Here is a 60,948-nt window from a genome sequence, read left to right on the forward strand (position 1 = left end):
CAGCTCCAGGGCAGAGGGGAGGGTTTGTGCTCATCCACAGATCAGAGCACAGTCCAGGAGAGCAATAATAGCCCCCATAAAACATTAAAGGAACTGAATCCTTACAGGGATGTCCCAATAACACGCAAAAACTTAAGAAGCACCTCAAAACCAGGGCACAGGCTGGGGAAATGAGTAAACAGAAAAAAAAAGAATCTGACCATAGATAATTACTTTGATCCTATGGAGGATCAAAACACACACTAAGAAGATGACAAAGACCAAGTTTCTGTATCCAAAGTCTCCAAGAAAAATAGGAGTTGGGCTCAGACAATGGAAAAGCTCAAAAAAAGATTTTGAAAATCAAGTAAGAGAGGTAGAGGAAAAATTAGGAAGAGAAATGAGAGTGATGCAGGAAAAACATGAAAACCAAGTCAGCAGTTTCATCAAGGAGATACAAAAAGATGCTGAAAAAATTAATATGTTAAAAACCAGTTTAGGTCAAATGGAAAAAGCAGTCCAAAACTTAATGAGAAGAATATCTTAAAAAGTAGAATTGGTCAAGTGGAAAAGGAGATATGAAAGCTCTCTGAAGAAAATAGGTCTTTCAATTGTTTAATGAAGCTAAAGGAAGCTGATGACTTGAAAGAAATGAAGAAACAATAAAACAATACTAAAAGAATGAAAAACTAGAAGAAAACATGAAATATCTCATTGGAAAAACAACTGACCTGGAAAAACAGATCCAGAAGAGACAATTTAAAAATAATTGGGTTACCTGAATGTCATGATCAGGAAAAGAACTTTGACAACATTTTAAAAGAATTTCTACAGGAAAATTGCCCTGATATCCTAGAAGCAGACGGCAAAATAGGAATTGAGGGAATCCACTGATCTCTTCCTAAAAGAGATCCCAAAACAATAACTCCCCCAAATATTTTAGCCAAATTCCAGAACTCCCAAGTCAAAGAGAAAATGTTACAAGCAGTCAGAAAAAAAAAACAATTTAAATATCATGGTGCTACAGTCAGGATTACACAGGACTTAGCATCATCTACTTTGAAGGCTAGTACATCTTGGAATATGATACTTTGGAAGGCAAAAGAGCTTGGATTACAACTGAGAATCAACTACCCAGAAAAACTGAACATTCTCTTCCAGGGGAAAAGAGACACATTCAATTAAATAAGGGAATTTCAAACTTTCCTGTTGAAATGACTAGAGCTGAATAGAAAGTCTGATCTCCAAGTACAGGACTCAGGTAAAGCATAAAGAGGCTGGTCAAGAAGGACAAATTATGAGGGATTTAATGATGTTGAACTGTTTGTATTCCTGCATGGAAAGATGATATTGATAATTCATATGAATCATCTCAATTAATAGAGCAGTTAGAAGGAGTATATTCAGACAAGGCACAGGAGAGACCTAAATATGAAGGCATAATATATTATAAAGATGGAGTCAATGGGTGAAAATGGAATGTACTGGGAAAAAGGGAGAGGAGAAGTAGAATGGGCTAAGATATTTTACCTAAAAGAGTGAAAATCTTTTACAATGGAGTGGAAGAGGGGAAGGTAAGGGGGAATGAGTAAGCCTTCATTCTCATCAGAAATGACTCAGAGAGGAAAAGATATACACACTTAATAGAGTATAGAAATCTATCTCACCCTAGAAGAAAAAGGAGAGGAAGGGGATGGGAGAAAAGGGGCAGGGAGAGAGAAGGGAGGGTAGTCAGATGCAACACACTTTTTTTGGGGGGGGGGTTACAAGATGATGGAGTTTCATGGCCTACCTGGGACCATGGGTGGGATTGGGTAGCCTACAAGAGACCACATGGCTGGGTGGTTGTTGGGTGTCTGGGGAAAGATTTGGGTTCAGGTCCACCTGGTTTCAGAGCCAGTGCTCTGTCTCTATACCTCTCAGTTGCCCCAAACATACTTTTGAGGAGGGAAAAAGTGAAAGGAGAAAGAATGAAATAAATGGGAGTGGGGAGGAATGGATGGAGGGAAATACAATTAGTAATAGCAACTGTGGGAAAAAAATATGGAAGCAACTTCTCTGATGGACTTATAAAGAATGTGATCCATCCAGAGACAAAGCTGATGGTATCTGAACACAGACTGAAATACAGTATTTTTCTTTTTCTCTCACTTTATTTTTTGTGAAATTTTTCTATTTTTGTGAGGGGAGGGGGAATAATGTTTACTCTTACAACAAGACTATTGTAGTAATATGTAAATAAATAAAAAAATAAAAGTTAAAAACAAACACTGCCAGTTTGTGCTTCATATTTAGGGAAGGTAAGTAGTAGCAAACCTTTAGAATTTGTTTGCATTGACTTTTTTTATTTTTACTTTTTTTAAGTAGAAAGAAAGAGAACAAATATTTAACATAGCTCCTACTATATGTCAGTGTTAAGTACTTCACAAAAGTTATCTAATTTTAGCATAGATCAGCATCTCACACCCTTTATCAATATAAGGTCAAAATGGTTACAGGATTTAGACATAAAGGTGATAATATAGGCCAATTAGAAGAACAGCAATACCTTATTTGTCTGCCAGATCTATATATAGAGAGGAAGCATTTATGACCAAAGAAGAGATAGAGAACATAATGAAATACAAAATGGATCATTTTGATTACATTAAATTAAAAAGATTTGCGCAAACAAAACCAATGCAACCAAGATTAGAACAAATGAAGACATCTGGAAAACAATTTTTACAGCTAATGCTTCTGATAAAGGACTCACTTCTAAAATATATAAAGAACTTAGTCAAATTTATAAGAATACAAGTAATTCCTCAAATAATAAATGGTCAAAGAATATGAACAAGAAGTTTTCAGATGAAGAAATTAAAACTATCTTTAATCATATGGAAAAATGTTCTAAATCATTATTAATTAGAGAAATGAAAATTAGGACAACTGTGATCTAATATCTCACATCTATCATATTGGTTAATATGACAAAAAAAGAAAAATGATAAATGCTGGAGGGGCTGAGAAAACTGGGACACTAATGCATTGTTGGTGGAGTTAAAAACTGATTAAACTATTCTGGAGAACAATTTGAAACCATGTCCAAAGGGCCATAAAACTATGCATACCCTTTAATCCAGCAATACCACTACTAGGTCTATATCCCAAAAAGACATACATATTACAAAAATATTTACAGCAAATTTTTTTTGTGGTGGCAATGAATTGGAAACTGAGGGGATTCCCATCAATTAGGGAATATACCACAGAATGTGGCATATGAATATGATGAAGAACTATTGTTCTCTAAGAAATCATGAGTGGATGAACTTTAGAAAAACCTAGGAAGACTTGCATGGCCTGATACTGAGTGAAGTGAGCAGAAAGAACCAAGAGAACAATATATACTTTAATGGCAACATTGTAAGATGATCAGCTATGAAGGACTTAGCTGCTGTCATCAGTTCAATGATCAAGGACAATTCTAAAAGACTTGTGATGAGAAAAGCCATCCATTTCCAGAGAAAAAACTAAGGAGTCTGAATGAGGATCAAAGCTTACTATGCTCACTTTTTTAAAGTTTCTTTATGTTGCTTCTTTCTTTCTCAGGGTTCTCCCCTCCCACTTAGCTCTAGTTCTTCTTTCAAGACATGATTAATATGGAAATATGTTAAACACCATTGTACATATGCAACCTATGTCAAATTGTTTGCTGCCATGGGGAAGAGGGAGGGGAAGAGGGAGGGGAAGGGAGGATGGTAGAAAAATGGAGAACTCGAATCATAAAATAAACAAGAAAGAAGTTAAGGAGGTAAATAGATTGTTAGAAAAATTAGATATGGTAGACTTATGGAGGAAACTGAATGGGGATAGAAAGGAATATACCTTTTTCTCTGCAGTACATAGAACTAATACAAAAATTGACCATGTTCTAGGTCATAAAAACCTAATGATCAAATGGAGAAAGGCAGAAATAGTGAATACATCTTTCTCAGATCACAATGCAATAAAAGTCATATGCAATACTGGGCCAAGGAGATATAGACCCAGAACAAATTGGAAACTGAATAACCTCATTTTAAAAAAATGAGTGCACCAAAAAACAAATTATAGAAAGAATTAACCATTTTATCCTAGATAATGATAATAATGAAACAACATAACAAAACCTATGGGATTCATTCAAAGCAACTCTCAGGGGATATATTATAGTTTTAAATGCTTACATAAATAAATTGGAGAAAGAGGAAATCAATGAACTAAACATGCAACTAAAAAAATTAGAGAAAGAACAAATGAAAAATCCCCAATTAAATAACAAATTAGAAATTCTAAAAATTAAAGGAGAAATTAATAAAATCAAAAGCAAAAAACTATTGAATTAATAAATAAAACCCAAAGTTAGTATTATGAAAAAACCAATAAAATTGACAAACCTCTGGTCAATTTGATTAAAAACAAGAAAGAAGAAAACCAAATTGCTAGTATCATAAATGAAAAAGGTGAACTCACCACCAATGAGGAGGAAATTAAAGTAATAATTCAAAGTTACTTTGCCCAACTCTATGCCAATAAATTTAATAATCTAAGTGAAATGGATATTTACAAAAATATAAGTTGCCCAGGTTAAATGAATAAGAGATTAAATACCTAAACAGCCCTATCTCAGAAAAAGAAATTCAACAAGCAGTCATTGAACTCCCTAAAAAAAATCTCCAGGGCCTGATGGATTCACAAGTGAATTCTACCAAACATTTAAGGAACAATTGGTTCCAATTTGATATAAACTCTTTGGAAAAATAGGGAAAGATGGAACTCTGCCTAACTCTTTCTATGAAACCAATATGGTGCTGTTACCTAAACCAGAGCTAAAACAGAGAAAGAAAATTATAGACCTATTTCCCTGATGAATATAGATACAAAAATCTTCAATAAAATCTTAGCAAAATGATTACAACAAGTCATCACTATGATAATACATTATGATCAAGTAGGATTTATTCCAGGAATGCAGGGTTGGTTCAATATTAGGAAAATTGTCAATTATATCAACAACAAACCTATCAGAAATCATATGATCATATCAATAGATGCTGAAAGGCTTTTGACAAAATACAGCATCCATTCCTATTAAAAAACACTACAGAGTGTAGGAATAAATGGACTGTTCCTTAAAATAATTAGCAGTATCTATCTGAAACCATTGACAAGCATTATATTCAATGGGGAGAGGCTAGAGGCATTCCCAATAAGATCAGGGGTGAAACAAGGGTGCCCATTATCACCACTACTATTCAATATTGTATTAGAAATGTTAGCATCAGCAATTAGAGAAGAAAAAGAAATTGAAGGAATTGGAATTGGGAAGCAAGAGGAAAAAACTCTCACTCTTTGCAGATGGCATGATGGTCTACCTAGAGAATCCCAAGAAATCATCCAAAAAACTACTGGAAACAATTAGTAATTTTAGCAAAGTTGCAGGTTATAAAATAAACCCTCATAAATTCTCAACTTTTCTATATATATCTAGCAAGATACAGCAGGAAGAGCTAGAAAGAGAAATCCCATTCAAAGTAACCTCAGACAATATAAAATACTTGGGAGTCTATTTGCCAAGACAGACTCAGAATCGTTTTGAAAACAATTATAAAACACTTCTCACACAAATTAAATCAGATTTAAATAACTGGGAAAACATCAACTGCTCATGGATAGGTAGAGCTAATATAATAAAAATGACAATTCTACCAAAACTAAACTATTTGTTTAGTGCCCTACCAATCAAAGTTCCAAAAAATTACTTTAATGAGTTAGGAAAAATTGTAAGTAAATTCATATGGAGAAATAAAAAGTCAAAAAGTGCCAGGAGCTTAATGAAAAAAGTGCAAAAGAAGGTGGCTTAGCCCTACCTGATCTAAAATTATATTATAAAGCGTCAGTCATTAAAACTGTTTGGTACTGGCTAAGAAATAGAGTGGTGGACCAGTGGAATAGACTAGGTGTAAAAGCAGGAGATGATTATAGTAATATGCTGTTTGATAAACCCAAAGAGTCCAGCCATTGGTATAAAAACGCCCTCTGTGATAAAAAAAAAAACTTCTGGGATAATTGGAAGTTAGTATGGAATAAACTTAGATTAGACCAACACCTAACACCCTTTACCAAGATAAGATCCAAATGGTTACAGGACTTAGACATAAAAAACAATACTATAAGCAAATTAGAAGATCAAGGACTGGTTTACCTTTCAGATCTATGGAAAGGGGAGCAGTTTATGACTAAGGAAGAGTTGGAGAACACCACCAAAAACCAATTAGATGATTTTGATTACATTAAATTAAAAAGCTTTTGCACAGATAAAACCAATGTAACCAAGATCAAAAGAAATGTAGTAAATTGGGAAACAATCTTTGCAACTAATGGTTATGACAAAGGACTCATTTCTAAAATATACAGAGAACTGAGTCATATTTTTTTTTAGGTTTTTGCAAGGCAAATGGGGTTAAGTGGCTTGCCCAAGGCCACACAGCTAGGTAATTATTAAGTGTCTGAGACCAGATTTGAACCCAGGTACTCCTGACTCCAAGGCCAGTGCTTTATCCACTACGCCACCTAGCCTCCCTGAGTCATATTTTTAAAACAAAAAGCCATTCCCCAATTGACAAATGCTCAAAGGATATGCAAAGGCAATTTACAGATGAGGAGATCAAAGCAATCCATAGCCATATGAAAAAATGCTCTAAATCATTAATTATTAGAGAAAGGCAAATTAAAGCTTCTCTGAGGTACCACCTTACACCTCTCAGATTGGCCAATATGACCAGAAAGGATAATGATCATTGTTGGAAGGGTTGTGGGAAATCTGGGACACTATTACACTGTTGGTGGAGCTGTGAATTCATCCAACCCTTCTGGAGAGCTATTTGGAACTACGCCCAAAGGGCAACAAATATGTGCACACCCTTTGACCCAGCAATACCACTACTGGGTCTATATCCTGAAGAGATGCTGAAAAAGGGTGAAAACATCATTTGTACAAAAATATTTATAGAAGTCCTGTTTGTGGTGGCAAAGAATTGGAAATCAAGTAAATGTCCTTCAATTAGGGAATGGCTTAGCAAACTGTGGTATATGTATGTCATGGAACACTATTGTTCTATTAGAAAGCAGGAGGGATGGGATTTCAGGGAAGCCTGGAGGGATTTGCATGAACTGATGCTGAGTGAGATGAGCAGAACCAGAAAAACACTGTACACACTAATAGCAACATCGGGGTGATGATCAACCTTCATGGCCTTGCTCATTCCATGAGTGCAACAATCAGGAGCAATTTTGGGCTGTCTGCAAAGAAGAGTGCCATCTGTATCCAGATATAGAGCCATGGAGTTTGAACAAAGTTCAAGGACTATTCCCTTTAATTTAGGGGGAAAAAATATATCTTATTGCTGGATCTTGTTATTTCTTAGACTTTTTGTCTCTTCCTTAAGGATATGATTTCTCTCTCATCACACTCAGTTTGGATCAAGGTACAACATGGAAACAAAATAAAGACTGACAGATGGCTTTCAGTGGGGGGGTGGGGGGGAGGGAAGTAAGATTGGGGGAAATTGTAAAACTCAAATAATATCTTTAATAAAAATAAATTTAAAAAATATATAGCCAGAATAAATATACAAACATTTTTTTTTCTTACACCTCCAGGGCATCAAGTATACTCACCTTAGCTTAATTTTTCATAGCATTGATTCCACCTAATTCACATCCAAAGACAGTACTCCTACTATATAAGTCCTCTTCTCAGCTTCTGCTGGATTGGAAACCAAAGGTTCTTCTAAAGATTATTTCTACCTTCTCTGAACCTCTGCATTGGACTAGGCCTGGGCTCCAATTTCTGGAACTCTATGGCTTGCTGACCTTTGGTGAAGGGAGTGAAGTGTTCCCAAGGTTGGAGACTTCATTCCCTCCACCAAAGAAGTCCCCATGATCCCACAGAAGGGGATAAGGCAGATCATAAAATGAAGCCAAAAGACCTATTTGAATTCCTCTGTGGTCAATTAATGAGACTCTTCTTCAAAACATGATTAGCAGACCAGAAGTAGTTGCAGAATGTCTACGTATGCTCCACAGTATGTTTCTCTCCAAATCACTTCCCTTACATGTCATCACCATTTCCTCAGAAACAGGCTTTTCCACATGGAGAGAGTTTGTCCTAGCTTTCTGTTCATGTGCCAGACCCTGTTACAGACAGAAAATTGAAGATGCTGCCTATGCCAAAGGACTTGTGTGAATTTTTAATAAATATGTTCTTCTGGTGGCTGAATAGTTTAAAATACTATTTTTAACAAGTTTTTTAAAAACACAGAATTTAATTTTTTTTAAAAAACTAAGTTGTTAGCCCACAAAAAGCTTTGTTGTTTTGGTGGAAGGGCAACCATCACCAACAGGAATTCTCAAAAGATGAATTGAAATGGAAGAGGATTTCTTTTCCTTGTAGTCTTTTTTTTCACAAAAAGATGACTTTGTTTTTTAATTAAAGGCAATAGTCAGAGCATGGTGGCTGTGGTGGCTGGTGGGGAGATGTATCTGGCAGCTAGAGCGGCAGTTGCCCCCAGGGGGGAAGCCACAACTCCATTAGCATTCCTACCCAACGGGTCTTGTGGTGGAGGCATCAAACTCATGGCTTATCACTTGGGTACAGGGCCCAAGGGCCCAAGAACTGGATCAGGGCCCCCCCGATCCATCTCCACTCTTTGGTGACAGAAGTAGTGGGTACCCCATCCAACCTGGTCCCTGTCCGCCACAGGGCTCAGATGTGGCCTGCAATGTCAGCAATTTTCTGGGGAATCCCATAGCCAATGTGGCCATGGCCTACAGCAGCTCCATTGTCTCCCAGGGCAAGGACATGGTGCACAATGAGCTTCACAGGTTTGTGTCCATGAACAAGCTCAAACACTTCCCAGGAAGCTGGGCCTGCTCATCTTCCCCCACACACATCAGAACTGAGAGGTTCAGTACAGCTGGGACATACACCTTTCCCCTCAGGAGGACCTCAATGCTCCCAACCTCTACATCCCCATGATGGCATTTATCACATACATCCTCCTGGCTGGGATGGTGCTGGGGATTCAGAAAAGGTTCTCCCCCGAGGTCCTCAGCCTGTGTGCCAGCACTGCCTTGGTGTGGGTCATCATCAAGGTGCAGGCCTTCCTCCTTGGTCTTTACCTGGCCGCTGTCCACAGTGACCTGAGCACTTTCCATCTGCTTGCTTACAGTGGCTATAAATACATGGGCATGATCCTGAGTGTGCTCACTGGGCTGCATTTTGGAAGTGATGGCTACTACATGGCACTGGCCTGGATCTCTGTGGCCCTCATGTATTTCATTGTATGCTTCCTGCAGATGGCTTCCACAAGTCCCGAAGAGATGAAGGGCCCTGCCCCACCCCCACAGCACCCCCAGCTCTATCGGACCCTGGCTGCGGGGGGCTTTCCAGTCAATGATTATCTACTGGCTGACCTTTCACCTGGTCTGGTGACCCAGATGGGCTTTCCCCTCCTCCCCAAGGAAGACTAGGATAATGATAGCAATGATAGGTTTTCTTTCTCTTGTACATTGAAGATTTTAATTGCTTCAGACAAAAAAAAAACTAGTCTTTGATCTTTGTTCAAATTCCATAATTCTTTCTCTGGATACAGATGATATTCTCCATCACAGACACCCCAAAATTATCCCTGATTGTTGCATTTATGAAATGAGCAAGTCCATTAAGGTTAATCATCAATCCCATGTTGCTGTTAGGGTGTACAATGTACTTCTGGTTCTCCTCATCTCACTCAGCATCAGTTCATGCAAATCCTTCCAGGCTTTTCTGAATTCCTATCCCTCCTGGTTTCTAATAGAACAATAGTGTTCCATAACATACATATGCCACAATTTGTTCAGCCATTCCCCAACTGATGGACATTCACTCAATTTCCAATTCTTTGACACAACAGACAGAGCTTCTATGAATATTTTTGTACAAGTGATTTTACCCTTTTTCAGGATCTCTTCAGTGTATAGACCTAGTAAGTGGTATTGCTGGATCAAAGGGTATGCATATTTTATTGCCTTTTGGGTGTAATTCCAAATTGCTCTCCAGAAAGGCTGGATGAATTCACAGCTCCATCAACAATGTATTAGTGTCCCAGATTTCCCACATCCCTTCCAACATTGATCATTGTCCTTTCTGGTCACATTGGCCAGGTGGTACCTTAGAGATGCTTTAATTTGCATTTCTCTAATCAGTAAAGATTTAGAGCAATATTTCATATGACTGGATCACTTTGATTTCCTCATCTGTAAATTGCCTCTGCATGTCTTTTGACCATTTGCCAATTGTTCCCTGTAGTTTTTGTGAGTGCCTCTCTTGAATTGCAAGTGGAAGCTCCCTGATATTGTCATATAAACATCAGATGCACTGGTATAAACACTAATGTTTCCAGTCTTTTTGGTTGGGGGTAGTAGAAGGAAACTTTACTTCTCCTTCCCTATCTACCATAAGCACCATCTTTAGTCCTTCTTACATGGGGTCTGTTAGGGCTTGCCTCCATCCCTCTTTCTCTTCTCATCTCCTAAATCAAATAGTTTGGATATCAACCTTTTAAATAAGAATATTTCGGGGCGGTCAGGTGGTATAGTGGATAGAGCACCCGCCCTGGAGTCAGGAGTACCTGAGTTCAAATCCGGCCTCAGACACTTTCTAATTACCTAGCTGTGTGGCTTTGGGTAAGCCACTTAACCCCATTGCCTTGCAAAAACCTAAAAAAAAGAATATTTCAAATGAGATATTTGTAGTACAATGGCTGGCATATGGTAGATTCTACATAGATGCTTATTCCTTTGCCTTTCCTGGTAATCTAGATTTCAACAGTGGTCCTGATATGGCCACCCCAAGAGACATAATTCACTTTCTGGTGATCTTTTTTTTTTTTTTAGGTTTTTTTGGTAAGGGTTAAGTGGCTTACCCAAGGCCACACAGCTAGGTAATTATTAAGTGTCTGAGGCCGGATTTGAACTCAGGTACTCCTGACTCCAGGGTTGGTGCTCTATCCACTTAGCCACCTGGCCGCCCCTGATCTTTTTTTTCCTATAAAGACTTCTCTACTCTATTCTATTTCTATACACAACCTACCCCACCCCCACTCTCGCCAAAGTCAAGGGTGACAAGTCTTGTGAAAACTTTAAAAAGTTACCCTGTGAAAAGCATCCACCTTCACTCTTAACTTTTTCCATTTAAAGTATAAAAATACTCTTCATTAAATTTTATCATAGTTTTTTGTTTTGAGTACACTGTGGAGGAGAGTTGAAAGTTATTGTAACTGTTGCCAATTGTAACCTAGGTCCTACTTGAAATAACTATGTTTAGAAAAAGTATCTTTGATAAAGGAGGATACAGTCTAACTTAAGGAATAGAAAGACATTGTTTCCCTTTACCCTACCTCAAAGCAAGTGCAGCTGCCAGTCTGATGGAGAGGAGGGAACTTTGTGAACTTACTTCTAATCAGTATTCACTCATCCATTGAGTCCCTTAACTGGTTGCTGAACTGGAAGAACTGATGACAGGTTGCTGCACTGATGGAAGAAGAGAGAGCTTCTGATCAACAGCCCTCTTGGATGTAGCTCTCCACCTGACATTTCCTAGAGAGGCAATTTTAGTACAACATAGTAACAGCAAGTACCATATTCACTAGATGGAATGTAGACATCATCATCATCATCATCATCATCATCATCATCATAGCCAACATTTCTATGGTGTTCCTTAAAGCATACACTTTAGTTTACCAAGTGTTTTATATATTAATTCATTTTATCTTTACAACAATCTTGTAAGTGATGGCTATATTATTCCCATTTTATAGATGAGGAAAATTCGGCACAGAAAATGTAAAATGATTTGCTTAGGGTCATACAGCTAATAATTGTCTGAGATAGGATTTGAATTCAGATTTTTCCAACCCTGAAACCTGATTCATTCCACTACATGTCCACAAGTAGCTATGTTTACATAAGGGTCTTTGGCTGCCTTTGCCTTGCTAGCATATTTCTTTTCTGTAACATCTACAGACCCCAGGCAAGTCAAATTAGTTAATATATAAATCAGGAGACTTGCAAAAAACTGATGTCACAACAAAGCTTGCTGTATTAGTAGAAATAGATTAAGACATTAAATCCTGTTTAAATTGTCCCATTATTTATTTATTATTTATTAAATTGTCTCTTATTCTTACCATTGCTTTCTGTGTGGGAATAAATGACTTGGTTTCTGCCTAATTCATATTATATATTAGGTATTTCTTTTATTTACACTCTTTTGGGGGGAAACACTAGAATAGAGACAAAATTAGTAACTTTTTTCAGACACAAAACTGGGGTGGGAGAGATGAGCCAATAAATGTGAAAATGGAAAGCCTCCTTTATCTGCTGAAAAGTCAGTGTCCCACAACAATGAACCCAAGCATTCCTTTCTCTAAGAGGATCATGACATCAGAAAGGTGATGCCATGACAAGCACATGAATTGAGATTTGAGTGAGGGAGTGCTGGGCTAAGTTACAAGCCTCACTTTCTTCTCCAGAGTCCCCTGAGTTCACTGACTAGATATGAATCAGGATGGCTGAAGATGGCCCTGGATGCAAGGCAATCAGGGTTAAGTAACTTACTCACCCTCACACAGCTAGTGAGTGGCAAATGTCTGAGGCTGGATTTGAACTTCCATTCTCCTGACTCTAAGAGCAATGTTCTATCCACTGGGTCAATCAGCTGTAGGAACTGGTACAGATCACTAGCCCTGGAACCTAAGGTGAGTGGTGTTTCTAGTTTCTATATATGGAATGTATAGAAGATGGAAAAGTCATTGGTAACAGTATGAATTCAAAAGACAATGCAGAAGTGACCCATTATGGGTTGTTTTGGGAGTGCAATCTTGACTCCATTAGGCTGATTATAATATATAATATAATCCCTCCTCTCAACAGAGGTAGCTAGGTGACACAATGGATATAGTGCTGGATCTGGCGCTAGGAAGACATTAGTTTGAATCCAGTCTCAGCACTTACTAGCTATGATTCTGGGCAAGTTACTTAACCTCTGGTTATCTCAGGTTCTTCATTTGTAAAATGGGAAGAGTAATAATGGCAGTGATATCAATTTCTCAGGGTTATTATGAAGATCAAATGGATTTTATATATTTATAGAAAATGTGTTGCAGACCTTAGGGCCCCACTAGCTATTATCAATGGAGAGTTGTTGTATTACCAGTGCCCAATGCTGCATGTGTTCATGTAATTGGAAAAAATAACATAAAATGCTGTATGTACTATAGAAATGGTTCCTAAGTTGATTTATTTTGTTTAACAGTTTTTGTTATTACTATTGTTGTTGTTGTTAAAGGAATAGTTCTATAGGGGAAGGTGTTATTGAGAAATAACAATGGGACTTCAGAGATTCTTAAAGATATCACTAACACTGTTTAAAAGGGGAAAAACAGGTCATACCAGAATCATATCAGTTCGTTGTCATATCTATATATCCACATATATATGATATACACAAAATATAGCTAGATTTTTTTATCCTGAATTTAGCCATCATAAGCATTTCCATATGCATGTAACAGGTGAGAGGATTTTTTTATTTTTATTTTTTTAGGTTTTTGCAAGGCAATAGGGTTAAGTGGCTTGCCCAAGGTCACACAGCTAGGTCATTATTAAGTGTCTGAGATCAGATTTGAACTCAGGTACTCCTGACTGCAGGGCTGGTGCTTTATCCACTGTGCCACCTAGTCGCCCCCATGAGAGGATTTTGAAAAATATATTCTTATTAAAGTATTTTGTTTTCATATTACCTAAATTTCTCTCCCTTTCCATCCTAGGAAGCTATTTCATATAGCAAAGAACATTTTTTAAAAGGAAAAAAGAAGAAAAAATCAACAGAGCTACTCAGTTCATTGGGAAAAGTCTTAAACTATTTGTAATGTTTCACTCCCAAGGACCTCTCATCTTTGCAAAGGAGAGGAGGGAATGAAAGAAGTCTTTTCCCATCTTTGGAGTCAGGCTTGTTTTTGTTATTTTGCAGCATTTACCTTTGGTTGATTTGTGACTGTTGTACATTGTAGTCCTTGTACATATTGCTTATTTTTATCTGCTTCCTTCACTCCATATCTATTCTTTTAAGACCTTTTTTTCTGTATTGATCATATTCTTAGGCATCTAAGTGCAGCAGAGGATAGAGGAATGGAGTTGGAGTTTAGGAAGACTTAAGTACAAATCCACCTCAGACACTTATTAGCTGTGGGATTGTTGTTCTGTCATTATCAGTCATGTCTGACTTGTTGAGTCCCATTTGGGTTTTTCTTGGCAAAGATATTAGGGTGGTTTATTATTTCCTTCTCCAGCTCATTTTACAAATGAGGAAACTGAGGCAAAACAGTTAAGTGGCTTGCTCAGGATCACACAGCTAATAAGTATATGAGGTCAAATTTGAACTCAAGTCTTTCTGACTCCAGACTCAGAAACTCCCTGTGCAAGTCTTTAACCTATGTCTTTGTTTTCTTATCTGTTAAATGAGGATAAAAATAATACTTCCTAGGGCTGTTATGAGGATTAAGTGAGTTAACTTAAGAAAAGTGATTTGTAAACCTTAGAGTATGACATAAATGCTAGCTATTTTTATAATCATAGTTTTTATAGAGAACTAGAAAAAAGCAAAGATTATATAAGAAACCATGAGCTTTTTTAGAGAAAGTATAGATATGTTAAATTAAATCAGGAGCAATAAAATTGTACCATTTTCACTCTTCTGTATTTCTTTTTATTTTTTAATTTTTATTTTTAATTCCAAATTTTCTCCCTTCTTCCTCTCTCTCTCCCGTTCATTGAGAAGTCATCCATATTTCTTTTAAAATAACACCATTTCATGGGGGAGTGCTGTCCAGTCAGGACCTCGTCTGCAGCCCCCGTGGGAGCCCAGGGCTGGGCCTCGGAACTGCTGGGCCTGGGAGCTGCTGGGCCGCACTCATAGCTCTGCAGAATGATTTTCATAAGGTTGCTGAAGATGTAAGAAAACTGAAAACAAGGCCAAATGATGAAGAACTCAAAGAACTCTACAGACTCTACAAACAATCAGTCATTGGAGATATTGACCTTGAATGTCCAGTGATGCTAGATTTAAAGGGCAAAGCCAAATGGGAAGCATGGAACCTCCAAAAAGGTCTGTGAAAGGAAGATGCCATGACTGTCTATATTTCTAAAGCAAAAGAACTGATAGAAAAATATGGGATCTGGAAAAATACTTGCTGGAATTCTTTTTCATTATGAAATTTTCTTATGACATAAAATAAGCTAACATTTAAGAGAAAAGGCAGTATTAACTCTTCATGTTTCACCTTACTTCTTATTATGAGCTGAAATATTGAACTAGAGTGTGCAGAAGAAACTTAAATAAATTTTTATTTTCTTTAACTATAAAAAATAAAATAAAATAACGCCATTTCCTTTTTAAAAATTTTACATTGATATATTTTGATACAGTACATTCTTAAAACTATTTTCCTTTTTGATAAGACAACTAAACTAGTGGGTCAGGGGAATAATACAGATGAAGTTAGAAGCAGATTTCATCACTATGGGAGTTGGAGATATACTGAAAATTTTCCTTGGGGAAGTAAAGTCAGAAAGACAATGGTAGTGGTACTGCTCAAGTGAATGCTTGGGGCTAAGGATGAAGTCATGGTCAGGAAGACAGGGTGAGATTTTGCATGCATGCTTATCAGATTTGCATACTAGTGGGTAAGTTGAACCTTTCCTTTTGCCTTTTCTTTCATTAGCCTTTAAGAAGGGTTCTGAACTGCTATTTAATGCTGTTGTAAGGAAAAGAGGAGAGATAGACAGCTTGTACGGCTTAGGTAGCTGCTAGCAGACTGCTGTTTGCTATTGTTGCTGTGTAACTGATTGCCACTGCAGCCTGAACTGAGAGAGTGGTGGGAGAGCTGGGACTGTTCTTGGAGAGCAGCGCTGTAAGGGTTCCTGGGATAGAGATGAGAAGACATCTTGGAAGTAAGATAGATCGACCAGCTGGCAGAGGTGAGCACATAGGAGAAATGGCCTGGGATCTACTTTGAAACCTTATTGGCTGGTGGGAAGGCCAGGAGACCAATCCTAATCCAAGCCTTCTCACCCCCATCTGCTTCCCTGCAGTTCCAGTTTAGAATCTAGAGCCAGGGCTAGACAACAGCATCACACTGTAGCCTCATTCCTTTTCCACAACCTGTGGCTGAGGGATGAAGGATCAGGAGCCAAATGAGCCAAATGTTACAATATAGGCAATTTAATGGTTTCCTTTGAAATTTTATAAATATCTACTATGTCATATGGCATGTAAAACTGTTTTCTTGTGTAATATAAATACAAAGGTTAGAAATTGAACTATGAAATTTCCCAGGTGTAATTTGTAACTGTGTTTCAGCAATCCCTGGTTTAGATTCAGAACCCAGTCAGTCAATGACGGTTTCCTTCTCGTTCAGCCTCATGAAACACATGCTTTGTTTGGCAGGGTGTGAGGTGGGTATATACTAAAAGAGTTATTTTATGTATTTATATCTATATCTATCCCTTTCCCTATCCCTATCCCTATCCCTATCCCTATCCCATCTATATCTATATCTATATCTATATCTATATCTATATCTATATCTATATCTATATCTATATCTATATCTATATCTATATCTATATCTATCTATAGCTTTATTCTTAAGGGCATGGATTAGCAATCCCTTGAAAGGATCACTGGGTTGTACTCTGGTACAGCACCAAGTTGTGGGGAAATTATGAACTCCACTTCTGTATTTTATCACTAATAGAAAACTGGCACTTTTTTCTTCCTGAGGGCTCAAGGAAGGAAGGCCACAGCTAATGTGGGCTGCTATGGCAACAGTAGCATCTCAAGCGTCATCTGGAATACCCATCAAAGCACACAAAGCCCACACCACTGTTTGTTATGAAAACATTTGACAAAATCTCCCATTCTTCCCTTACAGATAAAATGGAGATATTTGAGTTGAATGGCATTATGGTTGGGAGCATTTAAAACTGACCAAATGATTGAACCCAAATAACCAATCAATGCCTTGACATCAGCTTGGAGGAAGATCTCTAATAGAATGCTTTAGGCATCTGTCCACAGTCCCATATTGCTCAACATTTTTATCAGTGCCTTAGAAAAAAGCCTAGCTGATCAAACTTGCAGACAATAGGAAACCTTGTCAGTCAGTCAGCATAGTTGGTGGCAGAGTACTAATTCCCAATCTCTGGACAGGGTAGACCAAGGATCTATAGCAAAAAAAGGTAAAACTCTATTAAGAAAATATAAAGTTCTATAGTTGAGTTAAAAAAAACAGCTTCACAAATATAAGGAGGGAGAGGTATGGCTAGATAATAATTTCTATGAAAAACCTCTGGAAGTTTTCATTTAGATTTCAATATGAGTCAAAATAGTTAATGTTATTTTAGGTTGCTTTGTGAGAAGCATAGTGTCCAGGATAAAGAAAGGAATAGTTCTCCTATATGCTAGTAATGGTACACTTGGCATAACTTTGTTCATTTCAAGGTACCAGATTTTAGAAAGGCCATACAGGTAGAAGTATGAACAAAAGGTGGTGGCAGGATAATGAGAATTTTGGGGAACATATCATATAATGATGAAGAACTGAAAGCCTATTACCTGGAATTTAATCTTAATGTAGGAAGAAGCTTCTAAATAGTTAAGAATAGCTTCCTTGGGAAGTATAGGATTTTATCTCTCTTCAAGAGAAGTCTAGCTGGCCATTTGTTGGCCACGTTACAAGTGATTCTTATTCAGATATCTGTTGGACTAGATATCTGACGTCTTTTACAAGACTAGAATTTTAATCATTCAGACTTAAAAAGAATAAGTCACTTGCTCACCATGGAAATAATTATACCAATTAGAATCTTGTAGAATCTTGACCCAGGCCTTTTGACTTCCAGGGACCAAACAAACATGATGATTTGATTGTTTCCATGTGATGTTTAAAAAAAAGATTATGCCAAATAAAAAGCAATGTGTTTGAAAAACTTAGAAAAGTATGAGAAGACATATGAATAGATGCCAAGTGAAGTAAAGCAAAATGTATGATGATTGAAACACTTATGGGAAGAAAAGCAAAAATGAAATGGAAATGTGATTGTACTTTCCCTTTTTATGGATATGCAGGATTCACTAAAGAAATTTGCATTTGCTCTCAGACTTGGTGAATATATTGGTTAGTTTTTCTGAACTGCCTTTTTTCTCTGACTCCCTCATTTATTAATTTATTAAACAAGGGATAATTTTCTGGGGAGTCAAAAGGAGAGGGAGAGAATATATTGGGAGGCAGTGGTGATGTAAAAAAGATAGTAAAAAAAATTCAAGATTCTGCTAAAGTTTGAGATATGTTCAGACAATAACCCAGGATAGTTCCAGCTTCCCTTTCTTAGATTCCAACTATTGGTACGAATATCTATATTGCTTCTGGCAGTTCAGTATTAGCATCTTTTCAACTATAATATCTTATTCATTCTCTTAGTTTATCTTTTGTTTGCCCAGTTCTTTGATTTTACATTTTCTGAAATTTTACATTTTCTACTTTTTGAGTAGAGTCATGCATGAGTTAGCCATATACTAACTTTTTTTTTAGATTTTTGCAAGGCAATGGGGTTAAGTGGCTTGCCCAAGGCCACAACAGCTAGGTAATCATTAAGTGTCTGAGACTGCATTTGAACTCAGGTACTCCTGACTTCAGGGCCGGTGCTCTATCCACTGTGTCACTTAACCGCCCCTCATATACTAACTTTTGTTTCATTTTTTATGCTGAGACAAACATCACAAAACATGCTCTGACATCAGCCTGTCGGACATATGTAAGGAGAGGCTGGGTATCAAAAACCCTAGGACAAAATCCTAGAATATGGCAAGGAAGCTGTACCACAGGTTGAGCTTGTCATCTGGTAAGTTTACATTTGAATTAATTCTTGTTTACTAGGTACTAAACTAAGTATTTTCTAGCTGCTAAAGTAAAGTAAGTACTATTAGCAATTCGGATTATGTCCCAACCATCCTTTTGGGTTAGAGCACAACAAAATTCTGTTTCTTTTTATTATTGCTGCTTCTATTTATTTATTTAAGAAGAGGAGGGCTCTCTTGTATCACCAATCACTTTGCCATGGCCAGTGAAGGCCAAATTGCCTTTCTCATTTTGCTTCTGGGGGCCTGTGGAAGTCCGGTTCTGCAGAGAACCTCAGTATCTGATCTCATCCTCTTGACTTTTACAGATAGGGATAAGTCCGGAGAGAGGTAATTTGTCTAAAGCACAGCTAGTTAGTAGCCGTTCTGACCATTATACTCCTCAGCTTAAGAAATTTCCATTGCTCATTATTGAAGTATAAAATAAAAGAGATGCACCTATTTGATACTTGAAACCATCTGGCTAACAGCCTTCCTTTCTAGACTGCCTTCATATGATTCCGCAGGCGTTCTCCAGTCCGGCCAGAGTGACCCGCTGGATGTTCCTGAGACAGGCCATTCGATTTCCCAGTGCCCCATGCCTGGAATGTTCTCCTGGAATCCCTAGCTCCCTCCAAAGCTCTACTCAAGCACCACCTGTTACAAAAGATCTGGTCTAATTCCCGCAGGTGTTAGTTTCCTCTTCTAAATCATTTTGTATTCATTTTTATAATTTTGTATTCACTCACGAGTGTACCTGTTTCACACCCAATAAGGTAGTCTGGAGAGCAGGAACTATCTCTTTGTGTCTTTGTATCCCTAGACCTAGGAATAGAGTAGGTGCTCAAGAAAGACATTGGATTAAACTGATTTAATAGGACTCAGTTCTCCTTCCTCCCCAGTTCCGAGTTCATTTCATTTCGATATTTTAAGAATGATAATTTGTCATCCTCATCCTCATCCTCATATACATTTCTCCGGTGCCTTAAGGGTGAAAAGTGCTTTTGTTTTTCCACAACGAAACTGAGTAGCGTCAATATTATCTCCATTCTGCAGATGAAGGAACTGAGGCTCAGAGACTACGTGATTTGCCTAATGGCCCAGAGGGAGCAAGTAGCCGAGCTGGGACCCATTTAATAAAGTTCCCCTTAGGATCGGGGCCGGTGCAACCACGTAGGTCTCGGGTATCTCTCGGGCGGGCGGCAGTGCTGGAGGGTACAGTTGCCCCAGGCTGCCTCCGTCAGACAAAAGATTCCGGGCTCCCGAGCCGGGGAGAATCCTGGCTCCGGGCCAGAGTTGCGCTCTGGGCTTCCAGACTCCCCTCCCCCACGCTGGTCTAGCAGGGCCCCTCCCTCGGTGGAAGAGCCCCGGGGTGTGAGGCGATCCCACCTGCTCGGCGGCGGGGCCCGGAGCCGGGAGCCCCGAGCCGGCCGTGGGCTCGGCGTGCTACGCCTCCGACTGGGCGGCAGGGGGCGCGGCCACTCGGAGCGCCGCCGCTTCCTTCCCTCTCCGCTGGCCTTTGTTGCTGTAGCAGAGACTGGGTTGACTTGTTCCCGTCCACCCTCTCGGCCCCGGGGAGGGCGCGCCTGCGCACTAAGGGCTGGCCGGCTGCTTGCAGCGAGAGCTTGCAGCAGCGGCGGCGGGCGGCGGGCGGGAGCAGCCGGGGTGGGGGGGGGGAGCGGAGCCCGGCCCGGGAGCGGGAACCGCGGGAGCGACGGGGGCCCGGGCCCCCCCACGCCGTGCACCGGAGTCTCTCCCAGCCGCCTGACCTACGCACGGGTATATGGGATGGAAGCGGGACCCTCGGGAGCAGGTAATGGCCTGTTTGGGGGAGGCCTGGCTGCTGGGGGGGGGGCTGTATGTATGTGGGTGGGGGGTGTGTGTCACTAGCGAAGGGGAGGGGACTTCGGGGCATGGATGTGTGCATGGCGGGAGGGGGACAAGGGAGAAAGGCCTGTGCACCTGCGTGGGGGGCTGTGTGCATGGGGGGGCGGTACGTGTGCAATCTGAGGAAGGGGTCCAGTGTACCGGGAGGTGGCGGGGGAGCCTTCCGTGCACCTGCGGGGAAGCGGAGAGGCTCGGGCATTTGGAGAAAGGGCATTTTGAGATTCCGAGACTTGCGTCCGGGGCGAGGGGAGGACCGAGGCCCGGGGTTCCGGAGAGCAGGGTATCTCCCGCTTGCAGGGGAAATCGAATCTGCACAGCATGGGGAGGGCTACGAGTAGGGGTTTCGGTTCTACCTTAAGGTTGTTGGGGTACCCAGGCCCCTAGAAATGGGGGGACACCAAGTTGAGATGGAGAAACATCACTCGTGCTCAGGAGAATGCGTTCGTAGTGTTGGGGCGGGGAATCGAGAACTGGGGGCCCAGTCTGGGCAGAAGGATGAGCCTTCGGGGAGGGGGATGCTCCTGGTGTTTGGACTGCGGTGGGGGAGGGGAAGGGAGGCCGCAATTGAAGCCGGGGCTGGGATGGAGAGCAGTCTAGGGGATCAGTCTCTGGATCCCGAGAGAGAAGGCGGCTCTTGTGTTCCACTGTTGAAAAAAGTAGAATTGGGGGAAGGGACCTGAGGTCTGGGGGCGATGGGGAAAAGTGGTGAGGGGTGAGGAGGGGGGGCAGGCCCTGAGCATGCGCAGAGTTCGGCTGCGTTGAGTCGGTTTGGGGTCCGGGTGGGGTGGGGGCGGGGGCGGCAGGGGGAGGAGACCCTCTCTCTGAGACTCCATAGGCTGTGGGATTTGGGGGAGTTTCCCCCCTTCCCGGATCCTGGGGACGCCTCCTGTTTGGGGTGGCCAGCATAGCTTCTTTCTCTTCTGCATAGGAGGGATTGAAGGGGTAGAAATGTGGGTTTCAAGGCCTAGAAGCTGATGTTGATTCCAGTTTCGTGGAGACAGATGTGAGGGTTCAGCGGCCTGGGAACTGACACTGATCGGGTGGGGGCGAGCCCTAAGAGACGCTGACACTGGTTTGGGGAGGGGGCCCCTGAGAGACTGGAACACTGATGGGGAGGCAGAGTGCCGGGCTGGGACCCGAAGAGAGCCCCTCTGGCCCCGGTCTGCCCAAACATCAGGACTGATTTTCCCTGCTGGATTTGGTTTGTTGGAACGTTCTCCCCCCCTCTCTCTGAGGAGGTGTGTGAGGTTTTGGGTTCTCCCCCTTTCGGCATGTGGGGGAGAATCAGGAATTTAAATCCATGCACAAAGGCTGGTTCCTTTGGAACGTCTTTGAGCGTCAAGATTTCAGAACATTTAAAAAAAATCCTTTTCTCAGCCTTGCTTTCACTAAGGGTCTGTGGAGTGAGCCAGCCGGTGTTCTCCCCTCCCCCACCCAGAGCAGCTGTCAGGGGCCTGGACACAAAACAATCCAGGCCCCTGCTGCCTCCCACTATACACACTTGGGGGGGACTGGGGGAGGATGGGGCTTTGGGCCAGAGATGGGGAGTGTCCCTTCTAAGTTAACCCCATTGTGGGTCAGTTTTTGTTGTGGTGGTGGAAATCAGCCTCATGGACCCATTTTTCATGATTAAGAAGAAATGGAGGAGACAGTAGAGGGAAACCAAGACAAGTCAATCCAGAAGTTGAAAATGCTGGGGTTTAGCCACTCGGTGAGGTTTGGAGACTCTCCTGTTTCATTTCCCAATCTAGGTGGCCATCAGAGTATTGATGGGACAGGTCCTCTCCCACCCAGCCATAGGGCAGGAGAGGCATTAAAGACTGATATTTCTTCTTCAGATGAAGGAGCATGAATTGGTGGGCCAGGTCCAGACAGGACTAGAATTAAGAGAGTGTCAGTGATAGTTAATGGTCATAGTAATGGTTCACATCTTTGTAAGGTTTTGAAAATCAAAGGCTGGAGAGATGACACAATTTGCAAGTGCTGGAGGTTGGATTTGAGGCCCAGTTCTTTCCTAACTCCAAAGCTCTTTCCAATACAGTATGGTGCCTTTACAGAGAACGTTTACGTAGTGCTTCAAAAAGCACCTAGAATATTTCATTTAGTCCTCACAACTACCCAACTTGTTGAGGTAGGTGTTGCTATTCTCATTTTAAAGATGAGAGAGATTGAGTGACCTCTCCAGGACTAATACTTTCCCAACAGCAGCCTTGTGAATCACAAATCATTTCTTACCACAACCCCCTTATAGTTTTTCTAGCAGCTACCATGTAAGGAGGCTAAAAATTAGGACTTCTGCCAACCTGGTTCCATGGATGTCTCTTTGCAAAGTAGCTTTAAGGAGATACCTGGTAGGCTAGGCTGCAGACTGTTACTGGAAAATTGATAGGGATTTTTCCCCTTCCACCCTTGTTTTTTCTATATAATAACAAGTGATATCAATGTAGACTTTTTAGACCTGTCTTAATAATAATAATAATAATAATAATAATTGACATTTATGTTGGTCTTTAAAGCACACTACAAAAATGACCTCATCTGAGACTCTAGATAACCTGTAAGCTCCACATTGAAGTATTATTTCCCTCTTTTACAGATGAGGAAACTGAGGCTTATAGAGGTTGAAAGGACTTGCCTATGATCACAGGACTATTAAGTATTTAAGTCAGAATTTGAACATAGTTTTCTCCTAATTCCAGCATCACTATATTGTTACCAGTATTATTGAGTTTAAGCAGTTTTAATTTTTGTAACATTAAAAGTTTCCATATAAGTAGTCATTTGTGGCAATATAATTATTGTATGCATTTTCCAGATGAAGTTGAGGCTGAAAGAAATTAAATGACTTGCTCAGGGTCACATAACTAGAACTATTAGTGACAAAGACTAATATTTACCTTAGGTCTTTTTTTTTCAAATCCTGGGACCCTGTTTATTGTGCTACTTTTATCACAGTGAATATGGCTCTTAGATGGCACTGGTGGCCAACTACTTTGAAGTATTCTAAATGATGTATACAGTAGATGTTTAATGTTTGTCTTACGGAATTGAAGAGAGGGAACTGGAACAAAGAATCAGTGACCCAGACCTTTTTTTTTCTCTTGGCATAAGGAATATGTTTTCTCACTTGGCTGGCAAAGGAGGATAGGATGCCCTTTGGAGGTAGCTGGACCTATGAATGGGTGTCTCAGATTCTCATCCTTTAGAGTAGTACTGAAATCAATTGATATCCAAACTTGGGTAGGGCCTCTGACTTTTTTTTTCCGGTTGTTACTTGGAAAAGCATTCCAAATAAATTGTCAGATAGCTTTTGTTTGAAGAACCCCAACCTCTGAGGGAACCACTTAATCTAGACACCCTAGATTGGGGAGAGCAAGAGCTGTTTTCCTTGATCCTCACCCATGAAAGCCCTTGAGGACTTTCCTTTCCTGTTGGGGGGGGAAGGGTGGTCTCTTGGGGCACAAATTTGCTTGGTTTCCTTTCTGAGAAGATTGATACTTTCAGGTTCTTGGGCTTCTGCAGAACTGTTTTTCTCTCTAGACCTATCGGTGCCCAGGCATGATTGTGTGTATGCCCTTATACATGGACCTTTGTACATGTTCTTTTATATGGGGAGGTGTCTCATAGTAGGTATTTGATTTAAATTGTTGATTGATAGATCAATTTGTGCAAGGTGATGATTTTTGTTCGGACTTCAGTATGATCTTATTCAAAAGAAACCTGCATCTAACACATGGCTCTATTGTATATAACTAACCTTTGATTTTCTTCCTTCTCAAAATCTCTAAGCACTAGTTCCAGGTCTCTATCTCCACTCAGAAATATTGCTGAAATCAGGTAGTAGGATTAGGGGTGGGAGAATGAAATACTGAGTCTTTCAGAGATCTGGGAAGTGACCCCAGAGCCCTTGAGCTAGGCTTCTGCCCACCCAGGAGCATGTGGGCATGAGGAGCCCCACAAAAGAGTGGAAACCAGGTATTGGAGGGTTATTATCTCCCCGATCCTGTCTACTGCACCACCACCCCCTTTGTGTGACTGGCCATCCCTCTTCCCCCAGCTCTGAGACCCAGGGTTCCAGTCCCTCATCTGCATCACAAAGTCCCGTCTGTCAGCCCCTGGGAGAGAGGAGAAGGTGGGGGTGGAGGGCACCCCTTGGAGTCAGCCTGCTTGCCCCTCCTCTGTCTCCCAGGCTGCTGTGACTCTCCTCCTCCCAGATACTCAGGAGCTTGAACTGCATTTTTTTGGTTTTGTTTTGTTTGGGGTGGGGGGGATAGGGGGACTGAGGGGGATGCTTATGGTTGTCTTGCCCTAGACTAAGACTGAACCAGGATGGCTGAAACTCCTCAATCTGGACAGCTCCTCCCTAAACCTGAGATCAACCTGCAGGGAGAAAAATCTTTGTACCTGTATTCTGAGGCCCTCCAGCCATAGTCTTTAACAGTTGCAGGTTCTAGTGCTGGGATTTTTCATCTTTAGGAGATCCATGGACCCCTTGAGCAGTCACTTAAAACCTATGGATCCTTTCTCAGAAAAAAAATTAATGTAGAAATTAAAAATGTATCATAATAAGTGACTAATTTTGTTAAAATGCAATTATTAAAATATTAGACTACAAATTCAAGGGGCCAGATGATGAACTTCTATTCCAGATCCTGCTGTGAATGGTAGGAAGAAGGTCCCCCTCATGGAAGAGGGCTTGGCAAGCAGGTGTGATCTGCACCCTGGATCCTGGAAGAGAAAAGAAGGGAGCTGTCTTTTGGTCTTTGAGACAAGGAAGGGACAGTGAGGATGCCCCCATTATCCCTGCTTTACTCTGAACTCTCTCTGACCTCCCTCTGGCCCCCTAGAAGTGATAGACCAGGAGTCTCTGGTGTCAGGACCCTACTCCCTAGCTGGTAGATTAGAATAGGGCAGGGAGGCAGTCTCCCACTTAGGCTACTGGAGAAACCTGTAGGTGGCTAGAGAAGGACCTTGACTCTGTGTCTGTGCATCTGTGCGACTGTGCGTGTGTGTGTCTGTGTGTGCTTTACATTTGCATCTGTCTAGCCTGGTATAGTGGAAAGAGCGGGTCAGAAGAACAGGGCCTGAGCTTTGTGGTTGTGTAACCTTGGGTTCTTCTTTCTGAGGCAGGGTTTCTTCATCCATCAAACGAAAGGGGCCCCTTCGAGCTCCAGCAGTTTGTGATTCTAGGTCTGAATCTATAGAGTTCTATGTGGACCTGGGTTTATATGACTCTTTGTTATTGTTCATTCATATAGTCAACAACCATTTATTGATTGTCTCCTGTGTGTCAGGCACCATGTCAGCTTCTGCAGCTGGGTCTCTAGCATTTGCTCTCCCCTACACGTCTGCATGTGTGTCTGGCTTGGCCTTTGCTTGTTGCAGGGGTGACAAGGCAGGAGGGAGAGGGAGCTAACTTCTCCCTAGGCTGGGCAGGTAGGGAGGTGGCACTTTAGTCCCCTGGAAGTTGGCCTAGAATCTGGGCTCGGACAGCCCTCTGGGAGCCTTAGGGATTAAGGGGATTGGGGAAAGTAGGGGCCTAGCACTGGGGGCCTTCCCAGTTTCCAGAACAGTATTGAGTTGAGGAACTGATGGAGAGGGCTTTGTATGCAGGTGGATGTTGGAGGAGGAAAGAGGGAATCTCCTTTGGACTCTGAGACTAGGAGGGGACAGTAGGAATGTGGGAGCTGTAGTGCCCCCATTATCCCTCCTTTACTCTGAACTCTCCTTGACCTATCCCCCCACCCCCCCACAAGGGATAGGACAGTAGTTTTTGGTGTTGGCTGGGGGGAGGGGCCCTGGTGTCCAGACAGTGAAAGCTGAGCCTGGGGGGAGGTGTCTTGTCTGTCTCCCTGTGTCTGATCTGGGCTGGTTTTATTACCCCACCCTCCCCCAGGCCCTGGGACCCCAGTGAGATTAAACAATAACAGAAGGAAGACAAAGCAGGCTCAGAGTCTGACAGTGACCCCCTTCCCCCAGCTGGAGAATGGGATTGGGGGGGGGGGTGTTCAGTGGAAGGGAGAAAGAAAGGCAGACCAAACCGGCAGCCTTGGAAACCCAGGGGGATCGGAGAGGCCAAAGCTGGCCCCGCCCCTAGGGCCCCTTCTGTCTGTCTGCAGGAATCGATTCTGGAGGGAGGGAGAGGAAGGGAAGGAAAGAGGAGAAGACTTGGAGCTTTTGCTATGGAGAGCTAGGGGGAGGAGGGAAGCAGAAGGCAGACTTTAGGCCCTGATTGAAGTAGGGAAAATTAGACATCTAACTGGGGGGGGGGGTGGATGAGGGGGATGTGGGTTAAAAGCATCTTACAAAGAATATCTTTCCCCTCCTACCTCCCAGACTTCCCTAGGCTTTCTTCCTTTGAAAGACCCAGAAACTCTGTGTCCCAGGGGCTCCCTCTGGCCAGCTTTCCTAGGTGACACTAGGTACAGAATGCTAGTCCCTTGAAGCCCCAAGGTCAGGTTAAAGGGTAAGCTGAATCTTTAGATATAGTAGATAGTGTTTGAATTTGCACTAAGATGTTAGATAGTAGTAAGAGCTTTCCCCAATAGTCAGATGTGTAAAACCCTTCAAACAAGCACCTGCTCTATCCGGGCCTCATGCACCTGGTGGAGGCTTCATTAGAAGAGACCAGACCATAATAACTAGTCACCTCCCCTGGGCAAACTGGACCCTGTTTACCCCAGGATACGTGGTTGTTTCTTCAAAGCCCATTTTGAATCTAAATTTTTGTGAAATCTTCCCTAACAAACCCTGCTCCCCCAAGTTAAAAGGGATTTCTCCTTGATTTGACTCTTACTGGTTGATGAATTGAAATGAAATGAGTTGACAAGACAATGGTGGCTTCTCTGTCTGAGCTCTTTTGCACTGTTTCCCTATAGCTGCAGGCACCTACCTGCCTCCCCTGCAGCAGGTGTTCCAGGCCCCCAGACGGCCTGGGATAGGCACCGTAGGCAAGCCCATCAAGCTCTTGGCCAACTATTTCGAGGTAGACATTCCCAAAATCGACGTCTACCACTATGAGGTGGACATCAAACCGGACAAGTGTCCCCGCAGAGTCAACAGGTAAGGCAAGTATTTCAGTCCCTTCAAATCTCAACCCTTAGTTTACAAGTTCTCTTTTTTCCTTTCTGGAACCTCCCCTTTCCCATCCTACCCCCACACATTCTCTCCTCCCTTCTCCAACTCAGAACTCAGTCCTCTTCCCTCCCTGATTTAGACCCCTTGTCTCTTTCCTGTCCGACTTGGAAGTCTTTATCTCTCTTCATCTCTTTTTCTTCTCTTTATCTCTTATTCCTTTTATCCCTCTTTTTCGAGAACCCCTATCATTTCCTTCCCTAACTTGGGACCCCCTTGTTCTTCTATTTCACTTGGAATCCTTCTGCCTTGACTTGTGACTCCCTGTCTGTCCCTCCTCTTGACTAAGGCAAGACCTTGAGTCCATATTCCTTCCTTCTTTTCCTTCTCCCTTCTGCCCCACACTGTGGGCAGACTGTGTATTTTGTCCCTGCCTCCTCCCTTACCCCTGACCAAATCTAAGGAATGAGATGAGAAGGCATAGGCCCTAAGGAACAGTTCCCAGGATGGAGGGTTGGGTGTTGTCTTACGCTTCTCTATTTTATCATGACCCTCTTGGGAATACAAAGAGTGTTCCTTCTTCTAGCTAAACCAAATTCTGAGCTCCAGAAAGAGTTGTAGGGTGGAACTCCCAAACCCTGGCCTATAATACTAACGGGTATATTCATAACTCACATACTAGAATTGAGGGTGAGAGAAAATGTTGGAGTGGCTACATCCACAGTTGTTGGAAGGGGAAGGCCTGAATCCAGCTCTGATACTGTTTAACTGAGTGATCCTGAGAAAGTCACTTGACCCACTGAACCTTAGTTTCTTCATCTATAAAATGGGGATAATCATTCCTGGATAGTAATTATTTCTCACAGGGTTGTTATGGGCAGGGGTGGAGGTGGGGGTGGTAGTGGTAAATGCTTCATAAATTGTGAAGCATTCTATCTCATGAAACATTATTGTTAAGTGCATTTGTGGCCCTGGGTTGCATTTTCCCCTTGACTACTGAAGATTGAGGGACAGTGATAGGTGATTTCTTAAGACCTTCTGAAACTAAGGACTCTATGAGTTTCTCTCTTCTTCTCCCCTATAGAGAGGTGGTGGAGTATATGGTTCAGCACTTCAAGCCACAGATTTTTGGTGACCGGAAACCTGTCTATGATGGGAAGAAGAACATCTATACAGTTACTGCCTTGCCCATTGGCAATGAGAGAGTAAGGGACCAGAAATTGTATGGGATTAATGTGTTTCCAGAACACAATGGTGGGGAGGGGAGATCTATAACCCACAGCATGGCCTTGGGAGGTCTAAGCTCAAAACCTTCTTACTTGACTCAACCTAAAGTACTTTACCTGAAACAGGGGCCTCTTGGATCTCACTGGATGGGATGAAGATTTGATCTAAAGAACTTCCTTCAGGAGAGCATTTGTCAACTTCCTGTCCCTCCCTCAGGTCCCAAAGATTGGCTGAGCTAGGACTAAAGGCAGGCTTGTAATAGGATGGCCTGTTTATAAAGACACTGGTTAGCTGAAGAAGTTGTTTTCCGGGTGAATTGAGGATCTAAGAGTAGGAGGACTTTGATTCTTTAAGTAGTTGTCATGTTTCTATTATGTGTATAATCCTTTGTTGGGATCTGGGGAGACAGAAAGTTTAGGTAAAATGTGATTCCTGACCTCATGGACTTTGCAGGCTAGTAGGGGTAAGTAGGGACAAGGATATAAATATTAGCTAACTCTGTTCCCTTCCTTTACTGGATTTCCTCCCAAAGGTGGACTTTGAGGTGACAATCCCTGGAGAAGGGAAGGATCGAATCTTCAAGGTTTCCATTAAATGGATGGCCATTGTCAGCTGGCGTATGCTCCATGAGGCCCTGGTCAGTGGCCAGATCCCTGTCCCCCTGGAGTCTGTGCAGGCCCTGGATGTAGCCATGAGGCACCTGGCATCTATGAGGTACTTGGATGAGGGGACTCCCTGGCACTCTGAGCAGATGACCATTGCTCAGTTTGTGGAGAAGGTCATGCTGGGATAGGGAAAGAAGTTATTCAGGTTGAATGGGAAGGGTATTTTGGATGTTGTGGTAACAAGTAAAGGCCTTGAATAAGAATTATTAGCCCCCTACCCAACTCCCAGGACTTTATTCTTATTTCCCAGACATAGGAAAGTGAGTGTAAAAGAAACATCTCCCATCATCTCTCCTTTCCAAAGGGTTCTAAATCCTTCCCATGTTTTTTCTCCTTGGTACTTTCTGAATCCATCCCTCTTGGAAAGGAAAGGGGAGCCTGGAACCTAGCAAGGGACAGGTATTCTTTCCCCTGGATACAAACCGGGGAGGAGGAAGAATTTGAATTAGAACCTGGGTGTCCAATCTCTTGGCCCAGTGTTTTTCCTTACTGGGTGGGGAGGGGATTGATTGAGGTATGTTGGAGGGACCAGGTCTCTACCCATCCCTCCTAGGTACACCCCTGTTGGCCGTTCCTTCTTCTCACCCCCTGAGGGATACTACCACCCTCTGGGGGGAGGGCGTGAAGTCTGGTTCGGCTTTCACCAGTCTGTTCGGCCAGCCATGTGGAAAATGATGTTGAATATTGATGGTGAGTGACAGAGGTGGGGGTGGGGGGGCATCTTCCTAGCTCTATCTGTCAGTGTCAGTGCTTCTCCACCCTCCCCCTCTTGTCCTATACTTTGCTCTAGAGGAGCCAGAAATCCCTCTATCTAAACCCATAGTTTCAAACCTTTTTAATTATGGGGAAGCCCTTTTTAACTTCAGCACAGACCTTCATCCCCATTATAATTATTGTATACTTTGAGGAAGGAAATACCATGTGATAAGCTACCTTTGCTTCTGTAATACTTTCAATGAGTTTGTATTTCATCATAACAGCATCAACATGTTTAAAAAGTAATAGTACATAGAGGTGCAAGATATATTTATTTAATCCACAGAGGGCATGTTTGTCTATTTATTATACTAAGTTACGATGTGTATTTTGTTGGAGCTAAATAAAGATCAAAGTGATAATAGTCAGTGCTGTGGTATATGGCTTCTCAGTCCCCTTGAAATAACTCTCCATTCCAGTATGAGAAGCAGTGGACATAAGGAATCTTGAATTTGAGCTTTAAATCCTGGGAGTCTATGACATACGAACCTTTCCCCCTTTGAAGGGTCATGTCCCCCTAGTCAGACCTTCAGTTTTTCTCTGATTGTTCTCTCCCTTATCCTTGCAGTTTCGGCCACAGCTTTCTACAAAGCACAGCCAGTAATTGAGTTCATGTGTGAGGTGCTTGACATAAGGAACATTGATGAGCAGCCCAAGCCACTCACTGACTCCCAGAGAGTTAGATTCACCAAGGAGATCAAAGGTTAGTATTACTGATGATGAGGTTGGAGACAGAGTGGGCATTCCACCAGAGGGAGAACAGTGTGTTGAGGTATAAAAATTGCCAATTGTGATATTGGGTAGATTAAGGAGAGAGTGGTACTGAGCCTGTTCATGGTGGGACTCCTCCCTTAAAATTTCTCCAATTTCTCTATCTTCCTCCTCCCTCTCCACCCAGGCCTGAAGGTAGAGGTGACCCATTGTGGGCAGATGAAGAGGAAATACCGAGTATGTAACGTCACCCGCCGGCCTGCCAGCCACCAGACGTAAGTGGGCAGGGTTGTTGGCATACATCCAGGAGCGGATGCCGAGTGATTACCCAGCTGCTAGGATGGGGGCACGAGGGAAGTGGTAGAGGACCCAGAAACCTGATAGCCCTTCTTCTAGATATGAGCCCTGGGATTTGGCCCATCTGTCTGTCCCGGGGTGGTTGTGTGCTTTTGTTATCCCATGGCCTTCCCACCTGCCATACACATACACATACACACACACACACACACACAGAGGCAGAAACAACCTCCTGTCTCATCACAGATCTTTCTACTTTCTAGCTTCAGACCTTTCAGAAACTGCTGGGATTTTCCCTGAAATTGGGGCAAAAGACCGAAACTTTCCTGGTCACCTTTGGCTAGAAGGGGAGTAGGAGTGAGGAATTAGAATAAAAGGGGCAAGGCATTTGGCCCTCATTAGCCTATCTCTTTGGGGGGAACTTAGATATGTGAAATTCCTGCCCTATGTCTTTGGAGCTCAGTACTGTATCTGGCTTGTATGTTTTCTCATAAGGCTCAAAGTCTGCCTGACTCTTACTCTCCTCCATTTCTACTCTTAGCCCTACCTACTTTAGTTCTTCCCTTTACATTTGGGAATGTAGCAATGGTCAGAGAAAGTAGGAAGAGCCTCATATTTCTAGAAGTGGGGGGGGGGGAGTAGGGATGTTGTTGGGGGTGGGGAAGATAATTTGCTGACATGCTTCCTTCCCCCTTAGGTTTCCCTTACAGTTGGAGAGTGGACAGACAGTAGAATGTACTGTGGCCCAGTATTTCAAGCAGAAGTACAACCTACAACTTAAATACCCCCACCTGCCATGCCTGCAGGTGGGCCAGGAACAAAAACATACCTACCTGCCTTTGGAGGTGAGGCTCCTCCTTCTTTCCTTTCTTCCTTTCTTCCTTTCTTCCTTTCTTCCTTTCTTCCTTTCTTCCTTCCTTCCTTCCTTCCTTCCTTCCTTCCTTCCTTCCTTCCTTCCTTCCTTCCTTCCTTTCTTTCTTTCTTTCTTTCTTTCTTTCTTTCTTTCTTTCTTTTTTTCAAGGCAATGGGGTTAAGCGGCTTGCCCAAGGCCACACAGCCAGGTAATTAATAAGTGTCTGAGGCTGGATTTGAACTCAAGAACCGACTCCAGGGTCGGTGCTCTATCCACTGTTCCACCTAGCCACCCTGAGGTTCCTCCTTTCCATTGAATCCCTCTCCCATACCTTTCCAGCCTTCTCCAATGCCTTTCCACCCTCTTGCCTTCTTTTCCTCATGCCTTCCCCTTTTGGAGACTCGGAAACTGAAGGGTCTGAGTGACTTCTCTAGAGACATTAGGTGGATTAGGGTAAATAGAACCTAGTACTTCTGTAATCTCTACCTGTCCCTAGATCACAAAGCTGCCATGTTTTTCATACCCACTCCAAATCAGTGGCACAGGCTATTTAATTTAGTGATTAATAGAGGATTTTTTGAACAATTTCTTCAGAATTGAGGTGTCAAGAGACCTAGACCCCTCCTTCTTACACTTTTATTCTTCCCCACTTTCTGTTGCTGGAGTCCCACAGGACCTAAAACCTTTTGATCATGCAGGTGGGCCTTACTCTGTAAAAGAGATGTGCTTCCAAAATGTTAACCTATAAACTGAATTCTATTTTCCCAATTACTCTTTTTTTTTTTTTAGGATTTTTGTTTTTACAAAGCAATGGGGAGTTAAGTGGCTTGCCCAAGGCCATATAGCTAGGTAATTATTGTCTGAGGTCGGATTTGAACTCAGGTACTCCTGACTCCAAGGCCGGTGCTACCTAGCTGCCCCCCAATTACTCTTACTGAAAGATGTATTCCTTTTGAAAAATGTTTAGGTCACAAGCTATAACATCTTGCTTTAAAATATTAAACATAAGTGGGCAGGGTTGTTGGCAAATACGGAAACCAGTTACAAAAGATAAAGAGTTGTTCTTTAATAGGCAATACTTAAACATTATTGTATAAGTTAAAAAATATCCCCAGAAGCAAATAAAGAGAAGATGAGCTATTTTTGCCTCAGTGCATCTCTCCCTTCTGCTTTAATGGGTCTACAAAGAGAAATGTCAGTGGCCATGTCCTTGTTTTCACCCCCTGATTCAAAAGGTCTCATGTGTTTTTCTTTACTGGATCTTCCAGCAAGAGTCCAGACCAGCTCCCTTGGTATCTGAAGCTTTTTTTCTTGCCACTTTGAGGGGAGCTATGAAATCTGTAAGAGAGCAAAGCTGCCAAAGGGAGGGAGTGAAAATGGGCTCTGTGGTTACTTCCAAGGTAAAAATCTAGTTATCTTTTAAGACCCAAAACCCCCCAAAAAACACATCATAGAAGGGAGTGAGATTCTAGAGAGAACAGGAAAGGAATTAAGAAGGGGAGTAGAAATAAAGTGCTTAGTTTTTGAAAACTCAGTGAAATTGAGATTGAAATAATTGGAGAGTAATAATTGGGTGCCAAGAAATTCTGCAAATCCAAGTTTTAGGGAATACAGAGAGTTAATATCAGTTCTAGGGAATAAAGATTAACTAGTTAATTCTGTTTCTGTTTAAATTTTTATTCCCAAAGAATATCATTTGAAATTCCTGCCTTCTTTTTGATGTTTGTAGCCTACTGTTTGTAGTTTTTGAATTTCCACATCACAAGCTAAATATAACCAACATCTCCAGACCAGTATTGTATTATAGAAACCTGGATACCAAAGGTCTAGATTTAAGTCTCAGTACTAGGGTGTTCTTGGGCAAATAAATCTCTAAGCCTCTTTCCCTCACCTGTAAAATGAGGGTAACAATACTTGAATTATAATTTCAAAAGGCTTGTTTTGAGGACAACTTTTTGTGGGTCTTTTGAGTTATGGTGTTGGGTTTTTTTTGTTCTCTTCCTTATGGGGTGGACATAAGAATCAAATGACATCATAGAAATGAAAGTACTTTGTCATAAAAGCTATAAAGCTTTGCTTTCCTTAGAAATTTAACCAGAACCGTAAGAGTGCAAACAGAAGTATAATTTATTATAATTTTCTTTCAATCCTTCCCACTTGAGCCTGTAGTCTGATTGGTTGTTGTCCTTCATACTTGAAGAAGATCAAAATGGCATCATTAAGTGAAGTCAAGGTACAGTGTGTCCATTCTGGCTGATCAGACTAATCCAAGCTTGGAAGGCTCTACCATAGGTCAGGCACAAATAGTCCATTTGAACATTTGAAGTGAAGATATTGAAACTTGACATTTCACTTTTCTTTTGACCTACAGCAATTCTGCTTTGCTCATAGAGCACAGCACCTTCTTTGATGAGGGTATGCCTTGCTGGGCAGTTTTGTGCCAGTGTCTCCCATGTCTCAAAATCGATTCCAAAGTTCTTTAGAGAGACCTTGAGAGTGTCCTTGTATGGCTTCCTCTGACCTCCATGTGAGTGCTTGCCTTGTGTGAGTTCTCTGTAAAATAGTTTCTTAGGCAAGTGAATGTTTGGCATTCCAACAACATGGCCAGACCATTGGAGTTGTGCTCTCTGCAGTAGAGTTCAGTTGCTTGGCAGTTCTAGAATTTACCTATGTCAGGGCTGCTGTCTAAGTGGATAGCCTCAAATATTCTCTGTCTTCCTAATTAGCTAGCAAAGTGTGGATTTTTTTAACAGCAAATGATTGATCTCTGGTTGATGAGTCTTCATCTCTCCTCTTCTTAGCAAGGTTTATTAGCAAGCCATGTTATAGCTCACTCCCCCCTATTAAAGTCTAGGGAATATTGTTAGCCACCTGAGTCAATGTGGTAGGGAAGGGGAGGAGTAGAAGGTTGGGGGGAGGGGAAGGAAGTGACAACTTCAGAAAGCTTTGCTCAACTCAACAAGTGTTCATTGCATGCCTACTGATTAGAGGACCCTATACTTAGATTCAAGAGTGAGACTCATGGAGCTCACTAGGTAGCAATGCTCTAGTAACTAATGAGCCTGAATATATTTAAGAAAGGGATGACTCACATCCCATTGGGTCATCCTCTTTCCAGAAAGGGTAACAGTCCCAATCCTGGTCCTCAGGGAACTGACAGGCAGCTAGAATTCCTAATACTTACAGAACTTACATAGATTGTCTCTGATAAATGTAGAAGCTTTGTAGGGCAGACAGTTGTAGCATTCCCATTCAATGATAAGGTAACTGAGTCTGAGAAGAGACTTAACTAAAATCATATAGTCAGGACAGGGACTTGGTCAGTTTGAGGATTATGCTTATCCATCCCATTTCATTAATATGAAGAAAGAAATGTTGACTAAATGTAATTCCACCCCAAAGCTGAGTATAAATCCAATTTCTATAATGTGCTAAGGGAGCTGAATATTTAGAAGAACTCTTTTGTAAAGAATTCTTTTGTAATACAAGTATCATCACTTAATCTATTTCATAAGTTTTGATTTTCATACCTTTAGAATTTTCTTAAAGTGGGGCAAACCTGCATAACAAAGTACAGTACACTGCTCATACATAAAGTTGACCTTCTGTCTCTTCTTGGATCTGATTAGGGGGTTGAAATAAGGTCTGAAGTCTGGGTTCTTATCCTACAAAAGGATGAGATGTGGGCACAAGAGTGGGAAAGGTTCCATAAACTGTGTGTGTGTGTGTGTGTGTGTGTGTGTGTGTGTGTGTACATGCCTGTGTTCTCCAGGTCTGTAACATTGTGGCTGGACAGCGCTGTATCAAGAAGCTGACAGACAATCAGACTTCAACCATGATCAAAGCTACTGCAAGGTCAGCCCCGGACAGGCAGGAGGAGATCAGCCGCCTGGTAAGAGGGCTCTTTAGAGAGGACACCTAGATTCTTCTGCTCCTGAAGAAAATTTGGGGGGGGGGGGGCTAGTAAAGATGGAATTAGGTCCTAGGATCCTTGCTGCAGGCCTTAGAATTTGCCTTTGAAGGAACCCATATAAGCTTGACAAAATAGAGTATGAGAAACTTTCATTCCTATTTGCCTTAATTCTTCAGACTGAGCTCTTCTTGTCTTCTCCCCTGTGCTGTTCTCCTATCCTGTTCCTTCCCACAGCAAACCCCACTCTAATCCCCTAGCCCCATGTTTAGACACCTTCCACAATACCTTAGTTCAAAGGCAGGAGAGAGCAGAATCTTCAATTTCATTGATGCTCTGCTGCCTGGTTTTAATTAGACTTCTTCCCTAATTTCCTTCACACACATCCCGCACCACTATGTGATCCCCAACCTTCACTTTCCTTGATCTTGGTTTCCAAACAGATGAAGAATGCCAGCTACAATCTAGACCCATACATACAGGAGTTTGGGATCAAAGTGAGAGATGATATGACTGAAGTGACTGGTCGAGTACTCCCAGCTCCAATCCTGCAGTATGGTGGACGGGTGAGTTCGTACAGGAATCAATGAACCAAGCAGGGTGCATCTGACTCCTGTTTAATAACAGAGAATACCTGGGGACAGGGAGTAGAAGATTATGTTGGGGGGGGGGGGGCAGGGGTTGGGAAGCATGGACTTGTCTAGTAGCCATCTGACTTAACAGGGTGGGGAGAAAGGAGGAACAGTGTCCTGGGGTTTGCTTAGGATAACTCAAGTTGTTAGTAACCTATGGGTTATCTTTTATCCATGCTCTCAGAACCGAGCCATCGCCACACCCAACCAAGGTGTATGGGACATGAGAGGAAAGCAGTTCTACAATGGAATTGAGATCAAAGTCTGGGCCATTGCCTGCTTTGCACCCCAGAAGCAGTGTCGGGAAGAGGTGCTGAAGTAAGGAACTCAGGGTGGGCTAGGATACCCCACTAAGCTCTCCAAGACCAATTTTCATAACATTCTGCCTTTTCCCTCTTACTGGGTTGGGTCTTGTTAAGATATTTCCCAGAGCTACTGTAGGAAAGACATAGTCTACAAGGTTGGGGTGGGGAGGGAAAGGATCTTTATTTAATGTCCCTATCTCATCCCAAATACATCCCTGAGGGCAGCTTCTCTCAGACCCCACCCAACATACACATGCATACATTCACCCACCTCCCTGGGAATTCCCTGATTTTATAACCTGACCTTGCAGGAAGAGATTCTGAAGAAGATTAGTTCTGTCCCAGGTAGGCCAGGAGATTGTCTACAAGGCTCATTTAGAGACAAGAAAAGGGGATAAAACTTTGTATATACAAGCAACTGATAAACTGAGAGGATTGTTCTGCCTCTTGGAACCCTCTATACTCCAGTCTGGTTTGGACTTGGGCCTCTGCTGCTTGGAGGCCCCGCCTCAATCCCTTGGGGCCTTTGTTATGAAAAAAGTTCTTCCTTAGATTGAGCCAAAGTCAGCTTCCCTGTAACTCTTCCCTCCTTCTCCTCCCCCTCCCCATTGCTCCTAGTTCTGCCCTCTAGGGCTCAGAAGAATAACTCCAATATCTTTTTGCATTAGAGCTGTCACAGATATTTGACAACAGCTATTGTATCTTCCAGTGGTCTTCTCTTCTGTAGCCTCAACATCCTTTATTCTTTCAAGCTATTTCCTCATATGACATGATTTCTGGCATCCTCTGTCCTCCTTGCCTTCATGGACACACTCATCCTTAAAGTGTTTCCAAAATACAACACATTTGAGGGCTGCCCAAGAAAGGCAACCTAATTTATTTTGAAGCCTCAATTAGATATCTGTTAAAGCAGTCCAAACTCCATTTAGATTTTTTTAGTGGCCATATTATATTCTTGCCTCATATTGAGCCTACACTAGTTCAAACTCCTACTGAAAACATGTGTCCAGTGAACTGCTTTTCAAATGACTATGTATGTTGTCCATTCTCCATCACCTCCACCCCCACACCAAGCCTGAGGATAGGGCTTCATGTTTATCACTATTTGGTTCCATCTTTTTGACTTTGGTTCATTCACCCTTTCCACACTTTCAGGTCCCAATTCTGTCATCTGGGCTAATAGCCATCTTAGTGTGATCCTTAGCTGTCTGAATCCTCACAGAGGTGTTTGAATTTGTAAAGTAATCACAGGATTTGAATCATGAATTTAGAGAGAACTGAAAGGGGTCTTAGAAAATAATCTATTCCATTTCCCTCCTTTTACAATAGGAAGAGGCCCAAAGACATAAAGAAATGGCCAAGGTCCCAAATTAGAGCAAGGGGCAGAACCAGAGTCTGAATAGCAATCTTCCTCTTCCAAATTCAGGGCTCTTTCCACTATGTTACGCTGCTTCTTGAAGCCTTACACCAAATGAATTAAGTTGTGGTTAGGGAGTTTGAGGGGGGAGATGAATCTTTGAAATATCAGCCCAATGGCCACCTCCTAAAGGAAAGCCAGGGCTCACCCTCCCCCAGATGAGAGGAGCTCTGAGCCCTGAGGATGTATTCAGCAGTTCTCCTAGGCTGGCAGGCTCTTAGTGCTTCCCTCCCACTCCCCCCTCCCTCTTTCCAATGCCCTGCAGGAACTTCACAGACCAGCTTCGTAAGATTTCCAAGGATGCAGGGATGCCCATCCAGGGCCAGCCTTGTTTCTGCAAATACGCGCAGGGTGCAGACAGCGTGGAGCCCATGTTCCGGCATCTCAAGAACACCTACTCGGGACTACAGCTCATCATTGTTATCCTGCCCGGGAAGACGCCTGTGTATGGTGCGGCTCCTCCAGGAAATGGAGATAGGGGTTTTGAGTTTGAGAGACCAGCCCCATTGGCTGGGAGATGTGAGAGCAGAATCTAGGTCTGAAGAGGGCTCCCACCCAGAGAGGCTGAGGAGAGTCAGGGCCTGGGGAATACTTGATTTTATGCTTTGGCAAACTTGAGAGTGGGGAGGGAGCCAGGACACATGTGGAGCTTCAGGGCTGGTAGATGAGCTTCCTGGATCTGCTCCCTTGGGTTAGTTCTTAACTTGGGGCTACAGGCAATAGCCTGTCCAAATTCCTCATGAAGAGTATCCTTGGCCTGACCTTTCATTTACTTGGGAAAGGATACCATGAGTCAAGGCAAAGGAGTGTAAAAAGTTGGTAATGTTGCTGTCAACAAATAGTCTGCTTAATATTCCGTTCTTTTCCTTCCTCTTTACCTGACAATTGTTATCATTTTCCCAAACTTTCCTCCACTGGGGCTCTTGAGTTTCCCTCTTCTCCAGGTCCTGATTCCATCAAACATTAATTGTCTATTCTCCCTGAGACCCTGAGCTCATCTATGAATATACAAAGATGGGTTAGAACCCACAGTTCCTGTTTTCCAGGGACTCAAAGTCTAATAATGTGGGAAATGATTTGTATTACAAATAGCTTTGTTATTAACCACAGTGTGGCAAATTAAAAAATGAGGTGCTGTTGGAAATTTGAAAAAAGAAGAGATCATTTCTCACCTCTCTTCAGGTCCCTTCCTAATGCCTATGACCAGGTCTCCCCAATCCTAAGGGGGAAAAAAGCCTGAAAGAATAACCCTTCTTTCAATCCTACTATCCTTGACTGACCATTCTAGCTTTTTCCTCCCTTTTCTTAGAAAACCTATCCTAAGAGTTATCTATGCTCAACCCTCTGCTTGAAGCCCTTGCTTTACTACCCACCTACTCCTGAACTTTCACTCTGAAGTCTGCCTTCTCTTCTCATAACTGCTAAAAAAAAAGCCTCTTGCTGATGGCCTCCTCTCTTTGCAAGGATACCAATGAATTTCTTTCTCACCAAATACCATCTTTTCAAGCCTCATCCTCATTAACATCTACTTCTGATGTTCACCATTCTCTCTTGGCTTCTCTTTTGACATTGTGCTCTTGTTTTTCTTATCTCTCTGACCATTCCTCCTTTGACTCCTTCAGTCCCTAAATACGGGCATTTCCCAGTGTTTTGTCATCTCACTCTCCTTTCCTATACCCTCTTGATATTCTTATTCATTGCCATAGTATTAATCACCACTTCTATTCAAATTTTGATATCCATCCATCCATCCGTGTGTGTGTATATAATTTCCATTTTAACTTTTTTCCTCTACCCCTCATTTCTCCCTTCTTCTCCTCTCTTCCCTATCCTTCTCCTTCCCTCCTTTCTCCTTTTCCCTTCCCTCTCCTCTCATTCTATCTCCTCTCCTCCCTTCCACTCCCTTCTGCTCCTTTCTCTCCTCCCCTCCTATCCCTTTTCTTTCCATTTTTGTCCTCTCCTTTCCTTTCCCCTTTCCTCCTTTCTGCTTCTATCTACCTGCTTCTCCACAAATTCAAGGTTTAAAACATCTCATTCTTCCTACCACCACTCCTGACTTTTGCTGTTCATTTCTGTCCCACTGTCTTGAAACCTCAGTCATCTTTTACTGTTCTCTTCCTCATCATATATGCTATCTCATTTACCAAATCCTATTGGTTTTTTCCATCTCAGTACTGTCCTTCTATTCCTCCTTTTCCTTTTCTATCCCCTCTGTCCCAATTCTAAACCAGACCCTTAATACTATATATACCCTTTGATTACTAAGTTTTCTGATCAGTTTCCCATCTCCCAAGTTTTCTGCCCTTCCCTCCTTCCCCAAGACTGATCTCCCTAAACCATTGTGTCACTCCTTTGCTTAAAAACTTTCATTCTCTCTTCAGTCCCTCAAAAGTAAAGACTTAGGATGTCAATCTAGGTCATTCATACTCTGTCCACAGGAAATATATCCAGGCTTGTTCTATCTGAAACAGTGAGAGAGTATTCCCTCTTCAGATATAGTCCCACCCCTAGTTTCTGTCTATTGAAATCTTAATTATGTTTTTTTTATTATATAGTTATATGATTATAGTTCTGTTTGTACAGACCCTTAAGGCTGATAGAATGTATCCTTAGCCATTTGAGATTGGAATACAAATATCCTATTTTATAGAAAGGTAGTTGACTTTAACTGGATAATGTGAGAGATGGAGAAGTCTACCAAGATGATCTAGATATATTTGACTTTTAAATAATGAAATAGCCAATAAATATATCACTTTGTTACAGGGACAAGTTGAACCCAGGATTTGTAGAGACCTTGTACTCAAGACATTTCCATCCCCTGCTCTCAGGAAGGTTGACCCTTATCCTTCATTAATAACCCCTGGTTAGAATTTGGCTCACCTTCTACACCTTTCTTTATTTTCATTTCTTTACCCAAACTATGGGAGAGATCCTTTCTGAGCAGACACTCCTTAGGGGGCATTCAGAAAATAGACTAACGGATATGTAAGGAAAGAACTCAGGAAGAGCTTGAATTTGTGAGATGAAGTCTTTAGTACTGGCCACCTAGTCTAATTCTGTCATCTAGTAGGGAAACAAGTCAAAGAGTGGGATGTAGTTGTCTTAAGGCCATTTGCCTAAGTAGAAGATGCTCTGTACTTGGAAATTGTCTTCTAAGGAACTAAATACTTATTCCTTTGTTGACTGTTTATGTTACTGTAGGGAAACTGAAATTCTTTGCAGAGAGGAGCAATTCTTTCCAAGTGGTCTTACCTTCACACACAGCCTCATAAAAGGATCATGCCAGCAACTGGAATTTTAACATCTTCCTTCCTGGGGGGGGGGACTAGAAGTCATAACATCTTTTTTCCCCTCCCTTGTGTCTCTTTCTCTCCTTGGTCCTCAGCGGAGGTAAAGCGCGTAGGGGACACGTTGCTGGGCATGGCCACTCAGTGTGTGCAAGTGAAGAACGTGGTGAAGACGTCTCCCCAGACTCTGTCCAATCTCTGTCTCAAAATCAACGTCAAGCTTGGGGGAATTAACAACATCTTAGTCCCTCATCAGCGGTATGAGCAGGGGGGCATGGCACAGAGGGGATCAACTTGGAATGTAGACAGGTTGGGAAATGGCAATGAAAGAGCTATACTCTTGACTACTATGTTTTCCTCCTTAGCTCAGCTGTCTTTCAGCAGCCTGTCATATTCCTGGGAGCAGATGTCACACATCCTCCAGCTGGGGATGGGAAAAAGCCCTCTATCACAGCTGTAAGTGACTGCTCCTTATCCTGTGCAATCTAGCGCATACATACAATACACCCTAGCAACTTCCCTGCCCCAACATCTCTGAGATGTCCTCCTATCCCTCTTAACTTCTTTGATCCCCCTCCTCACACTTGCCAATTGTTAACCATCTTATACCTATTATTGGTGTGAAGGGGACAGTAATCCCTTCACACATACAAACTCCTCCAGTTTTGCTCTCTGATACATGGTGCACTCTTCCCCATACCCCTGGGAAAAGGAACCAAGTAAGGTATAGAGTCTGTTAGGAATTATAGAGAATAAATTATCCCTGCTTTGGAAGCTGCCAGCAGGTGGTGTATTTGTTTCAAGAATTGACCTGACTTGCCCTCAGCAAAGTGAAGGATGAGAAAGTCATTCCTGGCAGAGGTGGGTGTCTCAGTCAGTCTTCCTCTCTGGGTTACTTACCTCCTTCCTACCTAGAAAATTATTGGATTAGGGTAGTGATGCTCCTCTATAAACCTTTTCTTCCCCCTATTCCCTGACTCAGGACTAAGTTTTTGAAAAATCAGAGAGACTCTCAGTTCCCTGCTTGAGACCATAGAGTATTTTGATCTATTTTCAACATTAAGCCCTACATTTCCCCCACAATATGTTGCCTTAATAGGGGTAAGAAAATTTTTAGAATCCCTCCAAGCTGATGTTCTCTTTCTCTGATCATGGTATTTCCTATACAAGGAGGGAAGGAGCAAGGCTTCGCTTCCAACTTTTCCCAGCTTTCTCCAGTACTTTCCTACTGCCCACCATGGTAGTGCCTTTAGTAGGAGCCTTTTTCTGTATCCTTACATGTTGCATCCTTCCTTTAATTTCTTTAGAACAGTGCTTTTCACATAGAACACTCTCCCTGCCCCATCCTACTTGCTCCCTTTTGTCATATTAGTCTTCTACTCAGCAAGGTAATTAGATGAATCAACATCTTTTTTTTTTGATGCTCATGGAAAGCCCAGACCATATTCAGAAGCCAAATTAGAAACAGTCAGAGAAATGGTCCAGTTGAGAAGAGGCCAGTCTATAAACTGTACTTTGAGAACATGTTCCCAAGAGCCCATTAAGTCTTGATACAGGGTTGTACAGAATGGGGCTAAGCTGAGCTCTTTCCTTTCCCTGGTCATGCTCTCAGGTGGTTGGCAGTATGGATGCTCACCCAAGTCGTTACTGTGCAACAGTTCGAGTCCAACGACCCAGACAGGAAATCATTGAGGATTTGTCTTATATGGTGCGGGAGCTGCTCATACAGTTCTACAAATCCACCCGATTTAAACCTACCCGCATTATCTTCTACCGAGATGGTGTTCCTGAGGGCCAACTCCCACAGGTGAGGGGTCTCTGGGATGGGACAGATACTTTAAGGGTATAACATCCAGCTCAGGGAAGACCTCAGAGGAAATAAAGCACAAAGGAAGAACTGGCTTAAAGGAAAGTTTTAAAAGAACTTTTCTACCCTTACCCCTACAATCTCCACCCTATAGATAAGAGGCATAGGTTAAGAATGATGAGAACAAATCTAACTTCTGACAATGGGGAGAGAAAATCTAGGGGTTTAAATTCTCCCATCCCAACTTTTAGGAATGGTTGGTAGGAACTGCCTAGTTAAGTGGTAGAGCTTATACTGAGGATCACTTTAAGAAGGGGTGAAGTAATATTGTTTCATAAAAGGTTATGTCCAGCTTAATGACTTTTAGTGTGCCATTCCAAATTGGGAAGGGATGCTTATATATTTGTTGACTAGTAGATTTTTCCTTTAAAATGTCTCCCATCTGTGCCCTCTAATTTCCCTGGGCCATCTCAGAGACTCAGCCAGATTTTTATTCTTATACACAATGTTAATCTCATCAATTCCTTGTTTCAAAGGCCTTCAGGAGTTCTCCATTGCCCATGAATAAAGTCAAATAGCTTCATAGTTGGAAAATCTCAGCAGAGACTGTCTAGTCTACACCCATTATGAAGAGGTTCTTTGGTTCTTTATTAAGTGTCAGACAATTTGCTAAGCATTGGATTAAAAAAGTTATTATAAAATAAAATTCAGCCATCCCAAACAAGAGATCAACTGAATTTCAGTGTGAAGACCTTTTGATAGGCCATCAAAGATGGCCCATTACATGTTTCTGTAGTCCTAACTGTTGATTATTACTCTTTTAAAGTCATGATTAGCTAGCAAGTCTCTCAAGTCTTCTAGGTCCTTTTTCTTTTACAGCAAAATTTCCTTCTCTGAACCCTAATTACTCTGAGTCCCTTTGCCATTGATCTATTTTCTTGTGCTCTTCCCTCTCCCTCTTCTTTTCTTCATTCCCTGTCTCTGCATTTTTTTGGTACAAATACATTTTCTAGGATTTTTTCAAAGGGGAAATTAAAATATACAAAGAGATAATACCAGAGAATAAGATTACTTGTTTGAACTTGTATTTTCAAGAATTGTATTAGCACATAAATCTGTAAATCCTTCTATGGGGCTAAACTTTACAATTTTTCCTTTACTAAATTTTAACAATCCCCCTACCCCCCCCCCCAATATTGACCTCATCTATTCTTCCAATTCTAGGCTCCTTCTTAGTCTATCCAATAGCATAGTAATAATAGTAAACTTATGAAAATTACAAAATCAAGCTAATTTTGCTCTATGAAAATCTCAGCTGAACTCTCACAGCTATTCAAGAATGTTTCTTATTACCTTCATATGTCATAGCCTTCTTCAAAAATGAAGGAAAAAGGGGGCGGCTAGGTGGCGTAATAGATAAAGCATCGGCCTTGGAGTCAGGAGTACCTGGGTTCAAATCGGTCTCAGACACTTAATAATTACCTAGCTGTGTGGCCTTGGGAAAACTACTTAACCCCATTTGCCTTGCAAAAACCTAAAAAAAAAAAAAAAAAAAAAAAAAGAAGAATGAAGGACAAAAATATCATCATCATATCTTATCTTATTCCCTGCTTTGCCCATTACAAACTTATTCTTCACCCTTGACTCCCTTGAATTCCACCCATCACATTTACAAGTTGATGACCTAGTGTCTTCATAATTGAGAAGATTTAGAATGAATTCTCCCAGTTTTCTTCCCACCCCCACTCCAACTTAGCATCACCCTCTCACTTTCCTTCTTTTTCCCCTTAGGAAAAATATATTTAATTTTTACCAGTTACATGTAAAAACAATTTTTAACTTTCATTTCTTATCATTTTGAGTTCCAAATTCTTTCCTTCCCATTTTTCCCTCCCCCAGCTGCACTGAGAAGACAAGCATTTTTGATGAAGGTTAGACTTGCACATTTATGCAAAACATATTTCTATATTAGCTTTGTTGTGAAAGAAAACAGACCAAAAAACCCCAAGAAAAATAAAGTTAAAAAAGAAAACAAACATAATATGTTTCTTTTTTTTTTGTTAGGTTTTTTTTTGGCAAGGCAAATGGGGTTAAGTGGCTTGCCCAAGGCCACACAGCTAGGTAATTATTAAGTGTCTGAGACCGGATTTGAACCCAGGTCCTTCTGACTCCAAGGCCGGTGCTTTATCCACTACGCTACCTAGCCACCCCAACAATATGTTTCAATCTTCAATCTACATTCAGACTTTATCAATTCTTTTTCTGGGGATGAAGAGCATGCAGAATTGTTCTGGATTTTTGTATTGCTGAGAAGATATGCTAAGTCACTGACAGTTAATTATTGTATAATATTGTTATTAATATGAATAATATTCTCCTGTCTTTGTTCTCTTCACCTTGCATCAGCTCATGTAAGTCTTTATAGGCTTTTCTGAGAGCATACTATTCTTTATTTCTTATAGCACAACAGTATTCCATCACAACCATATACCAGAACTTGTTCAGCCATTTCCCAATTATTGGGCATCCCCTCAATTAACAATTCTTTGCCACCACAAAAAGAGATGATATAAATATTTTCATACATCTAGAACTTTTTCTTTCTTTAAAAAAAATCTCTTTGGAAGACAGACCTAGGAGCAGTATTGTTAGGTCAGAGGATGTGCACAGTTTTATACTCTTTAGACAAAGTTCCAAATTGTTCTCCAGAATGGTTGGATCACCCTCTCTATTTTGTGGTTAGAGAAGTAGAGAGACCCCTGCTCCTTGCTCATGCTATTCCATTTACTGGCATCTGTTATCTGATTTCTTCCAGCAATTTGCAATGGCAGTCATCTCCTCTCTCTCTTCAGTTTCTCCTCTTACTCTGAATCTTTCTTTGCCATATCCCCAAAAATATAAGCATGTCTTCTCAGCCCTTAAAAAGGCTTCCCTTGACTTCTGTACCATATCTTCGTGCTTTTCTACACCTCTATTCTCTTTCAGCACTGATCTTATTGAAAAAGTTGTACCAATCATTCACTATCCCCTCCTCTGCTCCTCATTAATTGGCTTCTATTTCTTTCCCTCATTCAATAGAATCTGCTTTCACAAGTCGCCAAACTCCTAATTATCAAAACCTAATGCCTTTTCTCAGTCTTCATTTGCTTTGACCTCTTTTTGGCTTTTAACATTATTTACCACTATCTCTCCCTGTATGCTTTCTTTTCCCATGGTTTCTGAAATACCATACACACTCTACCTGGTTTCTTCTTCCTTTAACTTCTCCCTTTTCATTTTCCTTTGTTGACTTCCCATCCTCTTCCTGATCCCTTAATATGAATATTTCTAAAGGTGTGTCCTGGCCCTTTTTTTCCTCTCTCCCTTGGGATTTCATTCATTTACATAGCTTCAATTACCACCACTGTTAAGACTATTTTAAAATCTCTGTCTCTTAAGTCATACCTTCCTGTCCTCCAAACCCACGTCTTCAACTCCCTACAAAGGCATTTTTGCTTATATCTTTGGCACCTCAAACTGAACATATCCAAAATAAAGCTGATTATTGTCCCTCCCAAATCTCTTGTCCTTTTTGACCTCACCCTTTTTGTCTATTATAGCCCTTTATTTGATGTTCCAAGTTTGTAACCTTTGTATTTACTTTGACTCTTTCCTCTCTCTAGTCTTATATCTTATCACTTACTAAGTCTGTTGGTTCCAGCATCCCTGACATCCATTTCATCTTCTCTGTAGACAGTGCCACAACTCTAGATGATCATCTAGTGGGAAAATCACCAAATAGGTGCTTATCACCTATTTATATTACTGTCACCTTCTACCATTTTTCTGCATCTCATTTCTCCCCTCTAACCCATCTTTAGCTTTACTGCTGGAATAATCTTTTATACATAGATGTGGTCATGTCTTTGCTTAAGCATGAACTGCTAGCACCTTCTCAGCTTTTGAATCAGGTTTAACTTTGCTTGACATTCAAGGACTTCTACAACTTGAAGCCAACTCTCCCTCTCCAGGATTATCAAATAAATATCCCTAAGCTGCAGCCAAGTTGGTCCCTTTCCTGCCTCCCAAAATTCTCCTGCACTTTTTTTCTGTGTCTTTGCTAATAGTATTCATGTGTCTCCTCTCTCCAATGCCACCCATTTCATTCATCAGAAGCCTCTAGAAAGCCTTCCCTGATTCTCTGGTCTGTAAAACTTCCTTCCTCTTGAACTTCACAGAACAATTTGTTGAGCAAATAACATTCTCTCATAAGAAGAAGGATGGTGGCTTAGTCAACCACTGGAATTGTATTTTCCTTTCATCTAGCTTAGGACCCTTGAGTGGAGATGATGCTTATTTTTTTTAAGTTTTATTTGTTTTGTTTTATAATTTTTCCCCTAATCTTACTTCCCTTTCCCCCACCCCCCACAGAGGGCAGTTTGCCAGTCTTTACATTGTTTTCATGGTATACAGTGATCCAAATTGAATGTGATGAGGTGATGCTTATTGAATGTTAAATATCAATGCTCTGATTATCAACTCATATGTTACAAATATAACTAATAAAAAAAACTAGCATTTTTCCAATTCTCCAACATTTGTGAAGTACTGTGCAAAGAGAATTTTTTTTTGATCCTCATAGATGCCCTGGGAGGGAGATGCCATTATTAATTTCATTTTACAGATGATAAAACTGAATAGAAAGGTTAACTAACATGCCATGTGTGTTAACTAAATTAAGACAGCAAGAATCAAAGAGCAGTCAAGACATTCTTTAATTCTGCTGCTCTAGATCCTCCATTATGAGCTGCTGGCCATCCGAGATGCCTGCATCAAGCTGGAGAAGGACTATCAACCAGGGATCACTTATATTGTGGTCCAGAAGCGCCATCACACTCGCCTTTTCTGTGCCGACAAGAATGAAAGAGTAAGAAGCACTTAGCCTCTGGTCCAGTTTTCTCTTCTTCCTCTATAGGACACAAAATTGTTTGCCTGCCTGCTTGATGAAAAGTTTGCTTTCTGTCATGTAGAGAGGTGTTTGAGAACATAAAGGAGAATCTCTTCTGGGAATAGTGTGGGACTGAAATCCTGTGATAATTCAGCCTTAGGGATAATTCTTAGTCCTCTTCCTCCTTAGTGTCTAGCTTTTGCCTTTCAAGGTTCTTTGTATTAGCTTTCCAGTCTTGGTCCTAGGTTACAAGGGACCAGAAGTCTCATCAGGACACCCTTGGCCTGCTTCAGAATCATGTAAGATTTGACTGAGACAGATTTGGGAAAAGGCTTGATTTCCAAGATCTCATTTGTGTTTTTCCTCTGTGCAGATTGGGAAGAGTGGAAATATCCCAGCAGGTACCACCGTGGACACCAACATCACTCATCCATTTGAATTTGACTTCTACCTGTGTAGCCATGCAGGCATCCAGGTAGTTAGGCTGAGACTTTGGACTCTTGGTAGTGGTAGTGGTGGTGGTGGTGGGGCAGGATGATGATGATGATGATAAAGAGGAGGAGGGGATGTGCTAAGAGTGAATTAAAACCCTATGAAGTTCATTGATTAGCTTTCATTTGTGTGACTATCCTATTTTAGATTTGTGGACAATTCTGTTTTAATCCTATGTTATTCATTCCATTACAAATTTAATATGAAATTTGAATACATGGATTTACATGTGATAGTTTCTTGGAGGTGGTGGATTTTAATCCCTGGGCAGGCTTATTTATAACTGAAGGTATCTGCCAGCTCTGAGATAGGGAGATGTGTTGTATGTTACTTCTTAGAAACGTTTCTTGATTGCCCTTCTCAAATTCCCTGGATCCCTTCTAGGGGCCACATGATACTCAGACCTCCTTACTCACTTCCACAGGGCACAAGCCGACCATCCCATTACTATGTGCTCTGGGACGATAACCGCTTCACAGCAGATGAGCTGCAGATCCTGACCTACCAGCTCTGTCACACTTACGTGCGCTGTACACGCTCCGTCTCCATCCCAGCACCTGCCTACTATGCTCGCCTCGTGGCTTTCCGGGCTCGCTATCACCTGGTGGACAAAGAACATGACAGGTGGAGTCTATAGTTAAAGAGGAGGGCTGGCTCTGTGATGGAGGGAGGGGAAGTATTGGGAACTTGGAGAATCCTCTTTGAATGGTGGTGGCAGGATGGTTGAGAAGAGTCTCAGCAAAGGGAGAGACTTTGGCTTCTTAAGAGTGGCTTCTTAAGTTTGCACACTAGCAGAACTAGATTAACCCTTAACTCTTCTGATTTGCCTAAAGTCATATGGGAAGTAACACTGAGCCCACAACCCAAGGTTCTCTGTTGTCCCAGGCTAACAGGGTTTATTCATATTGTGAGATTTCCTCCTATTTAGGCCCCATGTAGGCCCTTAATCCCCATTCCTGGGTAGAGGCCTGGGTGGGGAGGGCAAGAGAAATAGGGAAAGTAACTCTTCCATTTCATAATCCTGCATAATAGTGCCCATTCCTTTTCTACCTGGCCTGTAGCCTTAGAAACAAGGAAGGAATGCAAGGGACACAGGAGAACAATGTTACAGGCATCTCCAAGAACTATCTGTGAAGATGCTTATCTGTCTCCCTTTTTCTAGCGGTGAGGGAAGCCATATATCGGGACAGAGCAACGGGCGGGATCCCCAGGCCCTGGCTAAGGCTGTGCAGGTTCACCAGGACACTTTGCGCACCATGTACTTTGCTTGAAAGGCAGAACGCTGTTACCTCACTGGAAAGAAGAAAGCTTTCAGAGCCCAAGGAGCCATACAGATGGAAGGAATCCCAAGGAAGAGGAATCCGGGGAAGTGGGAGGGGGATGGGGGCAGGCTGGGGGAAGGAGGGGGGGGGAAGGAGAGCTTGTTTCCCCACTGCAGAGCAGAAGCTGCATCACTAGGGGGTGGGGGATGGGGGCAGGGCTGGCAAAGAGGGACACCAGCCAGAGGCCCCTGACTCTTCCCTTGCTCTGCCACATCTGACCCGACCCCAGTGGACCAAGAGAGAGGCAGCATCGTCGCTTACAGGTGCCCATTTTAAAATGCAATACTAAAGACTTGTGACTGGGAGGGCTCCCTAAGGTCGGCTCTACAGCTGCGGCTCAAGGGACAGAGGCTGGTAGGTTTGGGTTCACTTCTTCAGAGGGAAAAGTGTTGTCTTGGAAAGAGGGTGGGTGGAGGAGGGAAGGATTTTTAGGAGCCTTAATCAAAAAGGTATAGATTCATTTAAGAAAAAAATATCCCAAACCAATATTTTAGGATAGTAGAGGTTTTAATAGGTTTGAAATCCAGTTTGTAGGGAAATTCTACCACCAGTAGTTTTGGTTGCTCCTCCCCCTAGCTGTCACCCCTCCCCTCTGCGGCACACCTAACCCCTGTGGCACCTTCCTCCCTTCCCCTCCCCATCAGATGTAAGGCACTATGGCACTTAGTCCGAATTGATACAGCCCTGTCTTCCTTCTGCCCTACTGGTGGGTGACCAGTGCCTTCACTGTAATGCTGCAGAACTGCAACCTTTTTGTACCTTTTTTTTTTTGTGTGTATATGTGGGAGGGGGAAAAGGGTGATATGGTAAGCAGGGGAGAAACACCCTAAGCCTCACAGGCCTCTTATAGGTAATGCTGCCAGCTGTCTGCATCAGAAAGAGTTGACTATGACATTTACAGAGTGAACCCATGCTTTGAGATCACAACCTCAAGATGGTTAAAATCCATTGAAGACATTTGCACTTTCAAACATGACAAGTTTCTTAGCTGCTGAGATAACTGACCTTTGCCCTCCTCCCACTCCCACTCCCACCCCTCTGTCCCCAGGTTTCCAGAGCATTATTTCAATGGCATCCTTTCCTCCATGACAGTCTCACATGTTTCAACATTTCTTTGCTGGGCTATCTTAGAACAAAAGATACTTAGGTCTAAAAGAAGAAAAAAAAAAGAGAAAACTAAATGTTATTTTTATACAGTATCTTGAGTCTGTTGCCAAAACTTGCAGGTGACTCTCATGTCCTCTGAGTTTACATCCCAGACACACTGAGCCGTCCGTCCGTCCATCTGTCTGTCCATAGAAGAGTCATTCATGCACCTTGTCATTTTTCTGCCCAGTTGGCAGGGGGTAGGATTGAAGCCCTGTTATTTCTTGGTTCCCTCCCCCACCCTGTGCATTATCCAGCTTTCCCTTGTGCCCCCTCCCCAGAGGATCCTGCTGTCTCCTCTATTCTTAGTCAGAGCTTAGACTCCAACTCCAGCATGGCCTGTAACACACTTTTTGATAGCTTCTGCTGCTTGCTTTCGCTGCTGTTTACACAAAATACTTTTAGTTCTGCACGCAAGGGGCAAATGGGGAAGTGTGTGCGTGTGTGTGTGTGTGTGTGTGTGTGTGTGTGTGTGTGTGTGTGTGTAGGCTTCCCTCTTTCTGCAGTCAGTAAAGGGATCTAGATGGGTGAGGGTCAGAGGGTATAGTTGATCTGTCACTTTGGGGGAGAACATGGACAGCAGACTGTCCTTGGACCCTTTAGGCTGCTGGGTATGCCCAGGGTGTCAGTTGTTAAGCCCCTTCCTCTGGCATGAATAAGCAGAAGGACTGCTTTTATGTTTTTATCCAGCTGATAAGAAAAAGGAAGCTCAGCTTATTGTGGGAATTTCTCTTTGCTCTTTAAGGGATTAGATACTAGGCAGCCTAGTCTGACATCTCTTCTACTGGGCTTTGGTTGTTTTGCAACCACTGACCTTGAGGACCACACCCTTAAATGAAGCCCATGTGGAAAGTCTTGGCCTTCAGGCCTTGTAGCTGGTAAAGCAGACACAGGGCTGGAGGCTGGCTTGAAACTGAGTCTCAGTCCTTGTCTGTTCAGGGAAAGGTGGGTAGGTGTTGGAACCAGCTCTTCTCCCTTCCCAGCAGAAGAGTTGCCAGATCATGATTTGCTATGCAAAATAGTCTACCCAATCACTTAGTTTTTGTTCACCATATTGTTAAAAGATATCAGCAAAACTTAGCACAAACAATAGTTGTGGAACAGGGCATTGGGACAGTTTGGTAATTCCTTCCATTCCTTCCTTCCTTCCTTCCTTCCTTCCTTCCTTCCTTCCTTCCTTCTTTCCTTCCTTCCTTTCCTTCCTTCCTAGCCAGTAGCATCGCCTACTTTGCCATCCAGAGGCTGGATGGCTAAGAAAGCCAGTGACTCTCCCATAGCTGTGGGTGGCAGGTGGGGAGGGCCTCTGGGAGGGGCTGAGCTCACCTAGGAGCCTACATTCCTTACACAAGTGCCTATATCGTGATGTCGACACTCTGCCCACCTCCGTCCATTTCCATATCCTGCCTCTAGTGTATGTCCATTCATGCCTCTGGGTGGAAGCTCCCCAGGACCTGTGGCTTTGCATGTTTTCTCCGCATGTGTCTTGGGGTTGGGCTTCAGGGCAGTTTTCCTGGGAGGGTACAATCATTCACCAGCATTTATCCATGGCCGTGGTATGTGGCAGCCAGAGGGCCCAGTTTGTGTTCCTCCTTTCCTCTCTGCCTCCCTCCTGTTGAATTTTGAGCTGGGGTCTGAATTGCTTTTTTAGATGCGTTGGCATTACATATGCCATTTGTAAAATAAATAAATGAAAGCGCGAGGAGCAGCTTGGGCATTGGTTAAAAAAAACAAAACAAAAAAAACAAAAAACCAACAAACAAAAACAAAACAGCTTTGTTGCTCTTGTGATTTTATTTTATTTTTTTAGCCTTTGAGACTTGAAATATAAACTTGACCTTAGAATTTGCACTTGTGTCTGAGATGCCGTGTGCAGGATGAGAAGGTGGTCCTGGTAGTGAGCTCTTAGCTCTGTGGGCTTGCTGGTCCAGGTGTGGGGGCATCCCAAGTGCCAGGCCAGTCTCTTAACTGTCTGTTGCTTTCCCCACCTTTCTCAGTACTCCCATTCTGCTTCTATGCCTTTTTGAGATCAAGCCTCTGCAGAGCCCCAGTGTCAATAGTGAAGCCTTTTGTGAAGCCATTGCTTCTTTGCTTCTGAGCACCTGGAATTCCATTTTTTCTATAGGTCTGACTCATAGTCTAGTGCCCACCTGGCATCTGGTGCTGCATGAGTGTCCATGTGAGCCTCTTGCTGTGTCTCTGTCCCAAGGCCTCAGCTGATGAAGAATCAACAGGCATGCCAAGCTAGGGTGACAACAGGAAGCTTTGCTTCTCCTTAGGCCTATCCCCAACCACCACAAGGTGCTATTCCTGCTGTAATACTGAGCACCCTGTTTGCTTCTAGTCCTGGTTACCCCAGCAGCTGCCTCTCTTTCTGGGCCACATCTCTGAGTAGCCTCCTTTGAGGAGGTCTGGAATTCAATGCCTTAGGTGGCCAAATATTTTAGGCTGGGGAGGCTAGGGGAGCAGAGAGAACAAATTCTTGCCTTCTGTTCCTTCATGGGTGCATGAGATCAGATTGGATGAAAGCACCATCCCTTCCACTGTTTTGACTATTGAGGTGTTGAGCCAGTGGCTAACCAGAGAAAGGGGAGGGAATACTCCTGAACACTGCAAAGGCTGACTAGGTTGAATTGATGCTTGACATGCCAGTCAAGCATCTCCCTTCGATCAATGCCACAGGAGGACCCTTGGGGTCAGAGAAGCAGAGTTGGTGGTGGGTATGAGAGCTCCAGGCAGGATGGGCAGCTTGGGAAATATTTTTCCTTGCCTAGGCTAGTATAATGTACATAGCTTTTGGTGGCTTTTTCTGGAGCTGGGACCTGGCAGGGCAGTCCATTTGGCAATAGTGCATGGAGAGAGCTACCTCTGAGTAGCAAATAAAAAGGGGCTTTGGAAATAGCATCCAAGGGCAATTGTACTTTATTTATTTACCTGGTACCTGTGCCAGGAGGAGTACTGGCTTACTCTTCTCCCAAAAGCTTGGACATCAAGTGGATGTGCCAAGTCTGTGAAGGGCCCCAAGATATTCTGTGCCCCCTCTGCTCCATCTGGTCCTCTGCAGCTGGGGAGGTGCTCGTATCTTTGAATATCTCCAATTTTTTAAGGACTTGTCTTCTCCCTGGGCTGGTGCAGAACCCACAGTAGTGTTCTACAGCCATCCCACTTGCTTCAGACTGATGCAGAGGGAGAGGAGGGAGGGTAGGGATACATTATTGGAGTACTTGAGGCTCCTGAAGAAGCACTAAAGAGGGGTAGGGTTCAGCTCCCTTTTGAAAATGAATTTTCAAACTTTGTGCAAATAAAAATCTGTTGAGTTGAGTGACAGTCCAATGGCTGAACAGCAATAAGAAAATGCTGGAGGATATTATTTTGTGTATATGGTATTGTTGCACTTAGCAAAGGTATGGTGGATAGAGGGTTCAGAGCACTCCAGGGTTTAGTTTCAGTTGAGTTTCTAAACTTTCGCACCTCCCTAAGCCTGGTGAAGGCAAAGCTGTCCTTGGGGCCCCACACCCAGAGTCCTTGTTTGCTTTTGATTTTCTCTTTGACCTGTGTTAGTGTCCTGCTTCTGACTGTATGCTGGATGGTCCATTTGTGAAACTGCCCAAGCGGTTGTAACGGACATTTATTTCTGAAATAAGCAGCCGCATGATATTGTGTTTTATAAAGATAACAATGGCTTATGTTTTAAAAGTGCAGCATCATTTTTCTTTTTTTGGCCGGGGGTGGGAGAATGATCTGAACAAAACTGACAAGAGCAGTTATATTGATTTTAGGCCAAAACAATAAAGAGAATATTATAAGAGTAGAACCACTATGCTTTTAAGGGGAAAAAAGAATTAAGAATTAACCTCCAGATCATTGTATCTAGTGACTTCCTACATTTTGACAGGTGACCCTGGTGCTTATGTCTCTCTGATCCTGAGGGTGAGAGGCTATCTTTCCCCAGAGAGGCTCTGAGGACCTTTATTTTGAGGTGGAAAGGTGAAGGTGAGGGAAGGATTTCATCGGTTTCTGCCTTTCTCAGAAAGGGAGAGCTCTGCAGCTCCATAAAAAGGAACCTACATCAAACCTTTACTTGTATCCAGAGACCCCAGGTCTCTCTCCCTTTCTTGGAGGACTTAAGAGGCTGGTATTTCATATTAACAGCCAATCAGTTGAGGATACTTAAGAATTCATTCAATGGCAAGTCCACTTAGGAGGATTGTGAAGACATTGCAAAACCTGTGAAGCCCTGGAAGCAGAACCTGACTCTGGAATCATCTTAGGGCACTAATCAGCAACCTCACTATTGTACTACCTTCTGTCCAGACTAAGGCAACCAACTTCAGGCTTAATTTTTAATTCAATAAACATTAAAGCATACTTTGTTCAAAGATTAGGGACCATAAAGCTAGAGCTTACATGATATAGTTAGCATCAGAAGATCTGAGTTCAAGTTTTGACTTTGCAGCCTAAGTTAAATCAGAAATGGGGAATATTTCTACTACCTTCCTCACAGGGCTGTGATGTGAGAATCAGATAAGATCATGTATATGAAAGCACTTTATAATCTTTAGAAGTTACACAAACTGTTAGGATAAAATATAAAGGTGGCACAAATACTTTAGAAAAAGCATCACAGGAGTGAATGTCATTTAAAATAGGTCTTAAAAGATGTGCTTCAATCATTAGGATCTTGGGGTTCAGGGTATTATGTGAGGAGATCATTCAGGGAAGAAGCACTTTGCAAACAAAGGCATGGAGACAGACTTCACTGTATAGACATTGAATCAGACATGTCTGTTGGTCTAGGCCACTAACTGACCTAATATTTATGGAGCTTGACAAGGTGCTTCTTTGGGATGAGCTGGCCCTGGATCTCACTTGATTCTTCAAAAGTGGTCTTTTACAAGTGGACAGGATTGCAGCATCCTGAGTCATACCTGGGCTCATCCTCAGCCTAGGAGGCTTGCCAGTACCCTGTTAGATTTCAAACAATTCGACACTAGTTTACTGTTGCTGACCTTTTCTCCTAATACTAGAGTTAGATTGTATCTTTTACTATTCACCTCATTTCACCTTTATATAGCTTGTGAGAGCATAGGAATTTATCTCCTTTCATTTAGAACAGAGCTACCTGCACTTCTAAAGATTTTTCTTAGCCTCTTGCTGAGCTTCTCCCCATCCGTAACCCCTCCCAGGAGATACTTCAGAGATAGAAATCAAAATTTAGCTTGCTTTCTACTTTCCTGGCCTCTGGAGGGACTAAGGCTGGGCAATACTGAAATAGCTGCAGTTTGGTCCTCTATGTGGAGTGGAAAATGCACTGGAGTCAGAAGAAATGGATTTCAGATCCATCCTTAGCTCTTCCTGGGTAGGCACGGGTTTAACCTTTCTGAGCTTCAGTTTCTTTCCCTGTAAAGTGGAGATATTTCTTGCACTACCTACCTCACAGGGCTGTTGTGAGGAAAGCACTCTAGAAATGGGAGTGATTATGTGACAGCACTTTCTTTCCGATGGTAAAACCCCTTAATTATCAGGTAAGGACAGATTGCCAGCATCCTTCATCATGTCCTTTTCCCAAATCAAATCAAATAAAAATGGTCCAACAGTTGACTAGGTCACATGACTACTACAAATCATTCACCAAATAGTGCTTTACTCCATAAGGTCTTTTAGAGCTCAATTCCCTTTCAGGGAAGCCAGTGTCTGTCTGACCCCCTTCTGGCTGAGCTGTCTGGCCTGGCCCTTGGCACAGTGCCATGGTCATCTCCATGAGACAGCTCCTGCAGGATGTGAGGAATTAGAGCTTCCAGATTGGGAAAAGGAGGATCACACGTCTCAATCCAGCCTTCCAACAATGGTTAGGAGTTGGGATCTTTCCAGATGTCCTGAACTTAAGTGTTACATCTGCCTATGGCTACAAACCTGGCCAGATCCCACTAGGAAAAAAACCTTTTAGTATTTACAGCCAAATTCAAATTTCATTTTGGTGAGGAAGGAGGGACGGGGTGGGGGGAACTGGCTGGCTGTGGTTTGAAACTGTAGCTCAAGCTGGAACTTGAAATGAAATTTTTCAAACAAAAATGAAAACCTGAAAAATAAATTGTAATCCAAATGCCAGCATGGGCATATCCCAAGGGATACAAAGTATCTATGTGAGGAATGGGGAGATGACCTGGATGATTTGCTGCTATATTTGGACTTAGAAGCAACTGAGGTTGTACAAGCCTCTGCATTAGGCAGTTGGCCTCTCCCCTGAGAACAGACATCTTGGAAGTGCAGAGAGCTGGGGCTAGCCAAGCATGTCTTCAGTTCCAGGCTAAGGCTGTATTTTACCTGGGCCCAAAGCCAAAGATCTGGCTCAGGCTTGTCTCAGCCTCTACCTAGGTTGCTGCCTCTCAGCCCATCCTGCATTCATTCCTGTGAACAAGTTATCCTATATCTTTGCAAGTATGTGTGTGTGGGGGGGTAGGATGAGAGGAGTGAGGAGATAGAAGGGAAAGGCATTTCAGCAGTTTCAGTGAAATGGTGCTAGAAGGCAATGCAGAGGAAAAGTGGAGGATGAAATAGGTCCCTATGGGGCCATAGGGCTGGTACATTAGAAAACATGTCTAAGTTGTTGATGGTATTTAGTGAAGTTGTGATGGGAGAAGACGTTAAGAACAAAGCCAGAAGAATCTAGGTTTCTTGCTCTTAGGCCATTCCTCCATAAGACCCTGGCACATAGACTAATCTGGTTCTGGATGCAGTGACTTTACCAGTCCCTTATCTTCTCCATCCCCCAACTCCCCTACAACAGCAGCTAACTTTATTTTGCTTCTCTGTGCTAAGGAAGGATGATTGATATGAAGGGTAGGCCAATCCTGGCCCTTCTTCAAAGCTGCCATTTCTGGAGATTTGCTGGGTCTCACTGAAGAGACCTTGGTTAATACACTACAACTGCCTCATCTGAGGTCTGCAACCAAGCCAAGGCATTGCTTCCCCCTCTCCATCCCAGCCCCTCCCTTTCTTTGGATGTTCCCTTTCCACAGGCTGCTGTGGTTTATACTCAAGGAACATTATGTCCTGCTCTCTCTAGTTTGCTACTCCAGGGGCTGATACAAAGCTTCTGCCAGCAGTGCTCCAGTGGTTCTAGGTATGAGGCAGAAGGGAAGAACAGTCTCTGGGGTCCATCCCTGGCTTCCTAAGAGGCCCCCCAACAAAAATAACCCATATTTTATGAGATGTCAGATTAACAGGAGTAGAGGACCCCAGCCAGATCTTAAATACTGTGCAAAGAGGTTGTATGTGAGTGTGTTTACTGCTATAGGAAAGAATTTTATTCTATCTCCAGGTCCTAGTATGGTGCATAGCACATATTAGGTGCTTAATAAAAGCCTTTTCATTCTTTTCAAGGTAAACAGCAGGGGAAGAGTAATAAATCTATTCCAGATCCAGTCCTAGCCCCCATAGAGTAGCTGAAAGATCCCATCTTCAGTCATTTCAGGACCATAACCTTACTCTTGGGGGACTGAAAAGGCACTTTAATTAATGTGCATTATATAAAAAGTGATAGCTATACCTATCTGGCTATCCCCCTCATCTCTCCTGGGCATGATGGGCATCTTGTTGGAAGCTGAGATAGTTCAATTTTCATTGGTCACTCAGACCATGGATCACTCCATTTTACTAGGACTTATGTTCTTTTTTTAAATGTGTTCTTCTCTTGAGTCATTATATGCCGATGATAAGGAGAGGGTTGTTAATAAGCAAGTGGCTGCTGCTGTTAGGTTGGGAATTAGGCTGGGTCAATGTAGTTTACTTTTTGAGTCACTATCCCATAGTCCCAAAGTTGGTAGAAACTTTATAGAGTTTAACACATACCTGATTGGAGGTTACCTCTCTCCCCATCAAATGGTTATCCAGTTTGCACTTAAAGCTCTCAAGAGAGAAAGAAGCCATTATTATCCAACTCAAGTCAGCTCATTGTAGTTGTGGATAGATTTGTTGGGAAATTTGTCCTTATGCCCAGTTAAAATCTGCCTCTACAAATTAGTTGGGACCAAGCAAAACAAACTGAATTTCTTTCCCACCTGCTCTCCCCTCTAAGGTTCTTCCCCTTAGCCTAACAACACATCCTAATCTCAAAGTTTAGGTGGTGGGGAGGCACAATCAGTTTTGAAGCACTCCTGTTTTGCTTTTTATAAAAAAAATAAGCCTTTGAAAAATACCAGTTCTTGGGGCGGCTAGGTGGTGCAGTGGATAAAGCACCAGCCCTGGAGTCAGGAGTACCTGGGTTCAAATCTGACCTTAGACACTTAATAATTACCTAGCTGTGTGGCCTTGGGCAAGCCATTTAACACATTTGCCTTACAAAAACCTAAAAACAAAATACCAGTTCCTTTCCACTTCCTCATTTCTACTGCAAAGTACTAAACATCTCAGAAAATCCAATTTGAAATTCAATTTCAATATGTCCTTGAAGTCTATACCTGAAGTATGATTCCCTCTCCTTGCTTAGATACTTCAGTACCATTAGAGGGTAAGCTCATTGAGGTCAGGTACTATTTTTTTTTGTTCTTGTAACCCCAGGATCTAGCATATAGTAGGCACAGAATAAATGATTTTTGGGGTGGCTAGGTGGTGTAGTGGATAAAGCACCGGCCCTGGAGTCAGGAATACCTGGGTTCAAATCCGGTCTCAGACACTTAATAATTACCTAGCTGTGTGACCTTGGACAAGCCACTTAAGCCCATTGCCTTGCAAAAAAAAGAATAAATGATTTTTGGATTAGATACTAAAGAAAATTCATCGTTTCATTACTATGGGTTTTCTCTCCACCTAAGTGCAATTTAATACCACCCTCTTAGTGGAGGTGTATCATGAAGGTCTGTTTCATGAACTGTGGTCATCACCAAATTCATTACTTGGTCAACCTTATAATGAATAATGAACTTCAATTTTATCTAGACCTTTCCTATATCACAAACAAGTGTGATCCTAGGTCTGTCCTTGAAACCTCTTTAATTTGGCAGAACCTCCTAAGAGTTCATATCCTGCTGGCAGAGGCTTTGAAAATTCAGGGTCACCTTCATGTCACAGTGAAGCATCAAAGGTCTTCCTGCCTCTGTTTTGAAGACCTCTCTGGTGACCTGCCAAAGAAATCCAATTATTTTTTGAATAGCTCCAATTGTTAAACTGTAGTACTTCCTTTATCTTGAGTTACTTCTGTCTCCCTGTAATTTTCACCTCCGTCCAGA

The 60,948-nt window shown here is 42.3% G+C and overlaps 1 protein-coding gene and 2 pseudogenes across 1 annotated transcript; all 3 read left to right on the forward strand.

Annotated features, from left to right (window-relative positions):
- Positions 1 to 8,640: 8,640 nt before the first annotated feature.
- Positions 8,641 to 9,499, forward strand: LOC141508099 (protein YIF1A pseudogene; annotated as a pseudogene).
- Positions 9,500 to 13,609: 4,110 nt separating this feature from the next.
- LOC141508107 (acyl-CoA-binding domain-containing protein 7 pseudogene) lies at positions 13,610 to 15,321 on the forward strand (annotated as a pseudogene).
- Positions 15,322 to 20,707: 5,386 nt separating this feature from the next.
- AGO1 (argonaute RISC component 1) lies at positions 20,708 to 50,624 on the forward strand. Its single transcript, XM_074217524.1, has 19 exons — positions 20,708 to 20,819; positions 27,772 to 27,955; positions 29,052 to 29,172; positions 29,727 to 29,908; positions 30,413 to 30,549; positions 31,184 to 31,318; positions 31,514 to 31,601; positions 32,321 to 32,468; positions 36,249 to 36,368; positions 36,830 to 36,952; positions 37,203 to 37,336; positions 39,006 to 39,190; positions 42,129 to 42,288; positions 42,396 to 42,486; positions 43,643 to 43,837; positions 48,609 to 48,743; positions 49,138 to 49,239; positions 49,681 to 49,880; positions 50,419 to 50,624. The coding sequence occupies exons 1-19, from the start codon at positions 20,795 to 20,797 to the stop codon at positions 50,525 to 50,527; spliced, it is 2,574 nt and encodes an 857-aa protein (XP_074073625.1). The 5' UTR covers positions 20,708 to 20,794; the 3' UTR covers positions 50,528 to 50,624.
- Positions 50,625 to 60,948: the final 10,324 nt, after the last annotated feature.

The sequence above is a fragment of the Macrotis lagotis genome, chromosome 1 (genome assembly GCF_037893015.1).
Source record: "Macrotis lagotis isolate mMagLag1 chromosome 1, bilby.v1.9.chrom.fasta, whole genome shotgun sequence".
NCBI lineage: Eukaryota > Metazoa > Chordata > Mammalia > Peramelemorphia > Peramelidae > Macrotis > Macrotis lagotis.

Coding starts and splice junctions, on each gene's coding strand:
- AGO1 (XM_074217524.1), top strand. CDS start 20,795: ATGGAAGCGGGACCCTCGGGAGCAG. Junction 20,820..27,771: donor AGCGGGACCCTCGGGAGCAG/GTAATGGCCTGT, acceptor GTTTCCCTATAG/CTGCAGGCACCTACCTGCCT. Junction 49,881..50,418: donor GTGGACAAAGAACATGACAG/GTGGAGTCTATA, acceptor CCCTTTTTCTAG/CGGTGAGGGAAGCCATATAT.